Genomic DNA, 72,089 nt, shown 5'->3' on the forward strand with positions numbered 1-72,089 from the left:
CCACTTGCCCCATTTCCTCTTCCTCACGCCCCTGTACTGAGACTGGGAGGAGCTTGAGTTTGGCGACTGCTCCTTGCCCGACTCTTCCATCGATCGCTTCTTGCCCAACGTGTTGCGACGGAGATGATCGAAGAGTGTGGGATGCAATGCAGAAATGGATGCGATCTTTGTGGGCTTATATAGGAGATGGGGAGTGACGGGGGCACTGTTGCCACAGGACCGGTGTCACTTCATACGTACGCTGGCTACTATGTTAAGCTCATCATTTGCTTTCATGATTGGCGCGCAATAATAATGCCTTCCTGGCAGATACACTGTGGGACGGACGATGGATCGTGTGCAGTTGCAGTCTGACCACTCCACATCTTGGTGTACCGAGTGTACATGCATGCATACATTGGTGCGAAGGACAGCAAAGGACACTCAAAAGTAATTAGCGGTGCTAGCAGCAGGCTCGCTAGCCTTGTCACTAGCAGTAATGGAGCAAACGTGCACTGAAAACAGGCAACTACTTGCGAAACAGACCATAGGCATCGACGCATCGTCACACGCGCGCGCACCAAATCGGTTGTTGCAAGGAAGAAATATCGTTGTCGTTTAAAGAAGGAATTCAAGCCTCAAAGCGATCCGTGCAATTAGTCGTCGATCCTTTCGAGTTTGGTTACAAGCCGACGTCGCCAGGTTAACTGCGTGATGCTACCCTGAAAAAGAACCGCGTGAGAGCGTCTACAGCCGGACTTAACAAATTTGACTCTTCAAACATCTATAGACGCGTCCGAGTGTATCCACGAATAGTCACCGGCCACGTCTTAAAAAATGCATTCCATATCCGGATACCTTGAATTAGAAACCTCATATACATATTATTACATGCAACGTAGCGATCTTTGAGCGGAGTTTTGTTCGGTTCTGCTCCCAGCTCGTCCTGCTTCGCCGTGGTCATGTCCGGCGGCCGGCTGCGCCCCTCAGAGTGTTGGTTCGGTCGCCGGCAAGTTAGAGTAGGGCATTGGACACGAGCCAGCTCAAGCTACTCCAGGCGCCGCCATCTCCCATGCACTACTCTTCCTCGTCAGAGCCCGAAACCTGTTTGTGAACGTCAGATCGATGATGAATCCGTTCTTGAATGAGCCGACGACATCCACCACCATGTGGTTGCGGCGCCTGCACTGCTGCACCATACAGGGAGGCAGAGAATGGGACTCCTCCTAGCCGACGTCCACCGCGGCGAGCCCCGCCGCCGCGTCCCATGCCCGCTGCCACGCACGGTGGGCACGCCGCGCCATGTTTGCATTGGACGACGCCCACGATGAGTCCATTGCCTCAGTGCGCCAACAGAGGAGTTACGCGTCCACCACCGTGTTCAGACGCCAGACGGATCGTACCGCCTCCGATGAGGCAGCCATCTAGCGCCGAATCCATGTGCCATTTGGGCAGACGTAATCGATTCCCGACGGAAGCAGTTCGAGCGCGGCCGTGCACGGGCCTCCTCCCGGGCGCGGCGGAGCGCAAGCCGGATGACCATCTCCTTCTCGGTGCCGCGTGGGATGAGCTCGGGGTCGACGGATCTGGAGATGAAGGACTCAGATCCGCTGCCTGCCATGATGGAGACAGCCGGACGAAGCCGGAGACGAGTTTGGGTGGCGGAGGTGAGTGGAGGGGAGTGGAGCGAAGTGGCTAGGGTTTGGTCCCGCGAGCAGATGTGAAGAAATATATATGGGGTCGGATAGGTCAGCATGGGCCAGGTCCGATATAGGAGGCGTGCCCGAACGCCTCCTTATCCGTCTCATATTTGGGCTGCATATGAGGGATGCCGGTCAGTCCGGGCATTTGAGACGTCTGTCTAGATCAAAATTTTGAGACCGGGCGAATGTATGAGGCGTCCAGTTGTAGATGATCTGACGACTAGTGACTAGCTTAGGTCGATTGATTGGCATGTAGCCTGGTGTAGGTCCGATGTGGTATGGGTCTTTGAAGGAACAGCCTGGAGCTGGACTATCGTTCTGACTTCTTCTGACAGGCTGAGGGAGACGCGTCGAGATCCGATCGCAGAACATCATTTCTCAGGCACACGTACGGTTGGAGTAGCTTGGCTGTAGCACGGATGATTAGGAATTCATTACGGGAGGGGTGGATCCAGTCTAAATTGGGAAAGGGGTATGCATCCGTGTGGGACCCTTGACCGGACTACGACACGTGTCAACTTCTGGCCGTACGAAAGATCCCCGGCCGTACGCCCGTACCTCCGTGATCATGCTACGGTGCAATGCGGCATCCGTATGACTGTCTCTTTGGTATACTCGCTAAAACCATCACGATAGCCAGAGTATTTTTTGAGCATTATTATTATTACTCAGGAGGAAGTGCATTGCCAGTGCGGCCCTGTCCTGCAAATTACGCAAAATATAATCTTGTTACACGAACTAGGCAAAAAACATAAATTTGACCTCAAGACGAAACTATTTCACAAACTAAACTATGTTTGAAAGTATTTCACCCAGCTGACCTCTAATGTGCAGCGCCCAACAGCAAGGCGCTACACTCTTACTGTGCAGCGCCTAACACACAGGAGCCACACTGTGCATCGCCTAGCTGTAAGGAGCTGCACTACGCTGTGCAGCGCCTAACTGTAAGGAGTTGCACAGTAGAGTGCAGCGCCTTACTGTTGGGAGCTGCACAAAAGGGTCAGCGGTTTGAAATATTTTCAAAAACAGTTTAGTTTGTGAAATACTTTTACTTTAAGGTCAAATTTGTTAATTCTGCCCACGAACTAAGCACATAATGAGGAAGTGGATACACCGTCGAATCAAATGGACTAATGGAGCATCCAAGTTGAACCATGCATCTAGGCATGATCTGCTCAACAGTGTTGGCGATCAGAGCGGTATAAATACGTGAGGCAGATCCCCATGCGTGCCTGTCGTTGAATAGATTGGCATTACGCGCGTTCGCATGACTAATGAGTTAGGTAACTAATCAATCATTGCGTGGGTAGGACCTTCGAACTACAATACTCCACTACTGGTAGCATTAGGTCTGAGCTAATTATAGGAATTTTTCTGTTAGGTCCAAGCCAATTGTTTTTTTGCCTATGAAATATGAAGGACAGGATCCTACAGAATTCCTACAAAATTCCTACAGGCATAAGGTTTTTCAAAAGAGTAAAATGCACCATTAGCCCTAAAACAATTTGAAAGGTGTCAAGTTAGTCTTAATACTACGAAAATGCGCATTTGGGCCCATCAAGTTTGCTAGTTGTGTCACTCGTAGTCATATGCGCGTTGCATCAGCCTTGACTTGTAGGGGTGGTAGGTTAACCGCTGCCATGTGGCGACTTTTTTTGCACAACCCCTCCCCCTCCCCCAAACGGTCTTTGTCGGGGTTACGATCCTGACAATGAGTACTAGGGGTACGAATAAGGGGCAAAGCCTCGCTACGGCTCAGGTGTAACACTCGGTGCTTAACGAGTTCGGGCCCCTCTCGCCGGAGGTAACAGCCCTACGGCTCGGGCTTGGTTTTGTTTTGATGGGTATAGTTACAAATATTGCTCGACTCTAGCTCAGGAGGTGGAGTGCAACTTATATAGAGTGCGCCGCAGCCGCATGTCCTCCACGTCGCCAGGGCACTTAATGACATTGGTTGTATCAGTTACAAGTGTGTAAAGAGCCTCTACTACAGCAGTTACATGTAACGGTAGTCTTGACTCCGTCTTAAGGGCGACTTAGGATTCCTCTACCGTTGCAGCTCCCACGCTGTCCCTTCAACTCCAAAGTCCGAGTGGTGGTTGTCCAGCCGAGTGACAGGTGGTCGTCCGAGTGTCGTCGAGGCGTCCGAGTGGATTCCCTGATATATGCACCCGAATGCTGGTATGGTTCAGGGACCTACCCATTGGTGGTGATGGGCCCCATGTGGGTCCTATATGATGGGTCATTGTCGGTGTCAAAACCGGCGGATCTCGGGTAGGGGGTCCCGAACTGTGCGTCTAGGTTGGATGGTAACCTGAGGCAGGGGACACAAAGTTTTACCCAGGTTCGGGCCCTCTTGATGGAGGTAAAACCCTACGCCCTGCTTGATTAATATTGATGATATGGGTAGTACAAGAGTAGATCTAGCACGAGATCAGAGAGGCTAAACCCTAGAAGCTAGCCTATGGTATGATTGTTGTTCGTCCTACGGACTAAAACTCTCTGATTTATATAGACACCGGAGAGGGCTAGGGTTACACAGAGTAGGTTACAATGGTAGGAGATCTACATATCCGTATCGCCAAGCTTGCCTTCCACGCCAAGGAAAGTCCCTTCCGGACACGGGACGAAGTCTTCAATCTTGTATCTTCATAGTCCAGGAGTCCGGCCGAAGGTATAGTCTGGCCATCTGGACACCCCCTAATCCAGGACTCCCGCAGTAGCCCCTGAACCAGGCTTCAATGACGAGTCGTCCAGTGCGCAGATTGTCTTCGGCATTGCAAGGCGGGTTCCTCCTCCAAGTACTTCATAGAAGATTTTGAACACAAAGGTAGTGTCCGGCTCTGCAAAATAAGTTTCCACATATTTCCATAGAGATAATAACATTTACACAAATCTAATCTGCTGACGTATTCCGTAGCGTGACATCACACCACGGCCAAGTCTTTATTCGAATCGTTTTACTGTCCCACCTCAGCGCGTTTAGCGAGGCGGTTTCCTTGGCACGTCTTGTTAAAGCAGAGATCGTGTCCCCTTATTCCGGGATTCTCATCAATACGGGTGTGGGTAACCCAACCGCGCCATTGACTGCGGCGCTTGGGAGATAAGCGAGTTTTACCAGGCTGGTGGGGGCGCATAGTCGCGTCTGCCCATATAAGGGGACACGATCCACCTTTTCATCCACGCCTTCTTCCTCCTTTGCCTATCCATTTCCGCGCACTCGAGGTCCAGCGCCCAAGTCCGCACACCCCACCTCAACCTTCTCCAGCCATGTCCGGAGCGGGAGGCAAGTGGATGGTCTCCTCCGTCACGGAGGGGCACATCAAAAGACTGAGGAAGGCCGGATACTTGTCTAACGACATTGCGCACCGGCTTCCCGAAGAGGGGCAGCTCATCCCCCACCCTAGGCCCCATGAGAGGGTGGTGTTCCTCCCCCATTTCCTCCGCGGACTGGGCTTCCCTCTCCACCCATTTGTCCAGGGGCTCATATTCTACTATGGCCTGGATTTCCATGATCTGGCCCCGAATTTTGTCCTCAACATCTCGGCGTTTATCGTCGTGTGCGAGGCTTTCTTCTGCATCCGCCCCCATTTCGGCCTATGGCTCAAGGCTTTCAATGTCAAGCCGAAGGTGGTGCGCGGCACCCAAGCGGAGTGCGGAGGCACCATGGTGGGCAAGATGCCCAACGTCCTATGGTTCGAGGGCTCCTTCGTGGAGTCCCTAAAGGGGTGGCAGTCGGGGTGGTTTTACATCATCGAGCCGCGCGACCCTGAATGGGTCGCAGCCCCCGAGTTTCGATCCGGACCCCCTACGCGGCTCGCCTCCTGGAAAGAGACGGGCCTGTCGTGGGGTAAAAAAGGAGATCTGACCGGACTCCAAACATGCGTCCAAACCCTGGTGGACAGGAATCTCAAACTTGTCAACATAGTCCAGGTTATGCTCATCCGTCGGATCCTCCCGTGTCAACAACGGGCTTTCAACCTGTGGGAGTTCGACCCGGCGCGGCACCGAACTCTGAGCAGGCTCTTCGACACGACGTACGAAGATGCCTGGAAGGTGCTTTTCAAGGGCGCCGAGGCCCCCGCATCCGCTATCGAGGATCGCGGATTCAGCACGCAACGTCACGCTTGTGCGGTAAGCTGTTTTCACCTTTTACAGGGTATTAGTTTTTCATAGTTTGACTTCATGCGGGATCTAAGTTCCCTTACCTTTGACAGGATTGGCAGGAGACGTCCGCACAGATCAACTATCCGGCTCCTTTGCCCGAAGGCCCAGCGAACGCTCGCTTGGCGAAGCTGCTGGTTCCGGCACCTTATGTGGTGCCGGAGAAGAAGGCCAAGAAGAAGGCCACGAGGACTCGAAAGAGTGCCCGGCGCCAGGAGGTGTCGAATTCACCATCCGACGACTCCAAGGCGCGCTCCTCCCCTGAAGACGAGGAGGAGGAAGAAGAGACCTCCCCCCCCAGCGGGGGGAGGGAAGAAAAGGAAGGCCGCCCCAACCGGGGAGGCCGAAGGGTCCAAGAGGGGGAAGACCCCTCCTCCGGACTACTCCACCAACGCCGACGATGGCGAAGAGGAGTGGCCGCACAGGGCCAAGCCCCTGGCGAAATCATAAGTATCCGGATACCAAAGTGATTCATAGTATTCCCCCATTGCACAGCTTTTCCTTACGTTGAACATGATTGTGTAGTCCGCCCAAGGCCGGGCTCGACGAGTCGTTGAGGGGCTCCTTGGACTCGTCGGATGTGAATTCGCTTCTGACAGCTTCCTCCCCCACCCTACGGATGGCGCCGAGGTGGCGTCCCAACAGGTTCCAAGCCAGGAGGTGGTGGTTCTGGGGGCGCCGCGAGGCAACCTCCCGGACTCCAGGCGTAAAGGGGATAGAACCCCCAAGGGCTCCAAGTCCGGCCTTGAGCCGGACACCGCGCCGGAACCTTCAACGGTTCCGGACTCCGGTAGGTAGCCTCCTTCCAAGAGGAGCAAGCCTACCGAGCCGGTGACCTCCGTCCAACCGGAGGCACCGAACAATTTGCTGGAGACGCTTAACGGCGCCTCCATCGACGAGGAGCACCGCACTATTATGAGTGCGGTGATCGAGAAGGTTCAGTCTGCCAAGAGCGGACTGACTGAAGCCTGTGCCAGTCTTCTAACAGGCTTTGAGGTAAGTAAATGATATGTAAAAATATTACCGCATAGACAGTAGCCCCTGATGCTCTGTTCGACGTTCGGAAAGAAAATCTGAATAGAGGATCTAATAATCGCAGGAGTCTAACATAATCAACTCAATATGCGCATGCAGGCTTCGCTGCTGGCCTCCACCGCACTGACCGCGGAGGTGGATACGCTGAAGCAGAACCCGGTGCCCTTAAGCGACCAGCTGAAACAGCTGGTCGAGCTCCATAAGGTGGCCGAACAGGCCATGAAGGGCCTCATAGTCCGGCTGTGGCCTGGAGAGGCCATGCCTGGGAGCTACTTCGGGCTGGTGAGGCGGCTGGTGGAGGCCTGTCCAAGGCTCGAAGTCATCAAGCGCTCCGTATGCATCGAGGGTGCCCGTAGGGCGCTTGCCCGTGCGAAGGTGCACTGGGGAAAGCTGGATGCTGAGAAGCTTGTGAAGGATGGGCCACCGCCGGGCAAGGAGCATCGCAAGCCCGAGATGTATTATGAGGGCGTTCTGAAGGGTGCTCGCCTTGTGGCGGATGAATGTTCTATGAATGTAATTTTTCAGTGTACTCGCTCGTTTTGTCCTGTGCGCTGAAAACTTGTTCATGTGCGCTAAGCAATGCTTTTTGAATTTAAAATATTACCTTCTGTGCGGCCGTTTATCAAATTTGAGAAATGGCGAGTCGTCGGCTTCTGCCCCCATGGCACGAGTGCTGGGGTGTTCGGGATAAACATGAGCGCTCTTTTTCCCATTCTTGGGTCCTTCGAGGGAGGTGCTCAACACAACGAACAAGGCAATCAGACTATAATGCTTGAACACTCTCACTTAGCCATAGAATTCTATAATTTTAAATTTTGGCGAAGCCCCTAGTGTTCGGAAGACCGAGTTCGGGGCGCTATCCACGCCTAGGCCGGACAAAGCCGACTCCTCGCTCTAAGCGGCATAAGTCTTTAGGGACTCGAAAACCTCTCGAACAGCGACCAGCTCTTGCCTCATCATGACGGTCAGTTTTAGCTTTCTCTACTGAGGTGCTTAGCCCAGCTCAACTGGGGCACAATCGTAGTAGTTCTCCTAGTGCTACCTTAGCCGATATAACGGAACGTAAGGTACCAAAACATAGGAGCCGGGCAAACCCAACTATTGACCCAAGACATGATTCAGAGCCGATGCATATAATGCTATAAGTTCAGGGTGCCACACTTGTGAAAGTGTTCGGACTTCTCACACCATGTTGTGGGGTACTTAAGCCCCTGGCGTATTGGCCGTACCAAAGTGTACGGGTGCAACATGTCATTAATGAACATATATTCGTAAAAAAGAGGTAATGCGGTAATAGACGTAAGCTATGCATTGTTTATTTAAAAAAAGCTGCGATCAAAGCAGAACGATACAAATAGTGCGATAAGCAAAAGATGGGACTATCAAATATGTCCTTTCCAGGGGCGAGCTGCGGAATGTTATGCGAAACAGGTATACTGCTCGTTATAGAGACCACCTTAGAGTTCCGTAGTGCGGCGTAGCTTTCTGCTTCCCTGGTTGTATCGTTTGTGCGGCAATTGTACTACCGGGCAAGCCTTCCGAAGAATGGAGTCCTGAAAATAAGAGAAAATTTAAGAAATCGGCAGCCCCTAGTGCTGTTTAAGCCGCGTTTCGGGCTTGCCGTGATGGTGCCCCTCCCCCTATGCCCATGGTATTTCCAGAGCGTAGTTATGTACGCGCGGCACTGGTTTCGCAAGTTCGCGAGGGCTGGGGTTGGGGCCGCATTGCTACGCTTGCTCGGAATGTGCCAGGCGGTCTTGTTGTAGGTTACTCCGGGCGCGCTTGACGGTGTCTGGACGTTTAATGGCCGGACTGGAGAATTGCCTTGAGAGGCTGCTTTGTACTTCCGCTGCGATAGCCGCCGTATGCTCCTCCGTTCGGAGAGAGCGTTCGGTGTTTCCATTGACCGTGATGACGCCTCGAGGGCCTGGCATCTTGAGCTTGAGGTATGCATAGTGTGGCACCGCATTGAACTTGGCAAATGCGGTTCGCCCGAGCAGTGCGTGATAGCCACTGCGGAACGGGACTATGTCGAAGATTAACTCCTCGCTTCGGAAATTATCCGGAGATCCGAAGACCACTTCAAGTGTAACTCAGCCTGTACAGTTGGCTTCTACACCTGGTATGACGCCTTTAAAGGTCGTTCTGGTGGGTTTAATCCTCGAGGGATCGATGCCCATTTTCCGCACTGTATCCTGATAAAGCAGGTTCAGGCTACTGCCGCCGTCCATAAGGACTCTAGTGAGGTGAAATCCGTGAATAATTGGGTCTAGAACCAATTCGGCGAATCCACCATGACGGATACTAGTGGGGTGGTCCCTTCGATCAAAAGTGATCGGGCAGGAAGACCATGGGTTGAACTTTGGGGCGACTGGCTCCATCGCGTATACGTCCCTTAGCACACGCTTCCGCTCCCTCTTGGGGACGTGGGTTGCGTATATCATGTTCACCGTCCGCACTTGTGCGGGAAAACCTTTCTATCCACTGTTGTTCGGCAGCCGGGGCTCCTCCTCATCATCGCTATGCAGCCCCTTGTCTCTGCTTTCGGCATTTAACTTGCCTGCCTGCTTGAACAACCAACAATCCCTGTTGGTGTGATTGGCTGGTTTTTCGGGGGTGCCATGTATCTGGCATGAGCGGTCGAGTATTCGGTCCAAACTGGACGGGCCCGGAGTATTTCTTTTGAATGGATTTTTCCGCTGACCGGGTTTAGAGCCTCTGAATCCGGCATTAACTGCCGTATCCTCAGCATTGTCGCCGTTAATGCGGCGCTTTTGCTTGTTGCAACACGACCTGCCACTGCTGTCCTTGGTATCCGAATTACTAGGGCTCTTGGTCATGTTATTGCTGCGAGCTAGCCAGCTGTCTTCTCCCGCGCAAAAGCGGGTCATAAGTGTCGTGAGGGCTGCCATAGATTTCGGCTTTTCCTGTCCTAGGTGTCGTGCAAGCCACTCGTTGCGGATGTTATGCTTGAAGGCTGCTAGGGCCTCTACGTCCGGACAGTCGACGATTTGATTTTTCTTGGTTAGGAACCGTGTCCAGAATTGTCTGGCCGATTCCTCTGACTGCTGAATTATGTGGCTTAGGTCATCGGCGTCTGGTGGTCGCACATAAGTGCCCTGGAAATTGTCGAGGAATGCGGCTTTCAGGTCCTCCCAACAACCAATTGATTCTGCTGGCAAGCTGTTAAGCCAATGCCGAGTTGGTCCTTTAAGCTTGAGTGGGAGGTATTTGATGGCGTGTAAGTCATCACCGCGGGCCATGTGGATATGAAGGAGATAGTCCTCGATCCATACCGCATGATCTGTTGTGCCATCATATGATTCGATGTTCACGGGTTTGAAACCCTCGGGGATTTGATGATCCATTACTTCATCTGTGAAGCATAGTGGGTGTGCGGCGCCTATGTACTGGGCTATATCATGACGCAGCTCAAACGAGCTTTGTCTATTGTGTTCGGCCCGACCGGATTTACTATATCCGGCGTGACAAGTACCGTCTCATGCCGTGGGGCGCCCACGTGATCCGTAGATCGATCTTGTTTGCCTTGCCTTGTCCTCCAATATGTCTTGCAGGTCTGGCGCATTTTCCCATGCCTTGGTATTTTTGGAGCGGCACCAGGGTGCGACTTGAGTGGAGGGCCGAGAGGCCTCTCTGTCGCGGCCACGGGGTGGCTGGTCGGCCGCATGATGTGCTGGTGATGTAGGTTTAAGTGCTTCCTCCTCTAATTGGGGTAGCAACCTGCGCTTTGGGTAGCTCTTGGAGGGGCGTTTGAGTTCATACTCTTCGGCCGCAAGGACTTCAGTCCATCTGTCGGCTAGCAAATCTTGATCAGCTCTAAGCTGTTGCTATTTTTTCTTGAGGCTGCTCGCCGTGGCCATAAGCCTGCGTTTGAAACGCTCTTGTTCGACGGGATCCTCCGGCACGACAAACTCGTCGTCGTCGAGGCTTGCCTCGTCTTCGGAGGGAGGCATGTAATTATCGTCCTCGACCTCTCTGTCTGCCGCTCTCTCATGAGGGCTGGCTTCTCTATCCTCCTGTGCTGAATCTTGCTGGAGGTGGTTGACTTCAGCACTGTCCGGGGTGTTATTATCCCCCGTGCCGGAATCACCGTTTTTGTTTTGGCGGGATTTAGAGCGGCGCCGCTGACGCCGGCGCTTAGGCTGCTTCTTGGAGGGGTCATCCTCCGCTGTTCCATCGCCATTGCCTTCTTTTGGGGTGTCCACCATGTATATATCATACGACGAGGTGGCCTTCCAGTGCCCTATAGGCGCTGGTTCTTGATCGTCTCCTGCATCGGCGTCCATACCGTCGATGTCTTTGGAGTCGAAGTCGAGCATGTCGGTTAAATCATCGACAGTGGCTATGAAGTGGGTGGTGGGTGGGCTTTGAATTTCTTCATCATCCGCATCCCAACCTTGTCAACCATAGTCCGGCCAGGGCTCTCCTGACAAAGAGAGAGACTTTAGTGAATTCAGAATATCGCCGAAGGGCGAGTGCTGAACGATGTCCGCGGCGGTGAACTCCATGATCGGCGCCCAATCGGGTTCGATCGATCGGGGTGCGGAGGGCTCGGAGTCTGGAGAGGAGTCCGGCTCCTTGGAGTCACGGGCTTCGCAGAGAACAGGGCTGGTGTTCGGCTCGATCACCGTAGAAATTGCAGCCCCCGAGGCGGTGTCTAACCACCCATCCTCATTGGTGTGATCGGCTCCGAGCTAGGGGTCGGAGCGGACACATGTGCGGCCTCCAGGCACTGTTCGGCGGCAGAGCTAAATCATGCCCGTCGTGACAGTGCGGCGCGCTTGGCTGTGGCTCGAATCTGTCGAAGATCAAGTCTCCGCGGATGTCGGTCGTGTAGTTCAAACTTCCAAATCTGACCTGATGGCCAGGGGCGTAGCTTTCGATCTGCTCTAGATGACCAAACGAATTGGCCCGCAGTGTAAAGCCGCCGAATACGAAGATCTGTCCGGGGAGAAAAGTCTCACCCTGGATCGCATCGCTGTTGATGATCGGAGAAGCCATCGGGCCTAAAAGCGACGACACAGAGGAACTCTCAATGAAAGCACCAATGTCGGTGTCAAAACCGGCGGATCTCGGGTAGGGGGTCCCGAACTGTGCGTCTAGGTCGGATGGTAACAGGAGGCAGGGGACACAAAGTTTTACCCAGGTTCAGGCCCTCTTGATGGAGGTAAAACCCTACGTCCTGCTTGATTAATATTGATGATATGGGTAGTACAAGAGTAGATCTACCACGAGATCAGAGAGGCTAAACCCTAGAAGCTAGCCTATGGTATGATTGTTGTTCGTCCTACGGACTAAAACTCTCCGGTTTATATAGACACCGGAGAGGGCTAGGGTTACACAGAGTCGGTTACAATGGTAGGAGATCTACATATCCGTATCGCCAAGCCTGCCTTCCACGCCAAGGAAAGTCCCTTCGGGACATGGGACGAAGTCTTCAATCTTGTATCTTCATAGTCCAGGAGTCCGGCCGAAGGTATAGTATGGCCATTCGGACACCCCCTAATCCAGGACTCCCTCAGTCATTGACTCTACCTGTAATAGGTGACCTCATCATCAGCCCCTGAATCGGTTGAGGTTTCGTAGGACGAGCGAACCGATCTTTTGGTTAAGTCCGAGTGCTGCTGGGGCACTCGGAATACGTTTTCGAGTCGTGGCTCGCTGCTCCTTAGACAAAAACACAACGGATTCTGGACTATAAGTTTTCCCAGATGACCGGGTGTTGTTGATCGCTGAGAAAAACCTGGTGGCATTCATTTGTCTCTCGGAGGAGATAGACTTGGAGCCCAAGTGAGAGCGTGCCATTACAACTCGAGTGGCGACGCCGGCGCGTGGTCTGATTCTCCGGAGACATGCCACTCCTTATCCCAGGGGAACGCCAGCGCAGGCCCTCTATGAGTCCAGGTTTACGAGTCATGCACCTTGGAGCCTATTGAAAGTGTCAAGTCAACCCGTAGAAGGGCGTCAAGCTCGCCTCATACTAATCCTGAAGAAGACTTCAGTCGGATGTTTAACACGGTCGAGTGCATGGGTCCCCGCGGAGGGTGGTCAGTTGGACTGACGTGAGTCCCTTAGGAAAGGAGCATCAGGCAATCAACCAGATCGATTTGCGAAATCTCGGGATTTGAATATGTGTGTGCGCGCGGAAGCGGTAACGGCATGCGTTAGTGGGGAATGTGGAGCATGACGCCTCGATTTTCTGCCCACAAAATCCGCCATGTGTCATGTTTTCCATGTGGAATGCTCTACTGCAGGCACCGTTGATTCAGAGATCTGCGATGTGGGATCCGCCGCATGATTTTTTAAGGAAATATGCCCTATAGGCAATAATAAAGTTGTTATTTATATTTCCTTATATCATGATAAGTTTTTATTATTCATGCTAGAATTGTATTAACCGGAAACTTAGTAATGTGTGAATACATAGACAAACAGAGTGTCCCTAGTATGTCTCTACTTGACTAGCTCGTTAATCAAAGATGGTTAAGTTTCCTAGCCAGAGACATGTGTTGTCATTTGATGAACGGGATCACATCATTAGAGAATGATGTGATGGACAAGACCCAGCTGTTAGCTTAGCATAATGATCGTTTAGTTTTTCTGCTATTGCTTTCTTCATGACTTATAAATTTTCCTCAGACTATGAGATTATGCAACTCTCGAATACCGGAGGAACACCTTGTGTGCTATCAAACATCTCAACATAACTGGGTGATTATAAAGATGCTCTACAGGTGTCTCCGATGGTGTTTGTTGAGTTGGCATAGATCGAGATTAGGATTTGTCACTCTGATTGTTGGAGAGGTATCTCTGGGCCCTCTCGGTAAAGCACATCACTATGAGTCTTGCAAGCAACGTGACTAATGAGTTAGTCACGGGATGATGCATTACGGTACGAGTAAAGAGACTTGCCAGTAACGAGATTGAACTAGGTATGATGATACCGACGATCGAATCTCGGGCAAGTAACATACCAATGACAAAGGGAACAACGTATGTTGTTATGCGGTTTGACCAAGAAAGATCTCCGTAGAATATGTAGGAACCAATATGAGCATCCAGGTTCCGCTATTGGTTATTGACCGAAGATATGTCTCGGTCATGTCTACATAGTTCTTGAACCCGTAGGGTCCGCACGCTTAATGTTCGATGACGATTTGAATTATGAGTTATGTGATTTGATGAACCAAAGGTTGTTCGGAGTCCCAGATGAGATCACGGACATGACGAGGAGTCTCGAAATGGTCGAGACATAAAGATTGATATATTGGAAGGTTATGTTTGGACATCGGAATAGTTTCAGAAAGGTTCGGACATTTTCCGGAGTACCGGGAGGTTACCGGAACCACCCGGGGGGTTAATGGGCCTTCATGGGCCCTTTATGTAATGCCCTCGATGCGGCTATATCTCCCACGTGTCGAAGCACGACTTAGAGGCATAACCGCATTGAAAGCAATGTCGCAAGTGAGGTAATCTTCGCAAACAACCCATGTACATAAATAAAGGGGAAAGGTACATAGTTGGCTTACACTCGCCACGTCACACAAATACATAAATACGTCATTACATTCATCCAATACACTCAAGGTCCGACTACGGAACCAAAATAAAGATTAACCCCCAAATGCGACAAAGTCCCCGATCGCCCCAACTTGGCATCTCTACTGATCATCTGGGAAAGACACATAGTAACGATGAGAGTCTTCATCGAACTCCCACTTGAGCTCGGTCATATCATCTGGAACGGTATCATCGGTCCCTGCATCTGGTTTTGGAAGTAATCTATGAGTCACGGGGACTCAACAATCTCACACCCTCGTGATCAAGACTATTTAAGCTTATAGGTAAGGTAAAGGTATGATGTGGAGCTGCAGCAAGCGACTAGCATATATGGTGGCTAACATATTCGCAAAAGAGAGCGAGAAGAAAAGGCAAAAGCACGGTCGAACAACTATGATCAATAAGTGATCCTAGGACAACCTACGTCAAGCATTACTCCAACACCGTGTTCACTTCTCGGACTCCGCCGAGAAGAGACCATCACAGTTACACACGCGGTGGATGCATTTTAATTAAGTTAAGTTTCAGGTTATCTACAACCGGACATTAACAAATTCCCATCTGCCCATAACCGCAGGCACGACTTTCGAAAGTTCAAATCCCTGCAGGGGAGTCCCAACTTAGCCCATCACAAGCTCTCACGGTCAACGAAGGATATTCCTTCTCCCAAGACAATCCAATCAGACTCGGCATCCCGGTTACAAGACATCCTCGACAATGGTAAAACTAAACTAGCAAAGCCGCCCGAATGTGCCGACAAATCCCGATAGGAGCTGCACATATCTCGTTCTCAGGGCACACTTAGATGAGCCAGACGTCGGGTAGGCCAGCCCAGAGTTGCCCCTGGTAGCCCCGGACATCGCTCGGTTGGACCAACACTTAGAGAAGCACTGGCCCGGGGGGTTAAATTAAAGATGACCCTTGAGTCCACGAAACCCAAGGGAAAAAGGCTAAGGTGGCGAATGGTAAAACCAATGTTGGGCCATGCTAGAAGAGTTTTATTCAAGGCGAACTGTCAAGGGGTTCCCATTATAACCCAACCGTGTAAGGAACGCAAAATCCGGGAACATAACACCGATATGACGGAAACTAGGGCGGCAAGAGTGGAACAAAACACTAGGCATAAGGCCGAGCCTTCCACCCTTTACCAAGTATATAGGTGCATTAAGATAACAAGATAATATTGTGATATCCCAATAATAAACATGTTCCAACAAGGAACGATCTCCAAACTTCACCTGCAACTAGCAACACTATAAGAGGGGCTGAGCAAAGCGGTAACATAGCCAAACAACGGTTTGCTAGGACATGGTGGGTTAGAGGATCATGGCAAAATGGGAGGCATGATAAGCAAGTGCTAGGTATCGTAGCATAGGAATTACAAAAGATCGAGCATCTAGCAAGCAAAGATAGAAGTGATTTCAAGGGTATGGTCATCTTGCGTGCAAAGTTCTCAGAGTTGCCTTGATCCTCGTAAACAAACTCAATGGGCTCCCCATTCATGAACTCGTCTCCCGGCTCTACCCAAACAAGAACAACAAGCAAAAGGAGCACAATCAACCATGTGCAATGCTCAAGCAACATGATGCAAACATGGTATGATATGCGGGATGCGGTATGCGATGCATATGCAAGATTTGGAAGGAATGATTGAAACTGGCCTCAACATGGAAAACCAAGGGTGCCACTGGAAAGGTGAGTTGATTTCGGTCGAAATCGATATAAAGATCACCGGAATCGGATGCACGGTTTGGAAATGGCAAGCAAAACAAATATGGCACCGGTCTGCGATAATCAGCAACTAGCCATCTAAATGCATCAAGATAAATATGCTACAGCACTCAAACATGACAGAAAAATATATGGCAGGGATCCACTCATGAAGCTTGACAAAAGATGAACACTGAGCTACGGCTAATTCACTCATTAACAGGTTCAAACAAGCATGGCAAACGTGCAAAAGATAACAGGTTTCAGACTTAGTGAAATTAACAGCAAGTCAGGAATTTATCATCAGGAAGAAATCTTACGAGCATGATAACTACATGCTATAGGAACATATCATGGCAAAGCAAGGCATGGAATGAAGCTACTCTAAGCATATAACAAAAGTCCCTTAGTGACAATGAGCCAAAAGGGATCAGAAAATACAATTGCAAGCATGTGAACATAGCAAAACATAAACAGATTCAGACTTAGTGAAAAACTGGAGCATGCAAAACAGTTAACAAGTAGGCATGTTTACGAGCTCGATGCACTCACTACAACGCATGGCATGACAATCTAAGTATACACCCATCAAGAAGACATGGCATAGAAGCTAGACATCGCAAGAACAACAACATAGCATGCACGGATCAACAACAACAAGCTTGGCAAAATTGCAAAACATGTTAACAATCTGCCAGGAACATTTTATAGAAAAAGTAGAGCTCGATTGACTCAAGCTAGGGTGCTCCATAATTGAAAACAAAGACATGGATGGATAGAGCAAAACATTATCTACAAAACATCCTTACTGATCATCCTCAAAAGAGGCACGGATCACTAGGAAACAACATGAACATATGGCATAAAAACAATAACAGGACAAGGACTTAGTGAAATTCTAAGTCCCTGAAATTAGCATCATTGAGTAAGCTACTTTGCATGCTTGTGCTAGTCACCACAAAGATCACAAAAATACATGGCATACACCCCTGTAAAGAAGGCATGGTATTCTACAAAACACATGTAGAGCTCAGGATCATAGCATGCACACATTAATCATGGCAAAAATGACAAAAGACCATTTGCTGAAACAGATCTGACATAATCATCACATAGCCCTCTTTCAACAACATTTCGGGCATCAAGACAAGCTCAAATGAAAATGATGCAGTGAGGTGAAATGATGTACTCGTCGAGACGAACATTTTGATATGCTACACGCATGAATCAGAGCTACAGATGCAGAGTTATGGCATGTCAAAGGTTGCAAAATATTTAGGGTTTGGAGGGGAAAAAGTCAACCGATCTCGTTTTGGATCTGGATCTGGCCGGGCGGTTACTGTAGCACGTACACGGCTCCCGAGGTTCACCGGCCGGAGAAGGAGCGGGACATCGCCGGAGACGACGAGGGAGGCCGGAGGAGGTTCGCCGGCGAGGAGAGGAAGAGGCGGCGGCCTCGGGCGGCAGTTGGCGGCGAGGTCGCTGCAGCGGAGTGGCGAGGACGCGGCAGAGCGGCGAAGTCCGGCGTTGGCGCGCAGTGGCCGGTGCGGGGCTCCTCGCCGGAGTTGGAGGCGATGGGCGGCGCGGGCACGGGAGGATCCGGGCCGAGAGGGCTCGCCGCAGGCCTCCCGGGCCGGCGGCACGCAGAGTGCGGTGGCGACAGGTGTCGGCGGCGGACTGGCTGAGGCGGCGGCGATTCCGTCCGCTAGGAGTCGGACATGTCCGGCGGCGGCGCGAGCGGGTTTTTAGGGTTAGGGTGGTTTGGATCCGGAATTTTCGAGAGGGTGACCTTCATATAGAGGTAGAGGGAGCTAGGAAGCTCCAAATGAGGTGCGGTTTGCGGCCACGCGATCGTGATCGAACGCTCTAGGTGATGGAGGGGTTTTTCATGGGTTTTGGGCCAGTTTGGAAGGGTGTTGGGCTGCAACACACACGAGGCCTTTTCGGTCCCTCGGTTAACCGTTGGGGTATCAAACGAAGTCCAAATGGTACGAAACTTGATAGGCGGTCTACTGGTAGTAAACCAAGGCCACATGACAAGTATCGGTCCAATCCGAAAACGTTTAACACCCGCACAATAAAAGAGGTAGAAAGGACCACCGGAGGACATAGGAGCGCCGAAATGCAAAAGGACAACGGGAAAAATGCTCGGATGCATGAGACGAACACGTATGCAAATGCAATGCACATGATGACATGATATGAGATGCATGACAAAGGCAAAACAAACAGAGACAAAAACCCGACAACGATGAAATAAAATAACTTAGTGCCAGAAACGGCAAGAGTTGGAATACAAATAAGGTAAATTACATCCGGGGTGTTACAACACTCCACCACTACGAAAGGATCTTGTCCCGAGATCTAGGACTGAGAAAACTCCGGGTACTCAGAACGGAGGTGATCCTCGCGTTCCCAGGTGGCTTCACGGTCGAAATGATGTGACCACTTGACTTTGAGGAATTTGATTGACTTGTTGCGAGTCTTGTGCTCAGTTCCTTCAAGAATAGCAACTGGGTGCTCACGATAAGAAAGGTCTTCTTGGAGATCAATGTCTTCGAAGTTGACGGTTCGGTCAGGGGTCTTGAAGCACTTGCGGAGTTGAGAGACATGAAACACGTCGTGCACATTTGCAAAGTTGGAGGGAAGCTCAAGTTGATAGGCGAGATCGCCTCTCTTGCTGACGATCTTGAAAGGACCCACGTATCTAGGGGCAAGCTTCCCTTTGATACCGAAGCGATGAGTACCTTTCATTGGAGAGACGCGGAGGTAGACATGGTCTCCGATCTCGAAAGACAAGTCACGATGTTTGCTATCATAGTAGCTCTTCTGGCGTGATTGTGCGGCTTTGAGATTATCACGAATGACTTTGCACATCTCTTCTGCCTCTATGATCAAGTCATTTCCAAGAAGTTGACGTTCACCAGTCTTTGACCAGTTAAGGGGAGTACGACACTTCCTGCCATAGAGAATTTCAAATGGGGCCTTGCCCGAACTCGCTTGAAAGCTGTTGTTGTAGGAGAACTCGGCATATGGAAGACAATCTTCCCACTTCATGCCGAAAGAGATGACGCAAGCCCTGAGCATATCTTCAAGAATCTGATTGACACGCTCGACTTGGCCACTAGTTTGAGGATGAAAAGCTGTGCTGAAACGGATGTTGGTGCCCATGGCCTCCTGAAAAGAATCCCAGAACTTAGAGGTGAAGATGCTGCCACGATCTGAAGATATCAACTGCGGAATGCCGTGCAAAGAGACAATCCGGGAGGTATAAAGCCCTGCCAATTGAGCTGCTGTGATATATTCTTTGATAGGAAGAAAGTGAGCCACTTTAGTGAGCTTGTCGATGACAACGAAGATAGCATCATTGCCACGCTTGGACTTTGGAAAACCAGTCACGAAGTCCATCTCAATATGGTCAAACTTCCATTCTGGAATGGCAAGAGGTTGGAGGAGACCAGCTGGTCGTTGGTGTTCTGCCTTAACTCTTCTGCAGACATCACATTCATTCACGAACTAAGCAATCTCACGCTTCATTCGAGTCCACCAATACGACTGCTTGAGGTCATGGTACATCTTTGTACTTCCAGGGTGAATAGAGAGGAGTGAATTGTGAGCCTCGTTCATAATGACTTTACGAAGGTCACCTTTAGGCACAACAATGCGATCCTCAAAGAATAGAGTATCCTTGTCATCAAGGCGATAGCACTTGTACTTGGGTTGACTCTTGGCAATCCCAATCTTCACCTTATTCACCATAGCATCAAGAAGTTGAGCCTCGCGAATCTGATCTTCCAAAGTAGGAGAGACTTGGAGGTTGGCGAGGAAACCTTGAGGAACAACTTCCAGATTGAGTGTGCGGAAAGCTTCACAAAGCTCGGGTTGGTAAGGCTTGATAATCAGACTGTTGTAGTAAGCCTTCCTGCTCAATGCGTCAGCAATTACATTGGCCTTGCCTGGAGTATATTCGATACTCGGATTATACTCTTGAATCATTTCGACCCAACGAGTCTGCCTGAGGTTGAGATTAGGCTGAGTGAAGATGTACTTGAGACTCTTGTGGCCAGTGAAGATGTCCACTTTTCTTCCCAATAAGAGATGTCTACAAGTCAAAAGAGCATGCACAACTGCCGCCAACTCGAGGTCGTGAGTGGGGTAGTTCTTTTCATTGGGCTTCAACTGACGAGAGGTATAGGCCACAACTTTCTTCTCTTGCATCAACACTGCACCAAGACCTTGAAGGGAAGCATCACAGAAGACCTCGAATGGTTTGGATTCATCAGACGGAGTCAGAACTGGAGCAGTGACTAATTTCTCTTTCAGGGTGTTGAAAGCGATGTCACATTTAGGAGACCAAACGTACTTGATGTGCTTCTGGAGAAGGTTGGAAAGAGGCTTCACGATCTTTGAGAAGTTCTCGATGAACCTTCGACAATAGCTTGCGAGACCAAGGAAGCTGCGGAGTTGCTTCACGTTCTGAGGTGGTTCCCAATTCACAATTGCAGACACCTTCTCAGGATTAACCGCTATGCCCTTGGCAGAAATGATATGCCCAAGGTAGAGAACAGAACCTCATCGAGCCAAAACTCGCACTTTGAAAACTTGGCATAGAACTGATGTTCTCTGAGCTTATCCATCACCAAACGCAAGTGCTTGGCATGATCCTCCTTGTTCTTGGAAAAGACCAGAATGTCATCGAGGTAGACCAAGACGAAGTCATTTGTGTAGGGGTTGAAGATGAAGTTCATCATGCGAGAGAATGTCGGAGGAGCGTTGATGAGGCCGAAAGACATGACAGTGTATTCATATGAACCATAGCTTGTTTTGAATGCTATCTTGGGGATATCTTGCTCACGAGTGCGAATCTGATGATAGCCCATACAGAGATCAAGCTTGGAGAAAACTTGAGCACCTTTGAGTTGTTCAAACAGCTCATTGATGTTGGGAAGTGGGTACTTGTTCTTTATAGTCTTCTTGTTCAATGGACGGTAGTCAACACAAAGTCGGTCCGTTCCATCCTTCTTCTTCACAAAAAGAACTCCACAACCCCATGGAGAAGAACTAGGTCGGATGAGACCCATACGCTCTTGAATATCGAGTTGCTTCTTCAGCTCCTTCAACTCTTCAGTTCCAAGCTTGTAAGGACGATTGCAAACAGGTTTCGTGCCAGGCTCAAGATCGATGACGAATTCAACTGGCTGGTGCAGAGGCGTTCCTGGAAGCTCTTATGGAAAGACGTCTTGATATTCGCAAACGACTGGAATTTGAGAGATGGCATCCACCTCACCCTTCTCATTGAGAGAAAACAGTCGAATGGTATCATCCCTTGCGGCAAAGACAATTACATCCTCAGACGAGTGAGTCAATTGAATCTGCCTGGCAACACAATCAAGGTGAGCCTTGTGCTTAGAAAGCCAGTCCATTCCAAGAATAAGATCAATATCCGAGTTACCAAGGACCATTGGAGAGGATAGAAACTTATAGTCGCCCAACGTGATAGTAACATCCGGGATCATAGCGCTTGCATTCATGAATTTATCCGGAGAAACAACTGATAACTGCCTAGGCAACTCTTGTAAAGGCAACTCATGCTTAGAAACAAATGGTCTCGAGATGAAACAATGTGATGCACCAGTGTCAAAAAGAACTTTTGCAGGAATATCGTTAACAGGAAGGTTACCCATGATGACATCTGATGAGTCCTCTGCCTGAGCTGCATTCATCAAGTTGACCTTAGCAGACTTGGGGTTATGCTTGACCACTGCGGTACTGGCTGATCTCATAGGAGGAGGAGGAAGACGCCTCTAATTGAAGCATTTGTTGGCATAGTGACCCTTCTGTTGGCACTTGTTGCACGTGACCTCCAAAAGCAGACGGTGATACGGAGCACTTGATCTTGGAGCTTGAGACGAAGTCTTGTTCTGAAAGCCTGGGTTGGGTGGGTGGGAAGATCCACTGCCACCTTTTCTCTTCTGCTGATAAGGCTGACGGAACGGAGGAGGAGGCAGCCAATACTTTTGCTGCTTAGCCACTTGAGTTGAGGAAGAAGGAGTTGCATCTCTGACTCGCTTCTTGGAAGCATCGCACTTGAGTTGAGCAGTCTCTTACTTCATTGCCATGTTGTAAAATTCATCATACTTCTTGGGCTCAAAAAGGACGAGAGCTAGTTGGAGATCTTCTCTGAGGTCACCCCTGAACTGATATATCATGCTCTTCTCGTCAGGGACGTCTTGCTTAGCAAAACGGGCGAGCTTCTGAAACATGATGTTATACTGGTAAACAGACAAGCTGCCTTGTTTCAAGTTGCGGAATTCCTCACGCTTGCTTTCAACAACACTATGAGGAATGTGATGAGCTCTGAAGTCTTGAAGGAATTCATCCCAGGTAATCACACGGCCTCCTCTGGAATCTTTGTATTGCTTAAACCATTCTGCAGCTTGGTGTTTGAGTTGGAAGGAGGCAAACTTGACAAAGTCCTCAGGCCTGACGTTACTGCACTCGAAATGCTTGCATATATCCACTAGCCAATCATCAGTGTCTGAGGCCTCGACACAGTTGCTGAAGGTCTTTGGCTGGTTAGCAAGGAACTGGTTGAGTGTAGCAAATTGATTCTGATTGTTTCCATGGCCTTGGTTGTGCTCTTGTAGAATTTGCATGATCAGCTGCATGTTTGCATTGGTAGCGGCCATCACAGCTTGCCATGCCTCCGGAGGTGGAGGTGGTGGTGGCGGATCCTGATTCTGATTCTGCCCCTTAGCGGGAGCCATCCTGAAGAGGTTGACATCTGTTAGCATCTTGACAGACAAATATTGAAGCTGAATCCAATGGATAGAAATTGTAACTTATAGTCTTCACATCCGAACAAAATGAACGAATGCATTCCAATTGAAATGGTCACATTTCCATAAATTGAGAAGCCACTTAGATGGAGGTAGAAGAATAAAACAACAAGGTACAGCCAAGAACAAATACTTGGTGAGGATTACCCAATCCCAAACCAAATATCCGCGGAAGAAGAACTAGAGCTACATGAATTCCCACCTATGAAACTCCCGAACCTTTCCGGTTATGCAACCAGGTGTTGGGGATACAGGGGAAGCATAATATCTCACCCAAAACTAGCAAATCCTACATCCAACTGTATCCATCCTTCAACACATAACCAAGAAACCTTCAGAAATCATTTACCTCAACCTTCGAAAAGCATCCGTTATACAAGTTATGGCAATACTCCCGAAATCCCGCCCCAGTACTGGGTGGCGTCGAGGTTATCTCACCAACAACTGCATAAAAGAGATTTTTGATGTCGGCGAAAACTCAGGTATTCCAGAATCTCAACGATAAAATTGTGACGACAACACCTCGGTGCTCAACTCCCCGGGACACTGCCACAACCCCTAAATGTCAGGAGGCACCAAGAACAATGTTCTCGTCACAAAACCATCGGAACGATTCCAAGATACCCGCGTGATCCTAAATTTTTTTTAGTGAAATTTGAGAAGAGAAGAGTCAAAACTCTATGACAGGATGCCTCACCAGAGCGACGAAGGGACTGAGGAGTAAAAAGAATTCCTAACTCTCTGATATATATAATCCTAAATGACTCAAAACATTTTCTAGACTCAACAATGCTAGCGATTCGATCAAGCAGGGGGCTGCTAAGGTCGGGGAAGGCTCCGATTACCAACTTGTAACGCCCTCGATGCGGCTATATCTCCCACGTGTCGAAGCACAACTTAGAGGCATAACCGCATTGAAAGCAATGTCTCAAGTGAGGTAATCTTCGCAACCAACCCATGTACATAAATAAAGAGGAAAGGTACATAGTTGGCTTACACTTGCCACGTCACACAAATACATAAATACGTCATTACATTCATCCAATACACTCAGGGTCCGACTACGGAACCAAAATAAAGATCAACCCCCAAATGCGACAAAGTCCCCGATCGCCCCAACTGGGCACCTCTACTGATCATCTGGGAAAGACACGTAGTAACGACGAGAGTCTTCATCGAACTCCCACTTGAGCTCAGTCATATCATCTGGAACGGTATCATCGGTCCCTGCATCTGGTTTTGGAAGTAATCTGTTAGTCGCGGGGACTCAGCAATCTCACACCCTCGCGATCAAGACTATTTAAGCTTATAGGTAAGGTAAAGGTATGATGTGGAGCTGCAGCAAGCGACTAGCATATATGGTGGCCAACATATTCACAAAAGAGAGCGAGAAGAGAAGGCAAAAGCATGGTCGAACAACTATGATCAAGAAGTGATCCTAGGACAACCTACGTCAAGCATTACTCCAACACCGTGTTCACTTCCCGGACTCCGCCGAGAAGAGACCATCACGGTTACACACGCGGTGGATGCATTTTAACTAAGTTAAGTTTCAGGTTATCTACAACCGGACATTAACAAATTCCCATCTGCCCATAACCACGGGCACGGCTTTCGAAAGTTCAAATCCCTGCAGGGAAGTCCCAACTTGTCCCATCACAAGCTCTCATGGTCAACGAAGGATATTCCTTCTCCCAAGACAATCCTATCAGACTCGGCATCCCGGTTACAAGACATCCTCGACAGTGGTAAAACTAAACTAGCAAAGCCGCCCGAATGTGCCGACAAATCCCGATAGGAGCTGCACATATCTCGTTCTCAGGGCACACTTAGATGAGCCAGACGTCGGGTAGGCCAGCCCAGAGTTGCCCCTGGTAGCCCCGGACATCGCTCGGTTGGACCAACACTTAGAGAAGCACTGGCCCGGGGGGTTAAATTAAAGATGACCCTTGAGTCCGCGAAACCCAAGGGAAAAAGGCTAAGGTGGCGAATGGTAAAACCAATGTTGGGCCATGCTAGAAGAGTTTTATTCAAGGCGAACTGTCAAGGGGTTCCCATTATAACCCAACTGTGTAAGGAACGCAAAATCCAGGAACATAACACCGATATGACGGAAACTAGGGCGGCAAGAGTGGAACAAAACACTAGGCATAAGGCCGAGCCTTCCACCCTTTACCAAGTATATAGGTGCATTAAGATAACAAGATAATATTATGATATCCCAACAATAAACATGTTCCAACAAGGAACAATCTCCAAACTTCACCTGCAACTAGCAACGCTATAAGAGGGGCTGAGCAAAGCGGTAACATAGCCAAACAACGGTTTGCTAGGACATGGTGGGTTAGAGGTTCATGGCAAAATGGGAGGCATGATAAGCAAGTTCTACGTATCGTAGCATAGGAATTACAAAAGATCGACCATCTAGCAAGCAAAGATAGAAGTGATTTCGAGGGTATGGTCATCTTGCGTGCAAAGTTCTCAGAGTTGCCTTGATCCTCGTAAACAAACTCAATGGGCTCCCCATTTCATGAACTCGTCTCCCGGCTCTACCCAAACGAAGAACAACAAGCAAAAGGAGCACACATCAACCATGTGCAATGCTCAGCAACAGATGCAAACATGGTATGATATGCGGGATGCGGTATGTCGATGCATATGCAAGATTTGGAAGGAATGATTGAACCTGGCTCCAACTTGAAAACCAAGGGTGCCACTGGAAAGGTGAGTTGATTTCGGTCGAAATCGATATAAAGATCACCGGAATCGGATGCACGGTTTGGAAATGGCAAGCAAAACAAATATGGCACCGGTCTGCGATAAAATAATCAGCAACTAGCCATCTAAATGCATCAAGATAAATATGCTACAGCACTCAAACATGACAGAAAAATATATGGCAGGGATCCACTCATGAAGCTTGACAAAAGATGAACACTGAGCTACGGCTAATTCACTCATTAACAGGTTCAAACAAGCATGGCAAACGTGCAAAAGATAACAGGTTTCAGACTTAGTGAAATTAACAGCAAGTCAGGAATTTATCATCAGGAAGAAATCTTACGAGCATGATAACTACATGCTATAGGAACATATCATGGCAAAGCAAGGCATGGAATGAAGCTACTCTAAGCATATAACAAAAGTCCCTTAGTGACAATGAGCCAAAAGGGATCAGAAAATACAATTGCAAGCATGTGAACATAGCAAAACATAAACAGATTCAGACTTAGTGAAAAACTGGAGCATGCAAAACAGTTAACAAGTAGGCATGTTTACGAGCTCGATGCACTCACTACAACGCATGGCATGACAATCTAAGTATACACCCATCAAGAAGACATGGCATAGAAGCTAGACATCGCAAGAACAACAACATAGCATGCACGGATCAACAACAACAAGCTTGGCAAAATTGCAAAACATGTTAACAATCTGCCAGGAACATTTTATAGAAAAAGTAGAGCTCGATTGACTCAAGCTAGGGTGCTCCATAATTGAAAACAAAGACATGGATGGATAGAGCAAAACATTATCTACAAAACATCCTTACTGATCATCCTCAAAAGAGGCACGGATCACTAGGAAACAACATGAACATATGGCATAAAAACAATAACAGGACAAGGACTTAGTGAAATTCTAAGTCCCTGAAATTAGCATCATTGAGTAAGCTACTTTGCATGCTTGTGCTAGTCACCACAAAGATCACAAAAATACATGGCATACACCCCTGTAAAGAAGGCATGGTATTCTACAAAACACATGTAGAGCTCAGGATCATAGCATGCACACATTAATCATGGCAAAAATGACAAAAGACCATTTGCTGAAACAGATCTGACATAATCATCACATAGCCCTCTTTCAACAACATTTCGGGCATCAAGACGAGCTCAAATGAAAATGATGCAGTGAGGTGAAATGATGTACTCGTCGAGACGAACATTTTGATATGCTACACGCACGAATCGGAGCTACAGATGCAGAGTTATGGCATGTCAAAGATTGCAAAATATTTAGGGTTTGGAGGGGAAAAAGTCAACCGATCTCGTTTTGGATCTGGATCTGGCCGGGCGGTTACTGTAGCACGTACACAGCTCCCGAGGTTCGCCGGCCGGAGAAGGAGCGGGACATCGCCGGAGACGACGAGGGAGGCCGGAGGAGGTTCGCCGGCGAGGAGAGGAAGAGGCGGCGGCCTCGGGCGGCACTTGGCGGCGAGGTCGCTGCAGCGGAGTGGCGAGGACGCGGCGGAGCGGCGAAGTCCGGCGATGGCGCGCGGTGGCCGGCGCGGGGCTCCTCGCCGGAGTTGGAGGTGATGGGCGGCGCGGGCACGGGAGGATCCGGGCCGAGAGGGCTCGCCGCAGGCCTCCCAGGCCGGCGGCAGGCGGAGTGCGGTGGCGACAGGTGTCGGCGGCGGACTGGCTGAGGCGGCGGCGATTCCGTCCGCTAGGAGTCGGACATGTCCGGCGGCGGCGCGAGCGGGTTTTTAGGGTTAGGGTGGTTTGGATCCGGAATTTTCGAGAGGGTGACCTTCATATAGAGGTAGAGGGAGCTAGGAAGCTCCAAATGAGGTGCGGTTTGCGGCCACGCGATCGTGATCGAACTCTCTAGGTGATGGAGGGGCTTTTGATGGGTTTTGGGCCAGTTTGAAAGGGTGTTGGGCTGCAACACACACGAGTCCTTTTCGGTCCCTCGGTTAACCGTTGGGGTATCAAACGAAGTCCAAATGGTACGAAACTTGACATGCGGTCTACCAGTAGTAAACCAAGGCCGCATGACAAGTATCGGTCCAATCCGAAAACATTTGACACCCGCACATGAAAAGAGGTAGAAAGGACCACCGGAGGACATAGGAGCGCCGGAATGCAAAACGGACAACGGGGAAAATGCTTTGATGCATGAGACGAACACGTATGCAAATGCAATGCACATGATGACATGATATGAGATGCATGACAAAGGCAAAACAAACAGAGACAAAACCCGACAACGATGAAATAAAATAACTTAGTTCCAGAAACGGCAAGAGTTGGAATACAAATAAGGTAAATTACATCCGGGGTGTTACACTTGAGGAAAGAGGAGAGAGGCGGCAAGTGACGAAGCTATGTACCTAGGGTAGGGTCATGGATCTGTCCAAGATATCCTCCCCAAGGACATCTCTAAAAGAACTAGAAGCAGTCGAAGAGAAATCATCATCCACTCGACCCAAAAGCTATGTTCCACTCGACAGTCTTGAAGACACTCGACCATACGAACAACCACTCGACCACCAGAAGACGTGAAGCCACTCACTCCGCAACGGTCGGGATTTAAGTCATAGCTTTAATAATCATTTATAGAACTTTACTTCGGACGTTACCAGTAATGCTCCTCCTTTATGAACATTGAACCCTGTGTAACGGAGGGGAGCTGGGGTCCTGGCGCACTCTATATAAGCCACCCCCTCCTCTGGGACAAGGGTTCGCACCCCCTGTAACTCACATGCATATATCCAGTCGACCGCCTCCGGGCTCCGAGATGTAGGGCTGTTACTTCCTCCGAGAAGGGCCTGAACTCATAAAACTCGTGTGTACAACTCCTCCATAGCTAGGATCTTGCCTCTACATTCCTACCCCCATTCTACTGTCAGACTTAGAACCACGGCAGTTGGCACCCACCGTGGGGCAGGTGTCTTAGCGAATTTTTGGAGAAGTTGCAATTTTTCCGATCCCCTTCATCATGGTTTTAGGCGGAGGTTTGGCTGAGGGCCGCGAGATCCGTCTCGGCGCGCTCGTGTTTGTCGCCGACGACCCCGCTTGGCTTCAGGAGGCTCCACTCGACGTCGACGCACTCCCCGTCTGCAGGGCGACGCACTTCCGCGCGTGCATCAGCGGCGTCCTCCTGCGGCAGCCATCGACCCAGTATCGATCGGTTCCTATGGCTTCCCCCTCCCTGCGGCCCGCTGGAGGAAACGTTCCGGTCGGTCGAGGCTTCAGCGGTGGGTGAAGCATGTGGTGGCTCGTCAGTCGGCCACCCCTCAAGTCGCGGCAATCGAGCCTGACGAAACCCTCTACGGCTTGTTCGATCTGTCGACTGGCTCCGAAGAGACCGCATCCGAGTGCGATAGCAGCGACCCCGCGGCAGAAGTTTTGATGGTCAATGGACCACGCAGTCCTCCTGGCTTCACCCGTGAAGACGGAGGCGATGGGAAGGACGATCCGTCGCGCGTTCATGAAGAGTACCACCCTGAATGTTGGAAATATGCCCTAGAGGCAATAATAAAATGGTTATTATTATATTTCCTTGTTCATGATAATTGTCTATTGTTCATGCTATAATTGTGTTATCTGGAAATCGTAATGCATGTGTGAATACATAGACCACAACACGTCCCTAGTGAGCCTCTAGTTGACTAGCTCGTTGATCAAAAGATAGTCATGGTTTCCTGACCATGGACATTAGATGTCATTGATAACGGGATCACATCTTTAGGATAATGATGTGATGGACAAGACCCAATCCTAAGCATAGCTCAAAGATCGTGTAGTTCGTTTGCTAGAGCTTTTTCGAATGTCAAGTATCACTTCCTTAGACCATGAGATTGTGCAACTCCTGGATACCGTAGGAGTGCTTTGGGTGTGTCAAACGTCACAACGTAACTGGGTGACTATAAAGGTGCACTACGGGTATCTTCGAAAGTGTCTGTTGGGTTGGCACGAATCGAGACTGGGATTTGTCACTCCGTATGACGGAGAGGTGTCTCTGGGACCACTCGGTAATACATCATCATAATGAGCTCAATGTGACCAAGTGGTTGATCACGGGATCATGCATTGCGGTACGAGTAAAGTGACTTGCCGGTAACGAGATTGAACGAGGTATTGGGATACCGACGATCGAGTCTCGGGCGAGTAACGTACCGATTGACAAAGGGAATTGTATACGGGATTGATTGAATCCTCGACATCGTGGTTCATTCAATGAGATCATCGAGGAGCATGTGGGAGCCAACATGGGTATCCAGATCCCGCTGTTGGTTATTGACCGGAGAGTCGTCTCGGTCATGTCTGCGTGTCTCCCGAACCCGTAGGGTCTACACACTTAAGGTTCGGTGACGCTAGGGTTGTTGAGATATTAGTATGCAGTAATCTGAAAGTTGTTCGGAGTCCCGGTTGAGATCCCGGACGTCACGAGGAGTTCCGGAATGGTCCAGAGGTGAAGAATTGTTTATAGGAAGTCCAGTTTCGGCCACCGGGAAAGTATCGGGGGTCACCGGTATTGTACCGGGACCACCGGAAGGGTCCCGGGGGTCCACCGGGTGGGGCCACCTATCCCGGAGGGCCCCATGGGCTGAAGTGGGAGGGGAACCAGCCCCTGATGGGCTGGTGCGCCCCCCTTGGGCCTCCCCCTGCGCCTAGGGTTGGAAACCCTAGGGGTGGGGGCGCCTCACTTGGCTTGCAGGGCAAGCCACCCCCCTTGGCCGCCGCCCCCCATCTAGATGGGATCTAGAGGAGCCGGCGCCCCCTGGACCCCTATATAAAGAGGGGGGAGGGAGGGCTGCGCACCCCAAGCCCCTGGCGCCTCCCTCTCCCTCCTGTGACACCTCTCCCTCTCGCTGACCTTGGCGAAGCCCTGCCGAGATCACCACTACTTCCACCACCACGCCATCGTGCTGCTGGATCTCCATCAACCTCTCCTTCCCCTTTGCTGTATCAAGAAGGAGGAGACGTCTTCCCCAACCGTACGTGTGTTGAATGCGGAGGTGCCGTCCGTTCGGTGCTCGGTCATCGGTGATTTGGATCACGATGAGTACGACTCCATCAACCCCGTTCTCTTGAACGCTTCCACTCGCGATCTACAAGGGTATGTAGATGCACTCCCCTTTCCCTCGTTGCTAGATAACTCCATAGATTGATCTTGGTGATGCGTAGAAAATTTTAAATTCTGCTACGTACCCCAACAGTGGCATCATGATCTAGGTCTATGCGTCGTTTCTATGCACAAGTAGAACACAAAGCAGTTGTGGGCGTCGATATTGTCAATTTACTTTCCGTTACTAGTCTTATCTTGATTCGGCGGCATCGTGGGATGAAGCGGCCCGGACCGACCTTACACGTACGCTTACGCGAGACTGGTTCCACCGACTGACATGCACTAGTTGCATAAGGTGGCTAGCGGGTGTATGTCTCTCCCACTTTAGTCGGATCGGATTCGATGAAAAGGGTCCTTATGAAGGTTAAATAGAAATTGGCATATCATGTTGTGGTTTTGGCGTAGGTAAGAAATGTTCTTGCTAAGAAACCTATAGCAGCCACGTAAAAACTTGCAACAACAATTAGAGGACCTCTAACTTGTTTTTGCAGCATGTGCCATGTGATGTGATATGGCCAAAAGGATGTGATGAATGATATATGTGATGTATGAGATTGATCATGTTCTTGTAATAGGAATCACGACTTTCATGTCGATGAGTATGACAATCGGCAAGATCCATAGGAGTTATCTTAATTTATTTATGAACTGCGTGTCAACATATAACGTCATGTAATTACTTTACTTTATTGCTAAACCGTTAGCCATAGTAGTAGAAGTAATAGATTACGAGACAACTTCATGAAGACACGATGATGGAGATCATGATGATGGAGATCATGGTGTCATGCCGGTGACGACGATGATCATGGCGCCCCAAAGATGGAGATCATAAGGAGCAAAATGATATTGGCCATATCATGTCACTATTTGATTACATGTGATGTTTATCATGTTTTACATCTTATTTGCTTAGAACGACGGTAGCTTAAATAAGATGATCCCTCGTAATAATTTCAAGAAAGTGGTCCCCCTAACTGCACCGTTGCGAAGGATTGTTGTTTCGAAGCACCACGTGATGATCGGGTGTGATAGATTCTAACGTTCGAATACAACGGGTGTAAGCCAGATTTACACACGCAATACACTTAGGTTGACTTGATGAGCCTAGCATGTACAGACATGGCCTCGGAACACGGAAGACCAAAAGGTCGAGCATGAGTCGTATAGAAGATACGATCAACATGAAGATGTTCACCGATGTTGACTAGTCCGTCTCACGTGATGATCGGACACGGCCTAGTTGACTCGCATCATGTTTCACTAAGATGACTAAGGGGATGTCTATCTGAGTGGGAGTTCATTGAATAACTTGATTAGATGAACTTAATTATCATGAACTTAGTCTAAAATCTTTACAATATGTATTGTAGATCAAATGGCCCACGCTAATGTTGCCCTCAACTTCAACGCGTTCCTAGAGAAAACCAAGCTGAAAGATGATGGCAACAACTATACGGACTGGGTCCGGAACCTGAGGATCATCCTCATAGCTGCCAAGAAAGATTATGTCCTGGAAGCACCGCTAGGTGATGCTCCCATCCCAGAGAACCAAGATGTTATGAATGCTTGGCAGCAGTGTGCTGATGATTACTCCCTCGTTCAGTGCAGCATGCTTTACAGCTGAGAACCGGGGCTCCAAAAGCGTTTTGAGCAACACGGAGCATATGAGATGTTCGAAGAGCTGAAAATGGTTTTCCAAGCTCATGCCCGGGTCGAGAGATATGAAGTCTCCGACAAGTTCTTCAGTTGTAAGATGGAGGAAAATAGTTCTGTCAATGAGCACATACTCAAAATGTCTGGGTTGCAGAACCGCTTGACTCAGCTGGGAGTTAATCTCCTGGATGACGCAGTCATTGACAGAATCCTTCAGTCGCTTCCACCGAGCTACAAGAGCTTTGAGATGAACTTCGATATGCAGGGGATGGAAAATACCATTCCTGAGGTATATTCAATGCTGAAATCAGCGGAGGTGGAGATCAAAAAGGAACATCAAGTGTTGATGGTGAATAAAACCACTAAGTTTACAAAAAGGCAAGGATAAGAAGAACTTCAAGAAGGACGGCAAAGGGGTTGCCGCGCCCGGTAAGCAAGCTGCCGGGAAGAAGCCAAAGAATGGACCCAAGCCCAAGACTGAGTGTTTTTATTGCAAGGGAAGTGGTAACTAGAAGCGGAACTGCCCCAAATACTTAGCGGACTAGAAGGCCGGCAACACTAAAGGTATATGTGATATACATGTAATTGATGTGTACCTTACCAATACTCGTAGTAGCTCCTGGGTATTTGATACCGGTGCGGTTGCACACATTTGTAACTCAAAGCAGGAGCTGCGGAATAAGCGGAGACTGGCGAAGGACGAGGTGACGATGCGCGTCGGTAATGGTTCCAAGGTCGATGTGATCGCCGTCGGCACGCTACCTCTACATTTACCTACGAGATTAGTTTTAAACCTCAATAATTGTTATTTAGTGCCAACTTTGAGCATGAACATTGTATCAGGATCTCGTTTAATTCAATATGGCTACTCATTTAAATCCGAGAATAATGGTTGTTCTATGTATATGAGAGATATGTTTTGTGGTCATGCCCCGCTGGTGAATGGTTTATTCTTAATGAATCTCGAGCGTAATGTTACACATATTCATAGTGTGAATACCAAAAGATGTAAGGTTGATAATGATAGTCCCACATACTTGTGGCACTGCCGCCTTGGTCACATAGGTGTCAAACGCATGAAGAAGCTCCATGCAGATGGACTTTTGGAGTCTCTTGATTACGAATCATTTGACACGTGCGAACCATGCCTCATGGGTAAAATGACCAAGACTCCGTTCTCAGGAACAATGGAGCGAGCAACCAACTTATTGGAAATCATACATACTGATGTGTGCGGTCCAATGAGTGTTGAGGCTCGCGGTGGCTATCGTTATGTTCTCACCTTCACTGATGACTTGAGTAGATATGGGTATGTCTACTTAATGAAACACAAGTCCGAGACCTTTGAAAAGTTCAAGGAATTTCAGAGTGAGGTTGAGAATCAACGTGACAGGAAAATCAAGTTCTTGCGATCAGATCATGGGGGAGAATACTTGAGTCACAAATTTGGCACGCACTTAAGGAAATGTGGAATAGTTTCACAACTCACGCCGCCTGGAACACCTCAGCGTAATGGTGTGTCCGAACGTCGTAATCGCACTCTATTGGATATGGTGCGATCTATGATGTCTCGTACTGATCTACCGCTGTCATTTTGGGGCTATGCTTTAGAGACTGCCGCATTCACTTTAAATAGGGCTCCGTCGAAATCCATTGAGATGACACCGTATGAATTATGGTTTGGGAAGAAACCTAAGCTGTCATTTCTAAAAGTTTGGGATGCGATGCTTATGTCAAGAAACTTCAACCTGAAAAGCTCGAACCCAAGTCAAAAAAATGCGTCTTCATAGGATACCCTAAAGAAACTATTGGGTATACCTTCTACCTCAGATCCGAAGGCAAGATCTTTGTTCTCAAGAATGGATCCTTTCTAGAGAAAGAGTTTCTCTCGAAAGAAGTAAGTGGGAGGAAAGTAGAACTTGATGAAGTATTACCTCTTGAACCGGAAAGTGGCGCAACTCAGGAAAATGTTCTGAGGTGCCTGCACCGACTAGAGAGGAAGTTAATGATGATGATCATGAAACTTCAGATCAAGTTGCTACTGAACTTCGTAGGTCCACAAGGACACGTTCCGCACCAGAGTGGTACGGCAACCCTGTCTTGGAAATCATGTTGTTAGACAACGGTGAACCTTCGAACTATGAGGAAGCGATGGCGGGCCCAGATTCCAACAAATGGCTAGAAGCCATGAAATCCGAGATAGGATCCATGTATGAAAACGAAGTATGGAATTTGACTGACTTGCCCGATGATCGGCGAGCCATAGAAAATAAATGGATCTTTAAAAGGAAGATAGACACAGATGGTAATGTGACCATCTACAAGGCTCGACTCGTCCCTAAGGGTTATCGACAAGTTCAAGGGGTTGACTATGATGAGACTTTCTCACCCGTAGCGAAGCTGAAGTCCGTCCGAATCATGTTAGCAATTGCCGCATTCTATGATTATGAGATATGGCAAATGGACGTCAAAACGACATTCCTTAACGGCTTTCTTAAGGAAGAATTGTATATGATGCAGCCGGAAGGTTTTGTCGATCCTAAGAATGCTAACAAGGTGTGCAAGCTCCAACGCTCAATCTATGGGCTGGTGCAAGCATCTCGGAGTTGGAACATTCGATTTGATGAGATGATCAAAGCGTTTGGGTTTACACAGATTTATGGAGAAGCCTGTGTTTACAAGAAAGTGAGTGGGAGCTCCGTAGCATTTCTCATATTATATGTGGATGAAATACTATTGATGGGAAATGATATAGAATTCTTGGAAAGCATAAAGGCCTACTTGAACAAGTGTTTTTCAATGAAGGACCTTGGAGAAGCTGCTTATATATTAGGCATCAAAATCTGTAGAGATAGATCGAGATGCCTCATTTGTCTTTCACAAAGTACGTACCTTGACAAGATATTGAAGAAGTTGAATATGGATCTGTCCAAGAAGGGGTTCTTGCATGTATTGCAAGGTATGCAATTGAGCACGGCTCAATGCCCGACCACGGCAGAAGATAGAGAAAAGATGAGTGTCGTCCCCTATGTCTCGGCCATAGGGTCTATTATGTATGCCATGCTGTGTACCAAACCTGATGTAAACCTTGCCGTAAGTTTGGTAGGAAGGTACCAAAGTAATCCCGGCATGGAACACTGGACAACGGTCAAGAATATCCTAAAGTACCTGAAGAGGACTAAGGATATGTTTCTCGTTTATGGAGGTGACGAAGAGCTCGTCGTAAAGGGTTACGTCGATGCTAGCTTCGACACAGATCTAGATGACTCTAAGTCACAAACCGGATACGTGTATATTTTCAATAGTGGGGCAGTAAGCTGGTGCAGTTGCAAGCAAAGCGTTGTGGCGGGATCTACATGTGAAGCGGAGTACATGGCAGCCTCGGAGGCAGCACAAGAAGCAATCTGGGTGAAGGAGTTCATTACCGACCTAGGAGTCATTCCCAATGCGTCGGGCCCGATGACTCTCTTCTGTGACAACACTAGAGCTATTGCCCTTGCCAAGGAGCCCAGGTTTCACAGGAAGACCAGGCATATCAAGCGTCGCTTCAACTCCATTCGTGGAAGTGTTCAAAATGGAGACATAGATATTTGTAAAGTACATACGGACCTGAATGTAGCAGATCCGTTGACTAAACCTCTCCCTAGAGCAAAACATGATCAACACCAGAACTCTATGGGTGTTCGATTCATCACAATGTAACTAGATTATTGACTCTAGTGCAAGTGGGAGACTGTTGGAAATATGCCCTAGAGGCAATAATAAAATGGTTATTATTATATTTCCTTGTTCATGATAATTGTCTATTGTTCATGCTATAATTGTGTTATCCGGAAATTGTAATACATGTGTGAATACATAGACCACAACACGTCCCTAGTGAGCCTCTAGTTGACTAGCTCGTTGATCAAAAGATAGTCATGGTTTCCTGACTATGGACATTAGATGTCATTGATAACAGGATCACATCATTAGGAGAATGATGTGATGGACAAGACCCAATCCTAAGCATAGCTCAAAGATCGTGTAGTTCGTTTGCTAGAGCTTTTTCGAATGTCAAGTATCTTTTCCTTAGACCATGAGATTGTGCAACTCCCGGATACCGTAGGAGTGCTTTGGGTGTGCCAAACTTCACAACTTAACTGGGTGATTGTAAGGGTGCACTACGGGTATCTCTGAAAGTGTCTGTTGGGTTGGCACGAATCAAGACTGGGATTTGTCACTCTGTATGACGGAGAGGTGTCTCTGGGCCCACTCGGTAATGCATCATCATAATGAGCTCAATGTGACCAAGTGGTTGATCACGGGATCATGCATTATGGTATGAGTAAAGTGACTTGCCGGTAACAAGATTGAACGAGGTATTGGGATACCAACGATCGAGTCTCGGGCGAGTAACGTACCGATTGACAAAGGGAATTGTATACGGGATTGATTGAATCCTTGACATCGTGGTTCATCCGATGAGATCATCGAGGAGCATGTGGGAGCCAACATGGGTATCCAGATCCCGCTGTTGGTTATTGACTAGAGAGTCGTCTCGGTCATGTGTGTGTGTATCCCGAACCCATAGGGTCTACACACTTAAGGTTCAGTGATGCTAGGGTTGTTGAGATATTAGTATGCGGTAATATGAAAGTTGTTCGGAGTCCCGGTTGAGATCCCGGACGTCACGAGGAGTTCCGGAATGGTCCGGAGGTGAAGAATTGTATATAGGAAGTCCAGTTTCGGCCACCGGGAAAGTTACGGGGGTCACCAGTATTGTACCGGGATCACCGGAAGGGTCCCGGGGGTCCACCGGGTGGGGCCACCTATCTCGGAGGGCCCCATGGGCTGAAGTGGGAGGGGAACCAGCCCCTGATGGGCCGGTGCGCCCCCCTTGGGCCTCCCCCTACGCCTAGGGTTGGAAACCCTTGGGGTGGGGGCGCCTCACTTGGCTTGGGGGGCAAGCCACCCCCTTGGCCGCCGCCCCCCCATCTAGATGGGATCTAGAGGAGCCGGCGCCCCCTGGACCCCTATATAAAGAGGGGGGAGGGAGGGCTGCGCACCCCAAGCCCCTGGCGCCTCCCTCTCCCTCCCGTGACACCTCTCCCTCTCGCTGACCTTGGCGAAGCCCTGCCGAGATCACCGCTACTTCCACCACCACGCCGTCATGCTGCTGGATCTCCATCAACCTCTCCTTCCCCCTTGTTGGATCAAGAAGGAGGAGACGTCTTCCCCAACCGTACGTGTGTTGAACGCGGAGGTGCCGTCCGTTCGGTGCTCGGTCATCGGTGATTTGGATCACGACGAGTACGACTCCATCAACCCCGTTCTCTTGAACGCTTCCGCTCGCGATCTGCAAGGGTATGTAGATGCACTCCCCTTTCCCTCATTGCTACATAACTCCATAGATTGATCTTGGTGATGCGTAGAAAATTTTAAATTCTGCTACGTACCCCAACACTGAACCCCTCTCCTCGCAGCGGAGAGAAGAACTTCGCCGCCGGAACATGGATGCACTTCACACTCCTATCGTTGGAGAAACCCCTGAGGCCCAGGCCTTGGAGGAGGCGCGCCTGGCCAACTTGGCTGAGCGCACTCGACGAGCGTGCTCGACAGCGTGCTCCTAAATCCAGTCGACGTCAGCTCTTTCCGCCTCCGACTCAGGTATACCGAACTCCGATCCAGAATCTTGCAGCTGCAGCCCGGATAGCGGAGTCGATCCAACCTTCCCAATCAGAAGCTGGTCAAGGTCTGGTGCAGATCCGAGCTTTGCTCCGTGCAGCAGGAGAGCAGAATACAACAGTATCTCAGTCACAGAATAGGATCCATAGCAGGTCCGTGGTTGCAGACACAGTTCAGCCCGCTCACAGCCCAAGATCGCCCCCGAGGCGTGAGGGACGTGGAGACCGACGAGATCAGTATAGAAACCGTGAGCAGTATGATCACCGAGTCGATCGCGATGATCGTCGTCGAGTGCCCACACCACCCCTAAGGAGTGGGTCGTACGTGCCTCGGCAACATGATGACAGACGCCCTCACAGTATGGGGCGTGGGGTTCCAGTTGACCCTAGAGAGCCGGGCTTTGATGCGAGATCTATTCTCGTTCAGGGCTTGGTCGACGCAAACAGAGCTCACCGAGAGGGTCGTGACAGAGATGTACCAACCAGCAGCAGGGTGCATGTCTCAGGTCCGGAGTGCTTCAGCAGGGCCATCAGTGCTACAATGATTCCTCCCAACTTCTGGTTGGCGACTGGAGTCAGTAAGATCACTGGTGAGTCCAAGCTTGATACTTGGCTTGAAGACTACCGAGTGGCTGTCCAAATTGGTGGCGGCAATGATGAAGTGGCCATGAAACACCTTCCTCTGATGCTGGAGGGCTCAGCTAGAGCATGGCTGAATCAGTTAGCACCAAGCAGTATTTATACTTGGGAAGATCTTGCCCGAGTATTTGTCAGAACGTTCGAAGGGACTTGCAAACGGCCGGCAGGGCTGACCGAATTACAGTGTTGCATGCAGAAACCGAACGAGTCTTCGAGGGATTATATCCAGAGATGGATCACATTGCATCACACGGTGGAGAATGTGTCTGATCACCAGGCAATTTGTGCCTTTAAAGAAGGTGTCAAGTATCGGGAATTGAATATGAAGTTCGGTCGGACAGGAGATATGACTCTGACTCGGATGATGGAAATTGCCACCAAGTATGCCAACGGTGAAGAAGAAGACCGACTCCGGAGTGGCAAGCACAAAACAGTCGCCCATGAAACCGGAGGAGGTAACTCCAGTCGGAAACAGAAGCGCATGGCCGAGCCAGCCGCCCCTGGTGAAGCCTTAGCTGTGACTCAAGGAAAGTTCAAGGGGAAGCCCAAGGGGCCGTGGAACCCCAAGAAAGTAAAAGATCAAGATGGAAATGATGTGGTGGATTTGCCATGCCACATCCACACTAAAAAAGATGAAGAGGTTAATTTCATTTACCCGAAGCATACCACTCGACAGTGTCGACTCCTAATCCAACAGTTTCGAGAGAAACAACCCAAGGAAAAGGAGAAGGAAGCAGACAAGGTTGAGGATGAGGAAGAAGATGATGATGGTTATCCCCACGTGAATTCCACCTTGATGATTTTCGCTGACGTTGAGAGTAAAAGTCGATTGAAAGTCATCAACAGAGAAGTGAATATGGTCGCTCCGGTGACACCCAGTTATTTGAAGTGGTCCCAGATTTCCATTACATTCGACCAGTCCGATCATCCAGCGCACATAGCCACCCTTGGGAGGCAAGCGTTGGTGGTCGACCCAGTAGTCAAAGGCACCCGACTAACAAAGGTTCTGATGGATGGTGGCAGTGGCCTGAATATACTATATGCAGAGACATTGAAAGGAATGGGCATTCCGATGTCCAGACTCAGTGAGAGTAATATGAGTTTCCATGGGGTCATTCCAGGCAAGAAGGCTGCATCACTCGGCCAGATTGCTCTCGACATGGTTTTCGGTGATTCCAAGAATTACCGCAAAGAAAAGTTGACATTTGAAGTTGTGGATTTTCAGAGTGCCTATCATGCTATTCTGGGCAGGCCAGCTTATGCACGTTTTATGGCTCGACCATGTTATGTGCATCTCAAATTGAAGATGCCTAGTCCCAAGGGGGTGATCACTATCACTGGTAATCGGAAGAAGGCAGAAGAGTGCTTCCAGAAGGGTTCAAAGATCGCCGATGCACAGATGGCCGTGGTAGAATTGCAAGAATATCAGAAAAATGCAGATCCGAGTGATTTGTTGCGAGCCAAGAAGCCCGCCACAGATTCAACATTCCAGTCGTCTGGCGAAACAAAGTCGATTCACATTCACCTGACAGACCCCAATGCTGCTCCGACTCACATTTCAACCACACTCGACTCCAAATAGGAAGAAGCGCTCATCCAGTTCCTCCGTGAGAACTGGGACATCTTTGCATGGAAACCTTCGGACATGCCAGGTGTTCCCAGGGGACTGGCCAAGCATCGTTTGCAAGTTGACCCAAAAGTGAAACCAGTCAAAGAACATCTTTGATGGTCCGCCGTACAGAAGAGGAAGGCAATCGGTGAAGAGTTGGCTCGGCTTTTGGCAGCTGAGTTTATCCGTGAGATTGACCACTCCGAGTGGTTAGCTAATGTTGTCATGGTCCCAAAGAAGGACGACTCACTTCGCATGTGCATTGACTTCAAGCATATCAATCGGGCCTGCCCGAAAGATCACTTTCCTCTCCCTCGCATCGACCAGATAGTCGACTCGACTGCAGGGTGCGAGCGTTTGTCCTTTTTGGACGCCTACTCCGGGTACCACCAGATCTGTCTGTACGGACCCGAAGAGATAAAAACAGCTTTCATCACCCCATTTGGGTGCTTCTGTTATGTCACTATGCCATTCGGTTTGAAAAATGTTGGAGCCACATTCATGCGGATGATTCAGAAGTGCATGCTCACTCAGATCAGTCGGAATGTGGAAGCGTACATGGATGACATTGTGGTCAAGTCACGTAAAGGTTCCGACCTATTGACTGACCTTGCTGAAACCTTTGCCAACCTCAGAAGGTATGATATCAAGCTTAATCCATCAAAGTGCACGTTTGGAGTTCCGGGCGGAAAATTACTCGGTTTTCTTGTTTCCGAACGAGGGATCGATGCTAACCCAGAGAAAGTGGGTGCTATACTCCAGATGAAATGCCCTGTGCGTGTGCATGATGTCCAGAAGCTTACTGGTTGCTTGGCCGCCCTAAGTCGATTCATTTCTCGCCTCGGTGAAAAGGCACGGCCTCTTTACCAACTAATGAAGAAATCAGATAAGTTCGAGTGGACTAATGAAGCTGATGCAGCATTTGTAGAGCTAAAAGCCTTGCTTTCCACCTAGCCGGTGCTTGCTGCCCCAATCGGCAAAGAGCCTTTACTGCTTTATATAGCAACCACTGGACAAGTCGTCAGTACAGTACTTATGATCGAGCGGGAAGAAGAGGGAAACGCCTATAAAGTTCAGCGCCCAGTTTATTATATTTGTGAAGTTCCGACTCCATCAAAGCAGAGATATCCGCACTATCAGAAGCTCGTTTATGGGATTTACATGACCACGAAGAAGGTTGCACACTATTTTTCTGATCACTCTGTTACAGTCGTCAGCGACGCTCCATTGTCAGAGATTCTGCACAACAGAGATGCAACTAGTCAAGTGACAAAATGGCGATTGAACTCCTTCCCTTAGTTATCAAGTTTGAGGCAAAGAAGGCTATCCCAAGCAATAGCAGATTTCCTCGCCGAGTGGATTGAACAACAACTGCCGACTCAAGTTCACTCGGAGCACTGGACCATGTTCTTTGACGGATCCAAAATGCTGAATGGTTCCGGTGCTGGGGTGGTTCTGGTATCCCCCCGAGGAGACAAGCTCAGATATGTCCTCCAGATTCACTTTGATTCCTCCAATAATGAAGCTGAATATGAAGCACTCCTGTATGGATTGCGTATGGCCATCTCACTCGGCGTCCGTCGCCTCATGGTCTACGGTGACTCATATCTGGTAGTCAATCGAGTGATGAAGGAGTGGGACGTCAGAAGCCCAGCCATGACTGGTTACTACAATGCGATGAGGAAGCTGGAAAAGAAGTTTGAGGGGTTAGAGCTCCATCACATACCCCGACTGAAAAATCAAGAAGCTGATGACTTGGCAAAGATAGGTTCCAAGAGAGAAGCCACTCCTAGCAATGTGTTTTTGGAGCATATTCACACACCGACAGTTTAGGAAGATCCTTTCACTTAAGAGCCCCCGCAGCCTCGGAGCACCTCAGATCCGACTGAAGTCGAGGTCCCAGCCATGGTCGACCTGATCATGGAGGTCCTGGCCATTACTCCCGACTGGACAATGTCGTACATTGCGTACATCCTTAGGAAAGAACTCCCAGAGGACGAGGAAGAGGCTCGACAGATCGTCCATCGATCCAAGGCCTTTACTGTGATAAGAGGACAACTGTTCATGGAAAACGTGACTGGAGTCAGACAGATATGCATAACACCAGAAGAAGGTCGAATGATCCTCAACGACATCCACTCGGGGACCTGTGGTCACCATGCGTCCTCTCGGGCCATCGTGGCTAAAGCATACCGAGCCGGATTCTATTGGCCACGAGCAAATGAAATGGCGAAAGATATAGTCGACAGATGTGAAGGCTGTCAGTTTTACTCTGACATGTCTCACAAGCCAGCATCAGCCCTGAAGACCATTCCCCTCGTCTGACCCTTTGCTGTTTGGGGATTGGATATGGTTGGACCACTGAGAACTGGTAGGAGCTTATTCACTCATGTGCTCGTAGCAGCCGACAAGTTTACCAAATGGATCGAAGCTAAACCTATCAAGAACCTTGAAGCCGGCACCGCTGTCAGTTTTATCAGAGAATTGACATTCAGATATGGAGTTCCACACAGCATCATCACGGACAACGGATCGAACTTCGATTCTGATGAGTTTAGAGCTTTTTGCGCTTCTCAAGGCACACGGGTCGACTATGCTTCAGTCGCTCACCCGCAGTTGAACGGACAAGTAGAAAGAGCCAATGGCCTAATTCTCCAAGGATTGAAACCCCGACTAATGCATGATATCAAACACGCAGCAGGCGCTTGGGTCAATGAACTTCCGTCAGTTCTGTGGGGATTGAGGACAACTCCCAATCGGTCAACTGGATGAACTCCTTTCTTCTTGGTCTATGGAGCCAAAGCCGTTCTGCCAAGTGACCTGCTCCACAATGCACCCCGAGTCGAGCTCTTCTCCGAAGAATAAGCAGAGCAGGCCCGACAGGATTCAGTCGATCTCTTAGAGGAGGAAAGAGAGATGGCCTTGATCCGGTCGACCATTTATCAGCAAGACTTGCGTCAATTCCACGCTAGGAATGTGAGGAGACGAACCTTTCAAGAGGGAGACCTGGTTCTTTGAGTGGATCAACAGAAACCACACAAGCTCGCCCCGGCTTGGGAAGGCCCCTTCATCATCACCAAAGTTCTCCACAATGGAGCATACCATCTTTACAGTGTTGAGCATCAGAAAGACGAGCCACAGGCTTGGAACACGGAGCTGCTCCGCCCCTTTTATACTTAAGCACTCATTCGAATAAAATGTAATAAGAAGTACCTTTGTAATTTGTTCGTCAAAGAAAAGAGCTTTTCAGTCTTCTCGCATGATTGTTGTTGCTTTTATTTACCTCTGAAATCCCCCAGTGGGTGGGCTTAGCCGCGAATCCGTTCTGCCTAAGTTCGAAAGAAAATCCTACCGAGCGATCGGTAAGCCTCTCACTCGGGATGCTTAGCCGCGAATCCGTTTCGCCTAAGTTTGTAAAATCCTACCGAGTGGAGAGCAATCCTCCCACTCGGGGGCTTAGCTGCAGTCTAGTACTCGCCTAAGTTCTCCCACCCGGAGGCTTAGCTGCAGTCCAGTACTTGCCTAAGTTTGTAAAATCCTACCGACTGGAGAGCAATCCTCCCACTTAGAGGCTTAACTGCAGTCCAGTACTCGCCTAAGTTTGTAAAATCCTACCGAGTGGAGAGCAATCCTCCCACTCGGGGGCTTAGCTGCAGTCTAGTACTCGCCTAAGTTCTCCCACCCGGAGGCTTAGCTGCAGTCCAGTACTTGCCTAAGTTTGTAAAATCCTACCGACTGGAGAGCAATCCTCCCACTTAGAGGCTTAACTGCAGTCCAGTACTCGCCTAAGTTTGTAAAATCCTACCGAGTGGAGAGCAATCCTCCCACTCGGGGGCTTAGCTGCAGTCTAGTACTCGCCTAAGTTCTCCCACTCGGAGGCTTAGCTGCAGTCCAGTACTCACCTAAGTCTGTAAAATCCTACCGAGTGGAGAGCAATCCTCCCACTCGGGGGCTTAGCTGCAGTCTAGTACTTGCCTAAGTTCTCCCACTCGAAGGCTTAGCTGCAGTCCAGTACTCGCCTAAGTTTGTAAAATCCTACCGAGTGGAGAGAAATCCTCCCACTTGGGGGCTTAGCTATAGTCTAGTACTCACCTAAGTACTCCCACTCGGAGGCTTAGCTGCAGTCTAGTACTCGCCTAAGTTTGTAAAATCCTACCGAGTGGAGAGCAATCCTCCCACTCGGGGGCTTAGCTGCAGTCTAGTACTTGCCTAAGTTCTCCCACTCGAAGGCTTAGCTGCAGTCCAGTACTCGCCTAAGTTTGTAAAATCCTACCGAGTGGAGAGAAATCCTCCCACTTGGGGGCTTAGCTATAGTCTAGTACTCACCTAAGTACTCCCACTCGGAGGCTTAGCTGCAGTCTAGTACTCGCCTAAGTTTGTAAAATCCTACCGAGTGGAGAGCAATCCTCCCACTCAGAGGCTTAACTGCAGTCCAGTACTCGCCTAAGTTTGTAAAATCCTATCGAGTGGAGAGCAATCCACCCACTTGGGGGCTTAGCTGCAGTCTAGTACTCGCCTAAGTTCTCCCACTCAGAGGCTTAGCTACAGTCCAGTACTCGCCTAATTTTGTAAAATCCTACCGAGTGGAGAGCAATCCTCCCACTCAAGGGATTAGCTGCAGTCTAGTACTTGACTAAGTTCTCCCACTCGGAGGCTTAGCTGCAGTCCAGTACTCGCCTAAGTTTGTAAAATCCTACCGATTGGAGAGCAATCCTCCCACTCAGGGGTTTAGCTGCAGTGTAGTACTCGCCCAAGTTCTCCCACTCAGAGGCTTAGCTGCAGTCCAGTACTCGCCTAAGTTTGTAAAATCCTACCGAGTGGAGAGCAATCCTCCCACTCGGAGGCTTAGCTGCAGTCCAGTACTCGCCTAAGTTTGTAAAATCCTACCGAGTGGAGACCAATCCTCCCACTCGGGGGCTTAGCTGCAGTCTAGTACTCGCCTAAGTTCTCCCACTCGGAGGCTTAGCTGCAGTCCAGTACTCGCCTAAATTTGTAAAATCCAACCGAGTGGAGAGCAATCCTCCCACTCGGGGGCTTAGCTGCAGTCTAGCACTTGCCTAAGTTCTCCCACTCAGAGGCTTAGCTGCAGTCCAGTACTCGCCTAAGCTTGTAAAATCCTACCGAGTGGAGAGCAATCCTCCCACTCGGGGGCTTAGCTACAGTCTAGTACTTGCCTAAGTTCTCCCTCTCAGAGACTTAGCTGTAGTCCAGTACTCTCCTAAGTTTGTAAAATCCTACCGAGTGGAGAGCAACCCTCCCACTCAGGGGCTTAGCTACAGTCCAGTACTCGCCTAAGTTTAAAAAATCCTACCGAGTGGAGAGCAATCCTCCCACTCGGAGGCTTAGCTGCAGTCTATTACTCGCCTAAGTTCGGAACTACGCCACAAGTACAACGTGCGCTCCATCCCTATCCGCAAGGACGACGAGGTGTAGGTCGACTGCAACCTTCTCCTTCGGAGCTACGCCACAAGTACAACATGCGCTCCATCCCTATCCGCAAGGACGACGAGGTGCTGGTCGACTGCAACCTTCTCCTTCGGGACTACGCCACAAGTACAATGTGCGCTCCATCCCTATCCGCAAGGACGACGAAGCGCAGGTCGACTGGAGTCGCCACCTCAGAGCTGCATCTCCAGCGCAAAGACTATTCTGAGCAGAGAACAAAGTCCACTGGAAGGCAAAACGCAAGCAAATTCGGAAATAAATCAAATTCGGATAAATCCTAAAGTTCCAGGCAGGAAACCAAAAGTATTCGAGCATCAAGCCCGAAGGAGTTTAATGGTTACAACAATCACTCGGCATTCTGAGGAAAATTTAAGGCAGATTCAAGTCTCACAAGTTTGTTCACTCGGTAGGAGGAGGGCTGGCAGGCTCGATGGATTCGTCCAAGTCGATCCCATCTGCGATCCGAGTGGCAGCAGCGATGAAAGTCTCCATGAAGGACTGGAAGTCATGCTTTTTGGTGTTAGCAACCTTGATCGCCGCCAGCTTGTCTTCACGAGCTTCCTTGCAGTGGACTCGCACCAAGGACAGCGCCACGTCAGCACCACACCGGGCGGAGGACTTCTTCCATTCTTGCACTCGGTCAGGGATCTTGTTGAGTCGAACCATTAGGGATTCCAGGTCATTTTGAAGCGTCGCCCTTAGCCAGAGCAATGATCCGACTCGTGAGACTGCTTCCTTCAGACACGCGAGGTAGCTTGTGACGCCGGCGACACAAGACTCCAGTCGGAGCACGTTCATTGCAATTTCATCACAAACTGGACAAGCGATAGGGTCCAGATGAAGGAAATATGCCCTAGAGGCAATAATAATGTTATTATTTATTTCCTTATATCATGATAAATGTTTATTATTCATGCTAGAATTGTATTAACCGGAAACATAATACATGTGTGAATACATAGACAAACAGAGTGTCACTAGTATGCCTCTACTTAACTAGCTCGTTGATCGAAGATGGTTATGTTTCCTAACCATAGACATGAGTTGTCATTTGATTAACGGGATCACATCATTAGGAGAATGATATGATTGACTTGACCCATTCCATTAGCTTAGCACTTGATCGTTTAGTTTGTTGCCATTGCTTTCTTCATAACTTATACATGTTCCTATGACTATGCAATTATGCAACTCCCGTTTACCGGAGGAACACTTTGTGTGCTACCAAATGTCACAACGTAACTGGGTGATTATAAAGGTGCTCTACAGGTGTCTCCAAAGGTACTTGTTGGGTTGGCGTATTTTGAGATTAGGATTTGTCACTCCAATTATTGGAGAGGTATCTCTGGGCCCTCTCGGTAATGCACATCACCTAAGCCTTGCAAGCATTGCAACTAAATGAGTTAGTTGCGGAATGATGTATTAGAGAACGAGTAAAGAGACTTGCCAGTAACGAGATTGAACTAGGTATTGAGATAGCGACGATCGAAATCTTGGGCAAGTAACATACCGATGACAAAGGGAACAACGTATGTTGTTATGCGCTCTAACCGATAAAGATCTTCGTAGAATATGTGGGAGCCAATATGAGCATCCAGGTTCCGCTATTGGTTATTGACCGGAGACATGTCTCGGTCATGTCTACATAGTTCTCAAACCCGTAGGGTCTGCATGCTTAACGTTTCGATGCCGGTTATATTATGAGTTTATGAGTTTTGATGTACCGAATGTTGTTCGGAGTCCCGGATGTGATCATGGACATGACGAGGAGCCTCTAAATGGTCGAGTCATGAAGATTGATATATTGGACGACTATATTCGGACACCGAAATGGTTCCGGGGGTTATCGGATATATACCGGAGTACCGAGGGGTTACCGGAACCACCCCGGGGTTATTGGGCCTCGTGGGACCAAAGTAGTGGAAGAGGAGAGGCAGCAGGAGGGGGCGCGCAGCCCCCCTTGCCCCAATCCGAATTGGGAAAGGGAAGGGGGCGCGGCCCCCCTTCTCCTTCCTTCTCTCCACCTCCTCCTTCCCCCTTCTCCTAGTTGGAATAGGAAAGGGGGGCAAAACCTACTTGGAGTAGGATTGCCCCCCCTTTGGCGCGCCTCCTCCTCCTGGCTGGCCCCCTCCTCCTCCACTCCTTTATATACGTGGCCAGGGGCACCCCATAGACACAACAATTGATCTCTTGATCTCTTAGCCGTGTGCGGTGCCCCCTTCCACCATAATCCACCTCGATCATATCGTAGCGGTGCTTAGGCGAAGCCCTGCGATGGTAGAACATCATCATCGTCACCACGCCGTCGTGCTGGCGGAACTCTCCCGTGAAGCTCTACTGGATTGGAGTTCGCGGGACGTCATCGAGCTGAACGTGTGCTGAACTCGGAGGTGCCGTGCGTTCGGTACTTGGATCGGTCGGATCATGAAGACGTACGACTACATCAACCGCGTTGTGCTAACGCTTCCGCTTTCGGTCTACGAGGGTACGTAGACAACACTCTCCCCACTCGTTGCTATGCATCACCATGATCTTGCGTGTGCGTAGGAATTTTTTTGAAATTACTACGTTCCACAACAGTGGCATCCGAGCCTGGTTTTATGCGTTGACGTTACATGCACGAGTAGAACACAAGTGAGTTGTGGGTGATATAAGTCATACTTCTTACCAGCATGTCATACTTTGGTTCAGCGGTATTGTTGGATGAAGCGGCCCGGACCGACATTACGCGTACGCTTATGCGAGACTGGTTCTACCGATGTGCTTTGCACACAGGTGGCTGGCGGGTGTCAGTTTCTCCAACTTTAGTTCAACCAAGTGTGGCTACGCCCGGTCCTTGTGAAGGTTAAAACAACATCAACTTGACAAACTATCGTTGTGGTTTTGATGCGTAGGTAAGAACGGTTCTTGCTAAGCTCGTAGCAGCCACGTAAAACTTCCAACAACAAAGTAGAGGACGTCTAACTTGTTTTTAGAGGGCATGTTGTGATGTGATATGGTCAAGACATGATGCTAAATTTTATTGTATGAGATGATCATGTTTTGTAACCGAGTTATTGGCAACTGGTTGTCGCTTTATTGTATGCAATGCAATCGCCTTGTAATGCTTTACTTTGTCACTAAGCGGTAGCGATAGTCGTGGAAGCATAAGATTGGTGAGACGACAACGATGCTACGATGGAGATTAAGGTGTCGCGTCGGTGACGATGGTGATCATGAAGGTGCTCCGGAGATGAAGATCACAAGCGCAAGATAATGATGGCCATATCATATCACTTATATTGATTGCATGTGATGTTTATCTTTTATGCATCTTATCTTTCTTTGATTGATGGTAGCATTATAAGATGATCTCTCACTAAATTTCAAGATAAAAGTGTTATCCCTGAGTATGCACCGTTGCCAAAGTTCGTCATGCCCACACACCACGTGATGATCGGGTGTGATAAGCTCTACGTCCATCTACAACGGGTGCTAGCCAGTTTTTGCACACGCAGAATACTCAGGTTAAACTTGATGAGCCTAGCATATGCAGATTTGGCCTCGGAACACTGAGACCGAAAGGTTGAGCGTGAATCATATAGTAGATATGATCAACATATTGATGTTCACCATTGAAAGCTACTCCATTTCACGTGATGATCGGTTATGGTTTAGTTGATTTGGATCACGTGATCACTTAGAAGATTAGAGGGATGTCTTTCTAAGTGGGAGTTCTTAAGTAATATGATTAATTGAACTTAAATTTATCATGAACTTAGTACCTGATAGTATTTTGCTTGTCTATATTTGATTGTAGATAGATGGCCCGTGTTGTCGTTCCGTTGAATTTTAATGCGTTCCTTGAGAAAGCAAAGTTGAAAGATGATGGTAGCAATTACACAGACTGGGTAGGTAACTTGAGGATTATCCTCATTGCTGCACAGAAGAATTACGTCCTGGAAGCACCGCTGGGTGCCAGGCCTACTGCAGGAGCAGCACCAGATGTTATGAACATCTGGCAGAGCAAAGCTGATGACTACTCAATAGTTCAGTGTGCCATGCTTTACAACTTAGAATCGGGACTTCAACGACGTTTTGAACGTCATGGAGCATATGAGATGTTCCAAGAATTGAAGTTAATATTTCAAGCAAATGCCTGGATTGAGAGATATGAAGTCTCCAATAAGTTCTATAGCTGCAAGATGGAGGAGAATAGTTCTGTCAGTGAACATATACTCAAAATGTCTGGGTATCATAATCACTTGACTCAACTGGGAGTTAATCTTCCTGTTGATAGTGTCATTGACAAAGTTCTTCAATCACTGACACCAAGCTACAAGAGCTTCGTGATGAACTATAACATGCAAGGGATGGATAAGACAATTCCTGAGCTCTTCGCAATGCTAAAGGCTGCGGAGGTAGAAATCAAGAAGGGGCATCAAGTGTTGATGGTCAATAAGACCGCCAGTTTCAAGAAAAGGGCAAAGGGAAGAAGAAGGGGAACTTCAAGAAGAACAGTAAACAAGTTGCTGCCCAGGAGAAGAAACCCAAGTCTGGACCTAAGCCTGAAACTGAGTGCTTCTACTGCAAGCAGACTGGTCACTGGAAGCGGAACTGCCCCAAGTATTTGGCGGATAAGAAGGATGGCAAGGTGAACAAAGGTATATGTGATATACATGTTATAGATGTGTACCTTACTAGAGCTCAAAGTAGCACCTGGGTATTTGATACTGGTTCCATTGCTAATATTTGCAACTCAAAATAGGGACTACGGATTAAGCGAACACTGGCCAAGGATGAGGTGACGATGCGCGTGGGAAATGGTTCCAAAGTCGATGTGATCGCGGTCGGCACGCTACCTCTACATCTACCTTCGGGATTAGTTTTAGACCTAAATAATTGTTATTTGGTTCCAGTGTTGAGCATGAACATTATATCTGGATCTTGTTTGATGCGAGACAGTTATTCATTTAAATCAGAGAATAATGGTTGTTCTATTTATATGAGTAATATCTTTTATGGTCATGCACCCTTGAAGAGTGGTCTATTTTTGATGAATCTCGATAGTAGTGATACACATATTCATAATGTTGAAGTCAAAAGATGCAGAGTTGATAATGATAGTGCAACTTATTTGTGGCACTGCCGTTTAGGTCATATCGGTGTAAAGTGCATGAAGAAACTCCATATTGATGGACTTTTGGAACCACTTGATTATGAATCACTTGGTACTTGCGATCCGTGCCTCATGGGCAAGATGACTAAATCGTCGTTCTCCGGTACTATGGAGAGAGCAACAGATTTGATGGAAATCATACATATAGATGTATGTGGTCCGATGAATGTTGAGGCTCATGGTGAATATCGTTATTTTCTCACCTTCACGAATGATTTAAGCAGATATGGGTATATCTACTTGATGAAACATAAATCTGAAACATTTGAAAAGTTCAAAGAATTTCAGAGTGAAGTTGAAAATCATCGTAACAAGAAAATAAAGTTCCTACGGTCTGATCGTGGAGGAGAATATTTGAGTTACGAGTTTGGTCTACATTTGAAACAAAGTGGAATAGTTTCGCAACTCACGCCACCCGGAACACCACAACGTAATGGTGTGTCCGAACGTCATAATCATACTTTACTAGATATGGTGCGATCTATGATGTCTCTTACTGATTTACCGCTATCGTTTTGGGGTTATGCTTTAGAGACGGCCGCATTCACGTTAAATAGGGCACCATCGAAATCCATTGAGACGACACCTTATGAACTGTGGTTTGGCAAGAAACCAAAGTTGTCATTTCTTAAAGTTTGGGGCTGCGATGCTTATGTGAAAAATCTTCAACCTGATAAGCTCGAACCCAAATCGGAGAAATGTGTCTTCATAGGATACCCAAAGGAGACTGTTGGGTACACCTTCTATCACAGATCCGAAGGCAAGACATTCGTTGCTAAGAATGGATCCTTTCTAGAGAAGGAGTTTCTCTCGAAAGAAGTGAGTGGGAGGAAAGTAGAACTTGATGAGGTAACCGTACCTGCTCCCTTATTGGAAAGTAGCTCATCACAGAAACCGGTTCCTGTGACAACTATACCAATTAGTGAGGAAGTTAATGATGATCATGAAACTTCAGATCAAGTTATTACTGAACCTCGTAGATCAACCAGAGTAAGATCCGTGCCAGAGTGGTACGGCAATCCTGTTCTAGAAGTCATGCTACTGGATCATGATGAACCTACGAACTATGAAGAAGCGATGATGAGCCCAGATTCCGCAAAATGGCTTGAAGCCAGGAAATCTGAGATGGGATCCATGTATGAGAACAAAGTGTGGACTTTGGTTGACTTGCCCATTGATCGGCAAGCAATTGAGAACAAATGGATCATCAAGAAGAAGACTGACGTTGACGGTAATGTTACTGTCTACAAAGCTCGACATGTTGTGAAAGGGTTTCGACAAGTTCAAGGGATTGACTACGATGAGACTTTCTCACCCGTAGCGATGCTTAAGTCTGTCCGAATCATGTTAGCAATTGCCGCATTTTATAATTATGAAATTTGGTAGATGGATGTCAAAACTGCATTCCTGAATGGATTTCTGGAAGAAGAGTTGTATATGATGCAACTGGAAGGTTTTGTCGATCCAAAGGGAGCTAATAAAGTGTGCAAGCTCTAGCGATCCATCTATGGACTGGTGCAAGCCTCTCGGAGTTGGAATAAACGCTTTGATAGTGTGATCAAAGCATTTGGTTTTATACAGAGTTTTGGAGAAGCCTGTATTTACAAGAAAGTGAGTGGGAGCTCAGTAGCATTTCTGATATTATATGTGGATGACATATTGTTGATTGGAAATGATATAGAATTTCTGGATAGCATAAAGGGATATTTGAATAAGAGTTTTTTCAATGAAAGACCTCGGTGAAGCTGCTTACATATTGGGCATTAAGATCTATAGAGATAGATCAAGACGCTTAATTGGACTTTCACAAAGCACATACCTTGACAAAGTTTTGAAGAAGTTCAAAATGGATCAAGCAAAATGGATCAAGTGGGAGACTGAAGGAAATATGCCCTAGAGGCAATAATAATGTTATTATTTATTTCCCTATATCATGATAAATGTTTATTATTCATGCTAGAATTGTATTAATCGAAAACATAATACATGTGTGAATACATAGACAAACAGAGTGTCACTAGTATGCCTCTACTTGACTAGCTCGTTGATCGAAGATGGTTATGTTTCCTAACCATAGACATGAGTTGTCATTTGATTAACAGGATCACATCATTAGGAGAATGATATGATTGACTTGACCCATTCCGTTAGCTTAGCACTTGATCGTTTAGTTTGTTGCTATTGCTTTCTTCATAACTTATACATGTGCCTATGACTATGAGATTATGCAACTCCCGTTTATCGGAGGAACACTTTGTGTTCTACCAAACGGTAACTGGGTGATTATAAAGGTGCTCTACAGGTGTCTCCAAAGGTACTTGTTGGGTTGGCGTATTTTGAGATTAGGATTTGTCACTCCGATTGTCGGAGAGGTATCTCTGGGCCCTCTCGGTAATGCACATCACCTAAGCCTTGCAAGCATTGCAACTAAATGAGTTAGTTGCGGAATGATGTATTACGGAACGAGTAAAGAGACTTGCTGGTAACGAGATTGAACTAGGTATTGAGATACCGATGATCGAAATCTCGGGCAAGTAACATACCGATGACAAAGGGAACAGCGTATGTTGTTATGCGGTCTGACCGATAATGATCTTCGTAGAATATGTGGGAGCCAATATGAGCATCCAGGTTCCGCTATTGGTTATTGACCGAAGACATGTCTCGGTCATGTCTACATAGTTCTCGAACCCGTAGGGTCCGCATGCTTAACGTTTTGAAGCCGGTTATATTATGAGTGTATGAGTTTTGATGTACCGAAGGTTGTTCGGAGTACTGGATTTGACCACGGACATGATGAGGAGTCTCGAAATGGTCGGGACATGAAGATTGTTATATTGGACGACTATATTCAGACACCGAAATGGTTCCGGGGGTTATCGGATATATACCGGAGTACCGGGGGGTTACCGGAACCCCCCGGGGGTTATTGGGCCTCATGGGCCCAAAGTAGTGGAAGAGGAGAGGCTGCAGGAGGTGGTGCGCAGCCCCCCTTGCCCCAATGCGAATTGGGAAAGGGAAAGGGGCGCGGCCCCCCCTTCTCCTTCCTTCTCTCCACCTCCTCCTTCCCCCTTCTCCTAGTTGGAATAGGAAAGGGGGGCAAAACCTACTTGGAGTAGGATTGGCCCCCCTTGGGCGCGCCTCCTCCTCCTGGCCGGCCCTCTCCTCCTCCACTCCTTTATATACGTGGCCAGGGGGCACCCCATAGACACAACAATTGATCTCTTGATCTCTTAGCCGTGTGCGGTGCCCCCTTCCACCATAATCCACCTCGATCATATCGTAGCGGTGCTTAGGCGAAGCCCTGCGACCGTAGAACATAATCATCGTCACCACACCGTCGTGCTGACAGAACTCTCCCGTGAAGCTCTACTGGATTGGAGTTCGCGGGACGTCATCGAGCTGAACGTGTGCTGAACTCGGAGGTGCCGTGCGTTCGGTACTTGGATCGGTCGGATCGTGAATACGTATGACTACATCAACCGCGTTATGCTAACACTTCCGCTTTTGGTCTACGAGGGTACGTAGACAACACTCTCCTCTCTCGTTGCTATGCATCACCATGATCTTGCGTGTGCGTAGGAATTTTTTTGAAATTACTACGTTCCCCAACACCAGACCCGTCTCGACCTTTCCAATTTCCTCGTCAAAGTCTTGGCAGAATTCTGCAGTCAAAAAATTAGTGAGTAGACTGGACAGGGTTCGTTTGCAAGCATCAACACAATCGGGTTGAAAGGAGTACCTTCCAGCATCAGATAGAGCTTCTTGGCGAGAGTTCTCAAATAAGCTTCTGTGTCATTCCTCTTGTGGACCGCAGACTCCAGCTTTTCATTCAGGACAATTTTATCCTTCTTCAGACGACTCACTTCTCAGTTGGACTCATTGAGGCAGGACTTCAGTTTGTTCGCCTCCCCTTCCAGCGCTCCGACTGAAGCCAGGTTCTGGTCTACAAGGGCAGTTTTATCTTGGGCTTCTTTCTGCGTGGTGGCGAGGTCTTAGTCCTTCTTCTCCCGAGCCAACTTCATTTTCTCTGCAAAAGAAGCAATCGAATCAAACAAGAGATCGAAGAAATATATTGAAAGACAGTCGACAGGCAGTTACCTTCCATACCAGCAGCTTCATCTTGAGCTTTCTTCAGATTCTGCTGGGCCAATTCCAAGTCGAGGTTGAGTTGCCTCTGCTTCTCCTCAAGTTCAGCAAACTTGGAAATGAGAGTGCAAGACTTTTGCAGAAGGCAAAAGACGTGTCAATCGACAAGATCAAAGGTTGTTTACTTCCGAGTGGATAAAACCTAAAGAGGTCACTTAAGACCCCAGCCGACTGCACGCAGTCGACTATGGTCTTGGGGACTACACCCAGCGGGTGCACTTGACGTGCCCCCGCTGATCCAGACCCCACTTGACCGGTCCGCCCGGGTTGAGTAAAAAAAACTATTCAGACCCCGGCCGACTGCCAGAAGTCGACCGCGGTCTCGGGGACTACACCCAGTGGGTGCACTTGACGTGCCCCCACGGGTTCAGATCCTATTCGACCGGTCCGCCCGGGTCGAGTGGAAGAAAAGAAAGGAAAAAGAACTCAGACTCCAGTCGACTGCCAGCAGTCGACTACAGTCTCGGGGACTACACCCAGTGGGTGCACTTAGCGTGCCCCCACCGGTTCAGATCCTACTCGCCCACACCGAGTGGAAGAGCGCAAACACCAAAGATAACAAAACACCCAATGGGTCTACAGATTCGACACAAACAACAGGAGATTGTATAGAAGAAAAATTTTCGGGTAGCATATCCTGATAGAACAAGATCAGTTGAAAGTTTACTTACCTGGACATTGGCCCGGAGAGCAGCGCTAGCGTCGTAAGCGGCCTAGCTATTCTCGTGCACCGTATTCATCCGCTCCATCATCACGTTAGCCTGATGGATGGCTTCCGCATTCGCATCCGACTGGTTTTCCGGGACAGGGTAGCTGGTGAAGAAGAGGACAGATGACCCAGGTGCAGCAGCTTGGACCTCCAAGGCGTGAGATGGGATGACTGAAGGAATCACCGGTATAGTCGACAGTGCGGGGCACTCACTCGACAAGGGTACAACGAAGGTTACACAGGCCCCGCCCGCGTCTTCAGATTGATGGACGTTTGGTGTTATCGTTGGTCCCTGCTGAGACGCCTTACCAGCCGCCACCTTTTTATTCTTCCTGGGCCTAGGAGCCACGTCTTCATCATCATCTGGGAGATCGATGACGTTGGGTGGAGCTGCGGAGAAGATCAGTCGACCCCAAAGTGAACCGCTAGAATTCAATCGACCGAGCAGTCAAGAGCAAGATCATAAGAGTTTTTACCTGAGCTGGAGGTGACCGCATCTTCCATCTCCTCGTCTCGGTACTAGTAAGAAGAGGTTCCTGATATAGCAGCACTGCAAAGGCCCGCACATAGTCGGTTATGTTCTGTTGCTCGAGTCGACGAAAAGAACAAGTCAGATGATTACCCGGAGATGGTAGGGACGGTCACTTTGATCCTGGGCAAAGCCTTTGGCAGTTTGGAGGAGGTGGCTTTCGGTGCCTTTGGCGCTGGAGGCGGCACAACCTTGGGCTGCTTCGGAGCCTTCTCAATGGCACTGGGGAAGACGTCCGGGGGCGCTTCGAAGACTGCCCAGTCGGCGTGGTCGCCAGGTATGGGGTGCTCGCCGGGTCGTGAGCGTGCTTGGATCTCCTCTCTCTGCGAGGAGGCGAGTCGACCTCTTCGTCATCAGTCGAGTCGTCGCTCTCCTCGTCCTCTTCGGCATCCGAGTGCCACTCGCCGCTCTCGCCCCCGCTCGCTACTTCCTTGACGTCTTCCCCCTGCACTCCATTGGGCATTGAGTACATGTCAACGAGGGCCTGAAAGGACAACGATCGAAAGAAATTCAATCGACGATCAACAAGGTGTCACACAAAGAATCAAGAAGATACTCGACAAAGCAGAGTCATACCTGTTCTGGCTGGCGCGAGTGGTCGAATTGAATCACCCTCCGAGACCCCCGAGGATAGTCTTTGTTGCTGGTGATTCCCTTCAGCCACTTCTCCAAGGTGTCTTCGCTGACGTCCTCCGGGTGGATCCGAGTGGAGTCCTCAAGCCTCGAGTACATCCACATCGGATGGTCACGGGCCTGCAGCGGTTGGATGCGTCGACTGAGAAAGACCTCCAGCAGGTCCATCCCAGTCACCTCGTCGCGGACAAGTTGGACGACCCGCTCGACCAACACCTTGACCTGCGCCTTCTCTTCTGGGACCACCTTCAAGGAGGAGGGCTTCTCCACTCGAGCTAGGGAAAAGGGAGGAAGTCCAGTCGACTGGCCCGGAGTCGGTTGGTCCTTACAGTAAAACCAAGTCGACTGCCAGCCCCGGACCGAGTCGGGAAGGATCATCGCTGGGAAGGTGCTCTTGTTCCTCATCTGGATCCCCAGACCCCCGCACATCTGAATCACGTGCGTCCTCTCATCACTCAGATTGGCTATTTTGACCGACTGCGAGTGGCAGGTGAAGATGTGTTTGAAGAGACCCCAGTGCGGTCGACAGCCCAAGAAATTTTCACACATTGACACAAAGGTAGCCAGATAAACTATGGTGTCTGGAGTGAAGTGGTGAAGTTGAGCCCCGAAGAAGTTCAGAAAGCCACGAAAGAAAGGATGGGGAGGCAGAGAAAACCCGCGATTGACGTGGGTGGCGAGGAGAACGCACTCACCCTCCCGCGGCTGCGGCTCGGTCTCGTTCCCCGGGAGCCACGCCGATTTGTGGGGGATCAGTCCCCCCTCCACCAGGTCATCGAGGTCATCCTGGCTGATCATCGAGCGGATCCAATCGCCCTAGATCCAGCCCGGCGGCAGGCCAGATCTTGACGAGGATCCGCCCCGACTGGTCCTCTTTCCCTTCGCCTTCGCGGTCGCCTCCTTCGCGCGCTCCAGCGCCACCGTCTTCTCTTTTCCCATGGTAGCAGATCGAGTTCGAGCGAGGCTTCGACGCAGAGAGCGGAAGCATGCGCGGTGGAGAGGTCTGAGGAAGAAGAAAGAGAATGGGAGTGCGCGGTGCGACGACCCGGTCCGGTACCTTTTATAAGGTCATTCCCCGAGTGACTAATTGGTAGGCCCTGATGATCTAAACAAATCCCGCAATAGTCACGTGTGCAATACGTGGCGAAAAAGGTGGCGCGGAGATCGAGGTGACCTGCCTAATCCGTCCCGATTACCACGGCCTCACCCGTCCAGCGTGCTTCCCAAAATTCGAATCCCACAAAATCCGCAGAGAGCAGAGCAGCTTGTCAGACTGAAAACGTCCTCCGCATTATCATTCGGAATTCTACCGTGAAAATTCACTCGACAAAAACCAAGAATGGACCAAGGCGACTGGAAAAAGAAGTTGACGTTATCTCCTCAGTTCATGGCTCCAGAACAAGTTATACTCACAACTCAAAGAATGAGTCGGAAGTGTTCTCAACTCCTTCCCCACTCAAACCCTGATCCATTCGGGGGCTAATGACGAAGCTATGTACCTAGGGTAGGGTCATGGATCTCTCCAAGATACCCTCCCCAAGGACATCTCTAAAAGAACCTGAAGCAGTCAAAGAGAAATCATCATCCACTCGACCCAAAAGCTATGTTCCACTCGACAGTCTTGAAGACACTCGACCATATGAACAACCACTCAACCACCAGAAGACGTGAAGCCGCTCACTCCGCAACGGTCGGTATTTAAGTCATAGCTTTAATAATCATTTATAGAACTTTACTTAGGACGTTACCAGTAAAGCTCCTCCTTTATGAACATTGAACCCTGTGTAACGGAGGGGAGCTGGGGTCCTGGCGCACTCTATATAAGCCACCCCCTCCTCTGGGACAAGGGTTTGCACCCCCTGTAACTCACACGCATATATCCAGTCGACCGCCTCCGGGCTCCGAGATGTAGGGCTGTTACTTCCTCCGAGAAGGGCCTGAACTCGTAAAACTTGCGTGTACAACTCCTCCATAGCTAGGATCTTGCCTCTACATTCCTACCCCCCATTCTACTGTCAGACTTAGAACCACGACGGCCAGGTGGAGGCGCGCGCCCCCAAGCCCAAACCGAATTGGACTAGGGTTGGGGAGGGGGCCTTTCCTTCTTCTTCTCCTTCTCTTTCCCCTTTCCCCTTCTTCGGAAAGGAAGGGGGGGAGCGAATCCTACTTGGACCGGGAGTCCAAGTAGGACTCCCCCCTTGGCGTGCCCCCTCTAGGGCCGGCCTCCTCATCTCCCCCTTTTATATACGTGGGAGGGGGGCAGCCCAAAGACCACCAAGTCTTCTCTTAGCCGTGTGCGGTGCCCCCCTCCATAGTTACACACCTCGGTCATATTGTCGTAGTGCTTAGGTGAAGCCCTGCGCCGGTAACTTCATCATCACCGTCGCCATGCCGTAGTTCTACCGACGTGCTTCACACACAGGTGGCTGGCGGGTGTCTGTTTCTCCAACTTTAGTTGAATCGAGTTTGACTACACCCGGTCTTTGTTGAAGGTTAAAACTGCGCACTTGACGAAAAATTGTTATGGTTTTGATGCACAGGTAAGAACGGTTCTTGCTAGAAGCCCGTGGCAGCCACGTAAAACTAGCAACAACAAAGTAGAGGCCATCTAACTTGTTTTTGTAGGGCATGCTGTGATGTGATATGATCAAGATGTGATGAGATATAAATTATTGTATGAGATGATCATGTTTTGTAGAAGTTATCAGCAACTAGCAAGAGCCTTACTGTTGTTGCTTTATTGTATGAAATGCAATCACCATCTAATTGCTTTACTTTATCACTAAGCGGTAGCGATAGTCATAGAAACAATAGTTGGCGAGACGACAATGATGCTATGATGGAGATCAAGGTGTCAAGCTGGTGATGATTGTGATCATAACAGTGCTTTGGAGATGGAGATCAAAGGCACAAGTTGATGATGGCCATATCATATCACTTATTTTGATTGCATGTGATGTTTATCCTTTATGCATCTTATTTTGCTTAGTACGGCGGTAGCATTGTAAGATGACCCCTCACTAAATTTCAAGGTATAAGTGTTCTCCCTGAGTATGCACCATTGCTACAGTTTGTTGTGCTGAGACACCACGTGATGATCGGGTGTGATAAGCTCTACGTTCACATACAACAGGTACAAGCCAGTTTTGCACGTGCAGAATACTCAGGTTAAACTTGACGAGCCTAGCATATGCAGATATGGCCTTGGAACACTGGGACCGAAAGGTCGAACGTGAATCATATAGTAGATATGATCAACATAGTGATGTTCACCATTGAAAACTACTCCATCTCATGTGATGATCGGACATGGTTTAGTTGATATGGATCACGTGATCATTTAGATGACTAGAGGGATGTCTATCTGAGTGGGAGTTCTTTATTAATATGATTAATTGAACTTTAATTTATCATGAACTTAGTCCTGATAGTGTTTGCATATCTATGTTGTAGATCAATAGCTTGCGATGTAGCTCCCCGTTTATTTTTTGATATGTTCCTAGATGAAAATAAGTTGAAAGATGATAGTAGGAATGATGTGGATTGGGTCCATGATCTGAGGATTGTCCTCATTGCTGCATAGAAGAATTATGTATTTGATGCACCGCTAGGTGACGGACCTATTGCAGGAGCAGATGCAGACGTTATGAATGTTTGAATACCTCGATATGATGACTACTTGATAGTTTAGTGCACCATGCTTTACGGCTTAGAACCAGGACTTCAAAATGTATTTGAATGCCATGGAGCAGATGAGATGTTCCAAGAGCTGAAAATGATATTTCAGACTCATGCCCATGTTAAGAGGTATGAGACCTCTGACAAATACTTTGCCTACAAGATGGAGGAGAATAGCTCAGCTAGTGAGCATGTGCTCAGAATGGCTGGGTACTACAATCGCTTGAATCAAGTGGTAGTTAATCTTCCAGATAAGATAGTGATTGACAGAGTTCTCTAGTCACTATCACCAAGTTGTTGGGGTACATAGTATTTCAAAAAAATCCCTACGATCACGCAAGATCTATCTAGGAGATGCATAACAACGAGAGGGGAGAGTGTGTCCATGTACCCTCGTAGATCGAAAGCGGAAGCGTTTAATAACGCAGTTGATGTAATCGAACATCTTCGCGATCCAATCGATCCAGCACCGAACGTACGACACCTCTGTGATCAGCACACATTCAGCTCAATGACGTCCCTCGAACTCCTGATCTAGTTGAGGCCCAGGGAGGGCTCCGCCAGCACGACAGCGTGGCAACGGTGATGATGAAGTTACCGGCGCAGGGCTTCGCCTAATCACTATGACGATATGGCCGAGGTGTGTAACAGTGGAGGGGGGAATCGCACACGGTTAAGAGAAACTTGTGTGTCCTTTGGGGTGCCCCCCTCCCACGTATATAAAGCGGGAGGAGGAGGCCGGCCTAGAGGGGGCGCGCGCCATGGGGAGTCCAACTAGGATTCCCAATCCTAGTTGGAGTCCCCTTCCATCGAAGAGAGGGAGAAGGATGGAAGGAGGAAGAGGGGAGAAGGAAAGAGGGCGAGCCGCCCCCTCCCTAGTCCAATTCGGACTGGCCATGGGGGGGGGCATGGCCTTCCTTGTGGTCATCCTCTCCTTTCCTCTAGGGCCCATGAAGGCCCACGAACTTCCCGGGGGGTCCGGTAACCCCCAGTACTCCGAAACTTATCCGAAACTAAAGGAAATATGCCCTAGAGGCAATAATAAAGTTGTTATTTATATTTCCTTATATCATGATAAATGTTTATTATTCATGCTAGAATTGTATTAACCGGAAACTTAGTACATGTGTGAATACATAGACAAACAGAGTGTCACTAGTATGCCTCTACTTGACTAGCTTGTTAATCAACGATGGTTAAGTTTCCTAGCCATAGACATGAGTTGTCATTTGATGAATGGAATCACATCATTAGAGAATGATGTGATTGACTTGACCCATCTGTTAGCTTAGCACTATGATCGTTTAGTTTATTGCTATTGCTTTCTTCATAACTTATACATGTTCCTATGACTATGAGATTATGCAACTCCCGAATACCGGAGGAACACTTAGTGTGCTATCAAACGTCACAACGTAATTGGGTGATTATAAAGATGCTCTACAGGTGTCTCCGATGGTGTTTGTTGAGTTGGCAGAGATCGAGATTAGGATTTGTAACTCCGATTGTCGGAGAGGTATCTCTGGTCCCTCTCGGTAATGCACATCACTATAAGCCTTGAAAGCAATGTAACTAATGAGTTAGTTGCAGGATGATGCATTACAGAACGAGTAAAGATACTTGCTGGTAACGAGATTGAACTAAGTATGATGATACCGACGATCGAATCTCGGGCAAGTAACATACCAATGACAAAGCGAACAACGTATGTTGTTATGCGGTTTGACCGATAAAGATCTTCGTAGAATATGTAGGAACCAATATGAGCATCTAGGTTTCACTATTGGTTATTGGCCGGAGATGAGTCTGTCATGTCTACATAGTTCTCGAACCCATAGGGTCCACACACTTAACATTCGATGACGATCGGTATTATGAGTTTGTTTGTTTTGATGAACTGAAGGTAGTTCGGAGTCCCGGATTTGATCACGGACATGAGGAGGAGTCTCGAAATGGTCGATACATAAATATTGATATATTGGATGACTATATTCGGACACCGGAATAGTTCCGAGGGTCACCCGACATATATCGGAGTGCCGGAAGGGTTATCGGAACCACTGGAGAAGTAATGGACCTTATTGGGCCTAGGGGAGAGAGAGGAGCAGCCAAGGGCTGGCTACGCGCCCCCCATGGGCCTAGTCCGAATTGGTCTAGGGGGAGGGGCGGCGCCCCCTCCTTCCTTCTCTTTCCCCCTTCCTTCCTTCTTCTCCTAGTAGTACTAGGAAAGGGGGATCCAACTCCTACTTGGAGTAGGATTGCCCCCCTTGGGCGCGCCCTATGAGGGCCGGCCGGCCTCCCCCTTGCTCTTGTATATACGGGGGTAGGGGGCACCCTAGAACACACAAGTTGACAATTGTTTTAGCTGTGTGCGGTGCCCCCCTCCACAAAAACACACCTTAGTCATATTGTCGTAGTGCTTAGGTGAAGCCCTGTGTCAGTAACTTCATCATCACCGTCAACATGCCGTCATGCTGACGAAGCTCTCCCTCGGCCTCAACTGGATCTAAAGTTCGAGGGACGTCACCGAGTTGAACGTGTGCAGATCGCGGAGGTGCCGTGCGTTCGGTACTTGATTCGTTGGATCACGAAGATGTTCGACTACATCAACCGCGTTACTTAATTCTTCCGCTTTTGGTCAATGAGGGTACGTAGACACACTCTCCCCTCTCGTTGCTATGCATCTTCTAGATAGATCTTGCGTGATCGTAGGATTTTTTGAAATATTGCCTTCCCCAACAGTGGCATCCAAGCCAGGTCTATGCGTAGATGTTATATGCACGAGTAGAACACAAAGGAGTTGTGGGCGTTGGTATATACATATTGCTTGCCGTCACTAGTTGTTTCTTGATTTGGCGGTACTGTTGGATGAAGCAGCCGGGACCGACATTACATGACCGCGTTCATGAGACTGGTTCTACTGACGTGCTTTGCACATAGGTGGATGGCGGGTGTCAGTTTCTCCTACTTTAGTTGAATCGGATTCAATTAACAGGGTTCTTTCTGAAGATCAGAAAGCAATCACTATACCGCGTTGTGGTATTTGATGCGTAGGTAAGAACAGCTCTTGCTAAGCCCGTAGCAGCCACATAAAACTTGCAACAACAAAGTAGAGGACGTCTAACTTGTTTTTGTAGGGCATGTTGTGATGTGATATGGTCAAGACGTGATTGTTGGGGAATGTAGTAATTTCAAAAAAATTCCTACGCACACATAGGATCATGGTGATGCATAGCAACAAGAGGGGAGAGTGTGTCCACATACCGTCGTAGACCGAAAACGGAAGCGTTAGCACAACACGGTTGATGTAGTCGTACGTCTTCACGATCCGACCGATCCAACTACCAAACGCACGACACCTTTGAGTTCAGCACACATTCAGCTCAATGACGTCCCACGAACTCCGATCCAGCAAAGCTTCATGGGAGAGTTCCGTCAGCACGACGGCGTGATGACGGTGATGATAATGCTACCGACGCAGGGCTTCACCTAAGCACCGCTACGATATGATCGAGGTGGATTATGGTGGAGGGGGGCACCGCACACGACTGGGAGAGATCAACAGATCAACTTGTGTGTCCTAGGGTGCCCCCCTGCCCCCGTATATAAAGGAGCAAGGGGGAGGCCGGCCGGCCCCTGTAGGGCGTGCCAGGAGGAGGAGTCCTCATCCTAGTAGGAGTAGGACTCCCCTTTCCTACTCCAACTAGGAGGAGGAAAGGAAGGAGGAGAGGGAGAAGGAAGGAGAGGGAGGAAAAGGAGGAAAGGGGGCCGGCCCCCTAGTCCAATTCGGTTTGGGCTAGGGGGGCCGCGCGCCCTGCCTCCTCTCTTCCACCACTTGGCCCATGAGGCCCATTACTTCTTCCTTGTATTCCCGTTACTCCCTGGTACCCCGAAAAAATACCCGAATCACTCAAAACCTTTCCGATGTTCGAATATCGTCGTCCAATATATCAATCTTTATGTCTCGACCATGTCGAGACTCCTCGTCATGTCCCCGATCTCATCTAGGACTCCGAACTACCTTCGGTACATCAAATCACATAAACTCATAATACTGATCATCACAGAACTTTAAGCGTGTGGACCCTACGGGTTCGAGAACTATGTAGACATGACCGAGACATGTCTCTGGTCAATAACCAATAGCGGAACCTGGATGCTCATATTGGTTCCTACATATTGTATGAAGATCTTTATCAGTCAAACCGCATAACAACATACGTTGTTCCCTTTGTCATCAGTATGTTACTTGCCCGAGATTCGATCGTCGGTATCTCAATACCTAGGTCAATCTCATTACCGGCAAGTCTCTTTACTCGTTCCGTAATGCATCATCCCGCAACTAACTCATTAGTTACATTGCTTGCAAGGCTTATAGTGATGTGCATTACCGAGAGGGCCCAGAGATACCTCTCCGACAATCGGAGTGACAAATCCTAATCTTGATCTATGCCAACTCAACAAGTACCATCGGAGACACCTGTAGAGCACCTTTATAATCACCCAGTTACATTGTGACGTTTGGTAGCACACAAAGTGTTCCTCCGGTATTCGGGAGTTGCATAATCTCATAGTCATAGGAACATGTATAAGTCATGAAGAAAGCAATAGCAACAAACTAAACAATCATCGTGCTAAGCTAATGGATGGGTCAAGTCAATCACATCATTCTCCTAATGATGTGATCCTGTTAATCAAATGACAACTCATGTCTATGGTTAGGAAACTTAACCATCTTTGATTAATGAGCTAGTCAAGTAGAGGCATACTGGTGCAAGTCTGTATAAAACCATATGCTTTGATCACTTTATCAAAGCATATATTCCAACTCCGAGATGATTGCACCAGTCCATAGAAGGATCGCTGGGGCTTGCTCACTTTGTTAGCACCTTTAGGATCGATAAAACCTTCTGGATGCATCATATACAACTCTTCTTTTAAGAAATCCATTAAGTAATACAATTTTGACATCCATTTGCCAGATTTCAAAAAATACGGCAACTGCTAACATGATTTGGACAAACTTTTAAGCATCGATACGAGTGAGAAAATCTCATCGTAGTCAACACCTTAAACTTGTCGAAAACATTTTGCGACAATTCGAGCTTTGTAGATAGTAACACTACTATCAGCGTCCGTCTTCCTCTTGAAGATCCATTTATTCTTAATGACTCACCGATCATCGGGCAAGTCAATCAAAGCCCATACTTTGTTCTCATACATGGATCCCATCTCAGATTTCATGGCGTCAAGCCATTTCACGGAATCTAGGCTCATCATCACTTCCTCATAGTTCGTAGGTTCATCATGGTCTAGTAACATGATTTCCAGAACAGGATTACCATACCACTCTTTTTTGGATCTCACTCTGGTTGACCTACGAGGTTCGGTAGTAACTTGATCTGAAGTTACATGATCATCATCATTAGCTTCCTCACTAATTGGTGTAGGAGTCACAGGAACAGATTTTTGTGATGAATTACTTTCCAATAAGGGAGCATGTACAGTTACCTCATCAAGTTCTACTTTCCTCCCACTCACTTCTTTCGAGAGAAACTTCTTCTCTAGAAAGGATCCACTCTTAGCAACAAAGATATTGCCTTTCGGATCTGTGATAGAAGGTGTACCCAACAATTTCTTTTGGGTATCCTATGAAGATGCACTTTTCCGATTTAGGTTTGTGCTTATCAGGATGAAACTTTTTCACATAAGCATCACAACCCCAAACTTTAAGAAATGACAGCTTAGGTTTCTAGCCAAACCATAGTTCATACGGTGTTGTCTCAACGGATTAGACGGTTCCCTATTTAATGTGAATGTAGCTGTCTCTAATGCATAACCCCAAAACGGTAGTGGTAAATCGGTAAGAGACATCATAGATTGCACCATATCTAATAAAGTGCGGTTACGATGTTCGGACACACCATTACGCTGTGGTGTACCAGGTGGCGTGAGTTGCGAAACTATTCCGCATTGCTTCAAATGAAGACCAAACTCATAAATCAAATATTCTCCTCCACGATCAGATCGTAGAAACTTTATTTTCTTGTTACGATGATTTTCCACTTCACTCTGAAATTATTTGAACTTTTCAAATGTTTCAGATTTATGTTTCATCAAGAAGATGTACCCATATCTTACTCAAATCATCTGTGAAGGTCAGAAAATAAAGATACCTGCCGCGAGCCTCAACACTCATCGGACTGCATACATCATTATGTATTATTTCCAACAAGTCTGTTGGTCGCTCCATTGTTCCGAAGAACGGAGTCTTAGTCATCTTGACCAAGAGGCATGGTTCGCAAGCATCAACTGATTCATAATCAAGTAATTCGAAAAGCCCATCAGCATGGATTTTCTTCATGCGCTTTACACCAATATGTCCTAAACGGCAGTGCCACAAATAAGTTGCACTATCATTATTAACTTTGCATCTTTTGGCTTCAATATTATGAATATGTGTATCACTACGATCGAGATTCAATAAACCATTCACCTTGGGTGTATGACCATTGAAGGTTTTATTCATGTAAACAGAACAACAATTATTCTCTGACTTTAAAAGAATAACCGTATTGCAATGAACGTGATCAAATCATATTCAAGCTTAACACAAACACCAAATAACATTTATTTAGATTCAACACTAATCCCGAAAGTATAGGGAGTGTGCGATGATGATCATATCAATCTTGGAATCACTTCCAACACAAATCGTCACTTCACCTTAACTAGTCTTTGTTCATTCCGCAACTCCCGTTTCGAGTTACTAATCTCAGCAACTGAACTAGTATCAAATACTGAGGGATTGCTATGAACACTAGTAAAGTACACATCATAACATGTATATCAAATATACCTTTGTTCACTTTGCCATCCTTCTTATTCGCCAAATACTTGGGGCAGTTCTACTTCCAGTGACCATTCCATTTGCAGTAGAAGCACTTAGTCTCAGGCTTAGGTCTAGACTTGGGCTTCTTCACTTGAGCAGCAACTTGCTTGCCGTTCTTCATGAAGTTCCCCTTCTTCCCTTTGCCATTTTCTTGAAACTAGTGGTCTTGTCAACCATCAACACTTGATGCTTTTCTTGATTTCTACCTTCGTCGATTTCAGCATCACGAAGAGCTTGGGAATCATTTCCATTATCCCTTGCATATTATAGTTCATCACGAAGTTCCAGTAACTTGGTGATAGTGACTAGAGAACTCTGTCAATCACTATCTTATCTGGAAGATTAACTCCCACTTGATTCAAGTGATTGTAGTACTCAGACATTCTGAGCACATGCTCACTAGCTCAGCTATTCTCCTCCATCTTGTGGGCAAAGTGCTTGTCAAAGGTCTCATACCTTTCGACATGGGCATGAGTCTGAAATACTAATTTCAACTCCTGGAACATCTCATATGCTCCGTGGAGTTCAAAACGTCTTTGAAGCCCCGATTCTAAGCCGTAAAGCATGGTGCACTAGACTATCAAGTAGTCATCATATCGAGCTCGCCAAACGTTCATAACGTCTGCATCTGCTCCTGCAATCGGTATGTCACCTAGCGGTGCATCAAGGACATAATTCTTTTGTGCAGCAATGAGGATAATCCTCATATCATGGATCCAATCCGCATCATTGCTAATAACATCTTTCAACTTAGTTTTTCTCTAGGAACATATCAAAATAAACGGGGAGCTACATCGCGAGCTATTGATCTACAACATAGTTATGCAAATACTATCAGGACTAAGTTCATGGTAAATTAAAATTCAATTAATCATATTACTTAAGAACTCCCACTTAGATAGACATCCCTCTAGTCACCTAAATGATCACATGATCCAAATCAACTAAACTATGTCCGATCATCACGTGAGATGGAGTAGTTTTCAATGGTGAACATCACTATGTTGATCATATCTACTATATGATTCACGCTCGATCTTTCAGTCTCCAGTGTTCCGAGGCCATATCTGCATATGATAGGCTCGTCAAGTTTAACCCGAGTATTCCGCGTGTGCAAAACTGGCTTGCACCCGTTGTATATGAACATAGAGCTTATCACACTCGATCATCACGTGGTGTCTCGGCACGACGAACTTTCGCAATGGTGCATTCTCAGGGAGAACATTTGTACCTTGAAATTTAGTGAGAGATCATCTTATAATGCTACCGTCGAACTAAGCAAAATAAGATGTATAAAAGATAAACAACACATGCAATCAAAATATGTGACATGATATGGCCATCATCATCTTGTGCCTTTGATCTCCATCTCCAAAGTACCGTCATGATCTCCATCGTCACCGGCATGACACTATGATCTCCATCATCTTGATCTTTATCAACGTGTCATCACCTGGTCGTCTCACCAATTATTGCTTTTGCAACTATTGCTATCGCATAGCGATAAAGTAAATCAATTATATGGTGCTTGCATCTTATGCAATGAAGAGACAACCATAAGGCTCCTGCCAGTTGCCGATAACTTTAACAAAACATGATCATCTCATACAACAATTTATATCTCATCACGTCTTCACCATATCACATCACAACATGCCCTGCAAAAACAAGTTAGACGTCCTCTACTTTGTTGTTGCAAGTTTTACGTGGCTGCTACGGGCTGAGTAAGAACCGTTCTTACCTACGCATCAAAACCACAATGATAGTTTGTCAATTTAGTGCTACTTTAACCTTCTCAAGGACCGGGCGTAGCCACACTCGATTCAACTAAAGTTGGATAAACTGACACCCGCCAGCCACCTGTGTGCAAAGCACGTCGGTAGAACCAGTCTCGCGTAAGCGTAAGCGTAACGTTGGTCCGGGCCGCTTGATCCAACAATACCGCCGAACCAAAGTGTGACATGCTGGTAAGTAGTATGACTTGTATCGTTCACAACTCACTTGTGTTCTACTCGTGCATATAACATCTACGCATAAACCTTGCTCGGATGCCACTGTTGGGAAATGTAGTAATTTCAAGAAAATTCCTACACACACAGGAACATGGTGATGCATAGCAACGAGAGGGGAGAGTGTGTCCACGTACCCTCGTAGACTGAAAGCGGAAGCGTTAGCACAACGCGGTTGACGTAGTTGTACGTCTTCACGATCCGACCGATCCAAGTAGCGAACGCACGACACCTCCGAGTTTAGCACACGTTCAGCTCGATGACGTCCCACGAACTCCGATCCAGCAGAGCTTCACGGGAGAGTTCCGTCAGCACGACGGCGTGATGACGGTGATGATGATGCTACCGACGCAGGGCTTCGCCTAAGCACACGGCTGGAAGAGATCAACAGATCAACTTGTGTGTCCTAGGGTGCCCCCTGCCCCCATATATAAAGGAGCAAGGGGGAGGCCGGCCGGCCCCTGTAGGGCGTGCCAGGAGGAGGAGTCCTCCTCCTAGTAGAAGTAGGACTCCCCTTTCCTACTCCTACTAGGAGGAGGAAAGGAAGGAGGAGAGGGAGAAGGAAGGAGAGGGAGGAAAAGGGGGAAAGGGGGGCCGGCCCCCTAGTCCAATTCGGTTTGGGCTAGGGGGGCCGCGCGCCCTGCCACCTCTCTTCCACCACTTGGCCCATGAGGCCCATTACTTCTTCCTCGTATTCCCGTAACTCCCCGGTACCCCGAGAAATACCCGAATCACTCGAAACCTTTCCGATGTCCGAATATAGTCGTCCAATATATCGATCTTTACGTCTCGACCATTCCGAGACTCCTCGTCATGTCCATGATCTCATCTGGGACTCCGAAATACCTTTGGTACATCAAATCACATAAACTCATAATACTGATCGTCACAGAACTTTAAGCGTGTGGACCCTATGGGTTCGAGAACTATGTAGACATGACCGAGACATGTCTCCGGTCAATAACCAATAGCGGAACCTAGATGCTCATATCAGTTCCTACATATTCTATGAAGATCTTTATCGGTCAAACCGCATAACAACATACGTTGTTCCCTTTGTCATCGGTATGTTACTTGCCCGAGATTCAATCGTCGGTATCTCAATACCTAGTTCAATCTCGTTACTGGCAAGTCTCTTTACTCATTCCGTAATGCATCATCCCACAACTAACTCATTAGTTACATTGCTTGCAAGGATTATAGTGATGTGCATTACCGAGAGGGCCCAGAGATACCTCTTCGACAATCGGAGTGACAAGTCCTAATCTTGATCTATGCCAACTCAACAAGTACCATCGGAGACACCTGTAGAGCACCTTTATAATCACCCAGTTACGTTGTGACGTTTGGTAGCACACAAAGTGTTCCTCCGGTATTCGGGAGTTGCATAATCTCATAGTCATAGGAACATGTATAAGTCATGAAGAAAGCAATAGCAACAAACTAAACGATCATCGTGCTAAGCTAACGGATGGGTCAAGTCAATCACATCATTCTCCTAATGATGTGATCCCGTTAATCAAATGACAACTCATGTATATGGTTAGGAAACTTAACCATCTTTGATTAATGAGCTAGTCAAGTAGAGGCATACTAGTGACACTCTATTTGATTATGTATTCACACATGTACTAAGTTTCCGGTTAATACAATTCTAGCATGACTAATAAATATTTATCATGATATAAGGAAATAAATAATAACTTTATTATTGCCTCTAGGGCATATTTCCTCCAGTGGTTATATAAATTATTGTATGAGATGATCATGTTTTGTGACATAGTTATCGGCAACTGGCAGGAGCCATATGGTTGTCGCTTTATTGTATGAAATGCATTCGCCATGTAATTGCTTTACTTTATCACTAGGCAGTAGCGATATTCGTAGAAGCAAGAGTTGGCGAGACGACATAGATGCTACGATGGAGATCAAGGTGTCAAGCCGGTGACGTCGGTGATCATGACGGTGCTTTGGAGATGGAGATCAAAGGCACAAGATGATGATGGCCATATCATATCACTTATATTGATTGCATGTGATGTTTATCCTTTATGCATCTTATTTTGCTTAGTACGGCGGTAGCATTATAAGATGATCTCTCACTAAATTTGAAAGTATAACTATTCTCCCTGAGTATGCACCGTTGCTACAGTTCGTCGTGCCGAGACACCACGTGATGATCGGGTGTGATAAGCTCTATGTTCACATACAACGGGTGCAAGCCAGTTTTGCACACGTAGCATACTCGGGTTAAACTTGACGAGCCCAGCATATGCAGATACGGCCTCGGAACACTGAGACCGAACGGTCGAGCGTGAATCATATAGTAGATATGATCAACATAGTGATGTTCACCATTGAAAACTACTCAATCTCACGTGATGATCGGACATGGCTTAGTTTTTATGGATCACGTGATCACTCAGATGATTAGAGGGATGTCTATCTA

General features: G+C 48.1%; 1 protein-coding gene across 1 annotated transcript in view; it reads right to left on the minus strand.

Annotated features, from left to right (window-relative positions):
* Positions 1-198, minus strand: part of LOC125541745 (ethylene-responsive transcription factor ERF022-like) — a 988-nt gene extending 790 nt beyond the window's left edge. Inside the window, exon 1 of the mRNA XM_048705086.1 lies at positions 1-198. This exon is cut by the window's left edge and continues 790 nt beyond it. Coding sequence (XP_048561043.1) covers positions 1-90 — 90 coding nt within the window. The 5' untranslated portion in view covers positions 91-198.
* Between the last annotated feature and the right edge of the window lie 71,891 nt (positions 199-72,089).

Source organism: Triticum urartu, chromosome 2 (assembly GCF_003073215.2).
Source record: "Triticum urartu cultivar G1812 chromosome 2, Tu2.1, whole genome shotgun sequence".
Taxonomy (NCBI): domain Eukaryota; kingdom Viridiplantae; phylum Streptophyta; class Magnoliopsida; order Poales; family Poaceae; genus Triticum; species Triticum urartu.